The 72,089-nt window shown below is 42.6% G+C and overlaps 1 protein-coding gene across 8 annotated transcripts; it reads left to right on the top strand.

Annotated features, from left to right (window-relative positions):
• Nucleotides 1-43,836: 43,836 nt before the first annotated feature.
• On the top strand, nucleotides 43,837-49,311 carry LOC148016977 (zinc finger CCCH domain-containing protein 56-like). 8 transcript variants are annotated; one of them, XM_087663498.1, is made up of 3 exons: nucleotides 43,837-44,149; nucleotides 44,748-44,780; nucleotides 45,676-49,311. In XM_087663498.1, exon 3 carries the CDS (start codon nucleotides 45,716-45,718, stop codon nucleotides 48,140-48,142), a length of 2,427 nt encoding a protein of 808 aa, XP_087519624.1. In that variant the 5' UTR covers nucleotides 43,837-44,149; nucleotides 44,748-44,780; nucleotides 45,676-45,715; the 3' UTR covers nucleotides 48,143-49,311. The 8 variants fall into 8 exon arrangements, with proteins under 8 accessions (XP_087519624.1, XP_087519621.1, XP_087519623.1 ...); XM_087663495.1 differs by having other exon boundaries at nucleotides 45,043-49,311; XM_087663497.1 differs by lacking the exon at nucleotides 44,748-44,780.
• Nucleotides 49,312-72,089: the final 22,778 nt, after the last annotated feature.

Below are 72,089 nucleotides of genomic sequence, written 5' to 3'. Positions count from 1 at the left end.
CTTTCCAAGGTGAGATAGACCTTCTCAAATGTCTCTTTCTCAAGCTATTTTTCCATCTCAGACATGTTTTTTCTTCAATGCCACCTACAAGTGGTTTTCTTCTATTGAAGTGGTTTTAAAAAAGGAGGGGGGAAAGGCAAATCTGACAATAGACCTGTGTACTACTATCCTAACATCTCCAAAATCACTTTGAATATTTCTTATTACTTTATCTCAAGCATCAAACCACTAATGTCAACATGATAGCATGCAAGACAAGACAATAGGCACATCCTCTCAAAATTTGAGGTGGCCACATATTGGTTTTAGGTGCCATATGTTGGGTGGCTAAGCTAATCTTTGTTGATTCAAAGCTTTTTTAACTTTCACAAAGGCCTCTCAGTCATTCATTTTGTGTGTGTGTGTGTGGGGTAGGACAGGGGTGCATTATATAACAAAACTCCTTTCCCACTAAGGTTACCATTACTCCCTAAGCATTATTCCATGGGGATATGTTGAGTGCTGAAATTATATGTTTTTTGTGTTGATTTTTTGTTGTTTTTGTTGTTGAATGGTTGTTTTTGGTGATGGATTGTTTGAATTTGAAGTGTTTGAGTATGTTTGTAGGGTTTATGTTGGTTTTTGATAAGGATATAATTTTCTGAAGCATTCCATGATTCTCTCTATAGGGTTCTGTAAGGTCTGATTTTCTTTTGTTTTGTTTCTGTTTTGGTAGTTGAGATGGTTGAATGGATGTTTTGAGAGATGCTTAAGGTTGTGTTAAAAGGTTTATGAAATATTGAATTGGTTTTGGTTTGATTTTTATGGTTTTTCTAGTCTCTGTTGATCTACTGTAATGTTCCATGTTTCTATAGTTCTATAGTTCTATTCTTCTGTTGTCATGTTGCTTCGTGGTCTATTCTATTTGTATCTGTTGAGTGTTATGTTGGATGTATGGATGTTTTGGGAAGTGTTTTTGTCTTAGGAAAATGATGAATGAAAGCTCTATTCAAGCTAATTGAAGTGAAGAAGTAGCTGATAAAGATTCACAGAAGGTTACAGAAGAACGGTGACATAAGCCAAATCTCACAAGACATTATAATGTCTCTGGTGTCTCTTCGCATCAAACATACCTTTTGGGAGGTGTATCCATGACCAAGAGAAGAGAATTGAGTACCATTCTTGAGTATTGTAGTGAGGATATGATGTATTATTGAGAGTGTATGAGTGTGTGAGAGATCATATGTAAGAGATAGTCAAATTTATGAAAACAATGTATCTTTCTATGAGAGATTGAGAGAGAAAACTATAAATACATTGAAGATGAATACTATGTGATTGATTTCCATTCAAAAGTGGTGTATTCTTTTATGTCCCTTGTTCTATTGATGGATTTTATGAAGATATTGAATATTATGGTTGATTCTATCAAATCCGTGGGAGATATATACTATGATGCTGCGTGAAGATTTGCTATTTTCCTTGTTTTGGTCATCAAAAGAATGAAATAAAAGCTTGTTGATGTTACAAGATAAATTTTCTTGCAGTAGAATCCCCTTTTCCTTGGTGTTCCTCTTGGGGCTCCATGTATTTGGTGCGTAGCCGAGGAAAACTTGCCATCAACAAGCATCGGAAGAGGCTGAAAATGAAGGAAAGGGCATTGCCAAGAAGAGGAGAATTCAATGGATGCTTGAAACGTTCATTTTTCCATTGAAGAGTTGGAGATTCTTATTGCCAAAGCCACTTTCCATAAGAAGTTCATCCCACAATGGCAGAAACATATTACCATCATGATGCAAGCTCTATGCGGTGGACTATTTCCTCTTCCTGTTGAAGTAACAAAAGCTTGCATCTTGGTGGCAAATTGTTTGGAAACAAACTGAAGAGTAGAAATAGAGAGAATGACCATCCATGGAAGATTTGATATTCATTGAGAAGTTTCCAGACATCATTAAGTGGGAGATCGTAAAGAAGCTTCAGGAGTCGTGGTCTATGGAGGTTCACAAAAACAAGAAAGAGAATAGTTGGAATTTTTTCGTGGATGCTCAATAGCAAGATACGTGGGATGCTTGGTGCACTGACATTGTCCAATTAGCAACCCACTAAAAGTTGGTAGACAGAGTGTTTTTCACAACATACACTGTTGAAACCATTAGAAGCTGGCATTATTATAATAGTGGCACGACAAGATCCTAAGAAGAATGAGTTTTGATACTTTCAGCACGGCATATCTCCCCCTCTGTAGTGGTTTGAAAGCCGAATTCAGAGATGTTGAAAAGAAGAAAGTAGAAGAGATGTTGGTCGAAGAATACCCTGGAGACTAAAGCCCTCTCTGATTCTATTCTATTGAGTATAGACCAACTGGTTGGAGCCAACCCTCTGATGAATGACACAATCAAGAGGCAAGCATTAGAACAATTCCAGAGGTACGTGAGAAGAGAGAAGGCAATAATTAAGGCTGAGAACGAGCTCGTAGCAAAAGCCTCCTTTGACGCCCTAAAAGCACTCTTTACAGAAGTTCCCATGGCGACTCAAGGTCCCCTTCCTAGTCAGATTCGTCGTGGAAATATTGATGGTAGACTAACAAATGTAGTCCCATTGCCAATTTTTAAGGGAAAGTACAATGAAGACCCTGATCTTCATGTAGCAGAGTTTATGGTAGCATGTGTGGCTAACAATGCCAGAACCCCTGAGCATTGGTTAGCAATCTTCTCTGCTACTTTCAAAGGCGTGGTATTTCAATGGTATGAGAGACAAGCAGCAAGAACTTTTGGCACATGGGATGACCTAAAGTTGGTCTTCCTCACTAAATTCAGGCGTGAAGGTTTTGAAGAGCGAATACGATAGGAGTTCATGAACCTAAGTCAGTCCTCTGGAGAAAGAGTAGAAGCTTATGTCTCGCAAATGGAATCCATCCTAAAGAGATGGACTAACCATCATTTGGACAAAGGCATCCAGAAAGGAGTGTTTCTCAGAGGCCTACAACCAGAAGTTCGCAAGTTCGTGGAATTGAGAAGACTGATCAATTTGCAAACTGCAGTGGAAGGTACAAGATTGCATGACGAAGTTGAAGCAAGGTTGTCAATGACTCTAGGAAAATGAGTCTTACCTCCTCCCATGCCAGAATGGTATACCCACCAAATGCAATCCCAGGGACCGTTCCTTATTCCTATCCCTAGATGGAAACAGTGCCGCAGTATAGTGCACCTAATCCACTGTGGTCACCACAGACAATAGTGCCTCAAATGATGGTTCAACCATAACAACAGTGGCCTCAAATAGTTCCTCCAATGGTGACTCAACACCAATGGAACCCTACCAACTGGAATTAACAACCCCAAGTCTCAATAGGAGCTCTGAATCAGAACCAGAACAGAGGACCCTCTGGATCAACCCAACTAGTGTATGCAGTAATTACAGAACCTTCCCAAAATTCTACCACAAGTACTTTAGGAGGAGAAAATCTGAAGGACTACTTATCCAACTCAGTTGCAAGTATCAAGAAAGAGCTTATGGATGTGATTACAGAGTAACTACAGAATGCTGAAGGTGAATACCACCAATATATCTACCCTTGCGGGAGCTGGGAGAGATGTGATGTGTTTTAATACATGGTGCGAAAAGGGTCATCAACAAGCGGGACATTTAGCCATTGAATGTACCCGAAAACTAACCATTCCTGGAGCTTTTTATTCCTACTGTTTGCGGAAGAACCATACAAAGGATATTTGCTCTTTGAAAGAGATGCACGAACAAAGACATAAAGATAAAAATGCAAGATTCAACTTGCTAGAATCCAAAAAACCAAAAGGATATTGGACCAAAGCCTAGGGAGTTTGGTCCTAATTTCAATCCAAGGAGGTTTCCCTCTCAAAGTTACAAAGGGCGACAGTCTGGAGGTGGTCAAAGATCCGAGGTGGAATGTTACAGATGTGGAGAAAATTGACATATCTCACCGAATTGTCCAAACCCCAAAAGATCTATAGATTACAAGCCCTTATGCAGTCGATGCAAAGGAGAAGGCCACACTACAAAGGACTGTCCAAGTCTAGCCCCTGTTAAGGCCAATGCCACTGATAGCCAACAGAAGGCACAAGAGCCTGCCTCCAATTTGGTGGAGTTGGAAGTTGCCACTATCACACACACCAAGAAGAAGGAACTAGTTATCCAGAAAGAGAACTCCCCTGCCAAGACTGTGAAGTTCAACCTACCAACAGAGGAATAAAGTAGTACAGGACAGAACAGTGCAGTACAGATTACTGCAATGCTACAAAGAGTTGCAAAGACAGTCCAAGAAATAGGACTAGAGGTCTAGGAGATAGACGATGTAGAAGCACCTCTAGAAGCAGAAGAAGTGCTGAGCTGCCATTGCTAGAAGAAAAAGGAAAGATGAAAATAGGTGTAGCCCCATTCCCTAGCAGATTGGAGAATCCTGTGGATCCTATCAAGGATTATGACTTTGTCAAAGACCTAGAAACCTTTACACCAAACCTAACATTCTGGCAATTGCTGATGCTGTCTCCTAGCTGCCGAAAGAAATTCAAAATCATCTTGACAAGAAGATGCGGACTAAGGATTGCTCCCCCAACAACAATAAAGTCCAACAGAACAACAGAACCTGTGAAGGAGTGGATGTGACTAACGCCTTCCTAGATCTTGGAACCCTAGAGATTAGTGTATGGATAGAGGATGCTTTATTTCAGATTCATTGATTGATGGAGGCTCATCAGTAAACATAATGACAGATGTGACAATGAAGGACTTAGGGTTGCAAGGAGTTCAACCTACGCAGTGGCTTATCAGATTGGCAGACCAAAGCAGAATTAAACCATTGGGTATCCTCCCATACGTAAAAACAACCCTTGCAAGAAGAGACTATTGGCTGACATATTTGGTGGTCAAACCAAATTCTTAGGGACCTCATACCCTCTGCTATTGGGAAGACCTTGGCTTTTTAAAGCGAGAGTCGGGACGAATTGGTTCAAAGAAACCCTAACCCTAGGCAGAGGACCCAACAAAGTGGTGTTGAAATTGCATGGATTGCAAAAAGGTAATGGATCCACATCCATCGAAGTCATGACTGACTCCTCCAACGAAGTAACAGGTGGTACATCAGGAGATGAAGAGGCTATTAAATAGATCTTTCCCAAGAAAATAGAGGCACGGTCCCTAATAGTGAGCACTGTAAACCAACTACCAAAGGAAGCCAAGTCCTTGTCCATGGGAGAATACCTCCTGCCTCAACTCGAATTGACTTCTGAAATCACCTCTGATAGTGAGATAGAAGCATGGATGTACTGTTCTCCTTATTACATGGCAGCCACAAAGACAATAGTAGAGACAGAGCCAAAGACAGAGGTAGAAGCAAAAGCAAACACAGAGGCGGAAGATCTGTTCTTCTCCTACAGAGCCTCTACAGAAGCAGAGACAGAGCCTCCAGAGGAAGACGATGAAAATGATGAGGAAGAAAATGAAGCAGGCTATGAAAGTGCAGATGAAGAAGTTTCTCTGATAGTGGATGATCTTGTTCACATCCCTACAGAGACCTCAGAGGTTGAAGATCTTGAGGTAATGGATGGAATGACCATGGTTCCATTTGGGTTGACCAATGGACCACAACATATGCAAAATTTGCATAAGCAATGGATCAAAGGCATAAAAATTAAGTTCACCAGTGGCTCCTGTCACCCTAATCATTCATTCCGAAGAAAAGATGATGATAATACCCCTTGTCAAAGAGCCATCAGAGCCATGGCTTATAGAAGGTCCATGCTATGTGACATTCCTGGACGCATCCTCTGAAGATGAATTCCTAAGTTCATAAGAAATTAACACTCACACAGAAGCAAACAAAGCTCTGATACCCTTCCAACAATCTCAACAGACAAATGAGTCATCTATTCAAAGGGAGGACACTGGTTCTAGTGGAACATCAGATGATGACACTACTCCCTCGAAAGAGTCATACCTCTATCTAGAAGCAATCCGTGGGACATTTATCTGCAAAGTGGAAGGTGAAAGGCAAATGACATTCCTGGATACTGACGGTACTGAACGTCACCTGAAAGTGGGTCTCAATCTTCCAGAAAAATAACTAGTGGTCCTGCAAGATCTACTAAATGAGAACTTAAACGTGTTTGCTTGGTCGTACAAAGACCTAAAGGGAATTGATCCCACAATATGCCAACGTCACATTGACCTAGAGCCTGATGCCAAACCTGTAAGGCAAAGACAAAGGCATATGAATCCTAATTATTCAGCTCTGGTAAAGGCTGAATTATTAAAACTTCTTGAAGCCAAGTTCATTTATCCTGTGGCTAACAATGAATGGGTTTCGCCCATTGTGGTTGTACCGAAGAAGAACAAGAAACTTTGAATATGTATGGACTTTCGAAACCTGAACTCGAAGACTAAGAAGGATCATTTTCCTATCCTTTTTACAGACCAACTGCTGGACAAAGTGGCAGGCCATGAGCTATATTCCCTCTTAGATGGATTCAGTGGATATAACCAAGTCCAAATCGCAAAAGAGGACCAATCCAAAACAACCTTCACCATAGAATGGGGGACCATGAGTTGTATTCCCTCTTAGACGAAGAAGGATCATTTCCCTATCCCTTTTATAGACCAACTGTTGGACACAGTGGCAGGCCATGAGCTGTATTCCCTCTTAGATGGATTCAGCAGATATAATCAAGTCCAAATCGCAGAAGAGGACCAATCCAAAACAACCTTCACCATAGAATGAGGGACCTATGCCTATAGAGTGATGCCATTTGGCTCTGTAATTCTCCTGCCACCTTCCAACGAGTAATGATGGCTGTCTTCCAGAATCATCTACATGATTTCATTGAGGTGTATCTTGATGACTTCTGTGTTTATAGTTTAATCCGTGAGCACTGGGGACACCTAGAGTAGTGTTTTGATAAATGCCGAGAGTGTGGGATTTCTCTCAACCCCGACAAATGTGTCTTTGGCGTTTCATCAGGAGTTCTTTTGAGCCATATTGTCTTTGCATAAGGGATTGCAATAGACCTGGTGAAGATTGAGAAGATTGCCGACTTAACAATACTAATAAACCTCAAGCAATTGAGAGGATTTCTTGGCCATGTGGACTACTATAGAAGATTTATTGCACATTTTGTAACTAAGGCAACCCCTCTGCACAAGCTCCTAAGAAAAGATGTGGATTTCCTTTGGACTGATGACTGTGAAGAAACCTTTAATACCCTAAAATAGTGCCTTATCCAAGCACCTATCTTGCAGCCTCCTAATTGGATGAAGAAGTTTCATGTGCACACAGATGCATCAGTTGAAGGGATAGGTGCTATCCTATGTCAAAAGGGCCTCTCTAAATTAGATCAACCAATCTATTATACAAGTCGGAAAGTAATCGACCGTGGTTGGAACTACATAGTGACAGAGCTTGAGTGCTTAGCAATGGTGTTTGCATTAGAGAAATTTTGACACTATCTATTGTCAATGCATTTCAAGTTCTACGTGGATCATGAAGCCCTATCCTTCCTAATGAACAAAGTAGATGTCAAAGGACGACTGATGAGATGGTTGCTCCTATTCTAGGAGTTCAATTTTGAAGTGGTTACTAAGCCTAGCCGTTTCCATGTCCTAGCCGATCATCTATCACGGATCCCTCAAACTACAGAAGAGGAATAGGATGATCCAGACCTTCTTGATGCTTCCTTGTTTCTAATTGAAACAGCTACTCCCTGGTATGCAGACATAGCCAACCTCCTGGCAACTCAACAGTATCCTCCTGGCATCTCAAGCCGTGAGAAGAAGAAGCTTTTGTTAGAATCAACTCCCTACACCTTGCTAGGCGATGCACTGTACAAGACGGGCAAAGATGAAGTGCTGAGAAGATGTGTTGCAGGAGACGAAATCAGCATAGTATTGAAAGCATGCCATGATGAACCATGTGGTGGACACTTCACAAGAGAAGCAACAACCAAAAAGGCTTTGTTAGCAAGATACTGGTAGTGGACCCTCCACAAGGATGCATATGACTACTGCAAGAGATGTGATGCTTGTCAGCAAGGAGACCCACCAAAATAAGTGCCATGCCACTGCAACCTATTCTTTCCCTAAAGCCATTTGAGAAGTGGGGGATTGATTTCGTGGGACCCATTGATCCACCCATCAGACGGAAGCAGAACAGATACATCTTAGTATATATGGATTATGTCACAAAGTGGTGTGAAGCTAAAGCTCTGAAGTGGGACGATGGTAACAACGTAACCTTGTTCATGTATGAGAATATTATCACCCGTTTTGGCAGTCCCCTTGAGCTGGTAAGTGACAGAGGTACTCATTTCCTTAACAAAATCATGGAGGAGCTGACAAAGCTGTATAAGATCCGCCATCGCAAGTCTACTCCTTATTACCCCAGAGCCAACGGCCAAGTTGAAGTCACCAATCGCATCCTCTGCTTGATCCCGACAAGAACGATTGTCGCACATCATCGTGATTGGGACAATTGACTTACAGAGGCCCTCTAGGCATACAAAACCTCTCATAAGGCTGCTACAGGACATACCCCTTTCCAACTGGTGTATGGTATAGAAGTCGTCTTCCCTGTTGAATTGGAATTGCTCTCTTTGCAAGTGGCAGTTAAAGAACGCTTGGGAGATGATGAGTCACTGCAACACTACCTCCTACACTTGGAATGTTTGGATGAGATTTGGTAAATGGCCCTACAATGTATGAAAACCACTCAAGCGCGACGCAAGGCTTATCATGACAGTTTCATCAAGCACAAGGAGTTCCAAGAAGGTGATATTGTCCTAGCCTATGATTCAAGATTTGGCAAGTTTCCTGGCAAGCTTCAACAATGGTGGATGGGTCCGTATAAGGTACTTGCTGTCAATCCTAATGGCTCTGTTCAGGTGCAGACTGTTGATGCCTCTAATGATCCTTTTCTTATCAACGGCTATCGTCTAACAAGTACTTCCCTCCTTGGGGATCTTGACAATCACAATCGACCTACCCTCCCCCTTTTGGGCGTCGCACTGTCATTCTCTTCATGCTTCTGATAGCCCTTATGATCTTCCTCATGAGGCGGTCTTGTTCTGCTAACCCCTCACAAATACCTCTCAACCCTACCTTGTTCTCTTCTCGTCTGATTCAGCAACGGTGGTGAGGTTGGTCCTAACACAAGGTATTTCTACCATTCTCTTTATTAGTAAAAAAAAAAGAAAACAAAACAAAACAAACAAACTGTTATGGGAGAAAAGGAAGAAATTCCCTGTCATAACATGCCTCATTCTAAGAAAAGGTGGAAACACCCTTGGGCGGAAAGCTAACTATGGAAAATGTGGTAACACCCAGCAATTCAGGATAGCTTATTCACAGCAGAACCTTTCCAGTAAGTAATTTGAAGCCATCTCCCTTAGTGCACTGTCTCTGCAATATCAGTCCGTCTGCCCGTTTTAACAAATGACCTTTCATACAAATCATTGATGTACCAAATGTGTCAACTATCTCCCTGGGTATGCATCATCTTCAACACTCGGATGATGACAACAAACAAAGCGATCTTCATTACCAACCCCTTGAGTGATGCCAGCTTTCATCCTAACAGGATGGGGATGTGAGTAAGGGCTGTCCTCTATATCTATCAATGAGCGTAAGACAGAGGGTGGGGTCCCTTCAATTCAAATGAGAGGTGAGATATGTGACTTGAGTGTTGCATGCACGGGATGGACCTCTCAATGCACAAGGCACGATCTGTTCCTGTGCACTGCACCATAAGGCTCCCTGGCCTTCCTTCTTGCATTGCATGCTAGCACAAGACGGGATGCATAGTTGCACTATCAAATGCACACAAGGCATACAACCTCTGCACAAGTGACAGTGAGGTTTACATCAATGGGTTTCAGGAACAGGTTGCCCTCCTATATCTTTCAACAGAGGGTGGGTTGAGTGTGACTGGTGTTTCTTCAATCAATTATTGAGAGGTGAGGATTGAGGGATGTTACGACAATTGGATTCAGGTACGTTCTCGTTTCCCTATGCACCCACGAGATGGGTCTCTGCCATCGTCACAGGACACTCCACTCTATTCTAGGCACTGCACTACAAGGCTCCTTGGCCTTCCTCCTTGCACCTATGCCAGATGGGTTGGACACACTGATGTACCATCAATTGTACACCCTAGCATACTTCCTCTGCACCATTCCCTTGTCGATTCCTAAATCGGGTGTGAGATCTGGGTTTCCATCAATATTCACTCGCATGATGCAAGTTCTAGGGCGAGTGACTGTCCTCTCATCCCATTTGAGTGCTTGTGAGTTGACTGACTCTTCTTCGTCAACGACACCTACTCCAACGGGCTTTATCAACCATCTACCTCCCTAGTTGCTGATGCATAGTCCCTACCATCCTGGCTAAATGCTAGAGCGAGCCCTGGTTCCTCCTGTAGCTGACTCCAACCCTTTTGTAGCAGTGACGGTTCCTTCAACCATACACGAACTGGGCCAAGTTTTTGTGACTCTATCCTTATGATTGCAAGTGTATGTTATGTTTTAAGTGTGGGGATGCCAGAGTCCAGTCGGTTAACGAGTACTAGGCTATGTTGCTACATCTAACCCTGTCCATTAAGGTTTTCAGTGTGGGGACGAGTCCCTGCGTGTCTATGATGCATACCCCCCTGTATATGCCTCAATTTAATCCTGCATGTATGTTATGACCCAATTTTACCCTGATGGGGTCCCTTCCCCACCCACCCATCCATGTTCAACCCACCCTTGGGGTCATTCCTTCTTTTTTTATCATTTATCCCTTGTTGTGATGTTTTTCCATGTGAATGTCTCCTACGTTCACCAAAACCCACATCCCACCTTATAGTCATGTTCGTCCCTTCAACCTGACCATTTTTTCTTTTTACCTCACCCCGTTCCGGATTACCGTTTTTACATTATTAATTTTTACAGCTTTTCCCATCCAATTGGATGTATTTCCATGCAAACTTATCGCTTCAGAATAGTGATCTGACATACCAGTCCTGTTCCATGCCTTCCCCTGGACATTTTTCCTTTTACTTGTCTATTATTTTGACATACGAATTATCTGTAATTAATTTTTGGGTGATTTCGTGCCTTTTTCGCTTATGTTTTTAACCTTTTTTAATGTGAACCAGTCCTATTTTCCTCCGAATTCACTTCTAACTAGACAGCCTTGTCTGCCCACCCTTTCTGCCCAATTCTCCTTTTTCTTCGGTCCTATTTTTTACATCTCGATTTTTTGTTATTAATTTTTATTAGTGTTCTCGAGCTTCATTTTTTTATTTTTTCCATATGAACGCATCCTACATTCACCAAGACCCCCATCCAACTTTACATCCGTGTTCGTCCCTTCAAATGGTACACTTTTTCTTTTTACGGACCCTTATTCCGACTTCCAGTTCTTAAGTTATTACTTTTTGAAGTATTTCTCAAAAATTAGATGTTTTTCCATGTGAACGCACCTTTATTGTTTTGGAACAACAATCTAATGTGATAGCCCTATCCTCCATCTTTCCCCTAATATTTTTTCTTTTTGCTCCATGTCCTTTCGATGCACGGTTCATCCGGTAATAATTTTTGCACGTTTTTGGACCATTTTCGTGCATATTTTTAATATTTTTCCATGTTAACATGCCCTATTTTCACCGGAATTCCAGCTTCATTTGACTATTGTGTCTCACCGGCCTTTATCCATATTTTTCATTTTTTCTTTACCCTATTTCGACCATTGTATTTTTTGTTATTAAATTTTCAATATATTTTTTATTCTATTTTTTGTGTTTTTCGCATGTGAACCCCTTCTAACTCCACCAAAAGTGAGTTTTGAAGTGACAGCCCTATGCATCCCCTTCCCGCTGATATTTTTCCTTTTTATTGCCCTTCATTTTGTTGCTCGGTTCTTTCCGTATTAATCTTTGAGCCCATTTTTGGGTCTATTTTTTTGGGTTTTTCCCCTGTGAACATGTCCTCTCTCAATTGGAACAGTGTGTTGACGTGATTGGTTTGTCAAGTACGTTATTTGGCACATTTTGCCTTCTTTCCGCCCTGCATTCTGGCGATCAAATTTTCCCATCTTAATCCTCGTATGTATTTTTTGAGCTGTTTTTTGTGTTTTTTCAATGGGAACGCCCTGATTTGACTCCGAACACCCCATTGTATTTTTCCGTAGTCTCCCCCTCACCTTCTAGACCCGTTTTCCTTTTTACTGCATTGTGTTCCAACAAACAGTTTGCGAGTTATTAATTTCTCTTAGTTTTGCCGAGTTCTCGCATGTTTTGCCTCACGTGTGTTTTTGTTTTTACGCGCCTCGCAATGCCGCCGTGGCATCCGTGCCTTCCCCTATCACTATCCCGGCCCTCGTTGCTTCTCATCACTGCAAATTTTTTTACCCCTACTCCGCGCCTTGCGCAAGACGAGGGCAGCCTCCCTTCTTTCTTTCTTTCTTTCTTTCTTTCTTTTCTTTTCTTTATTTCTAGTTTACAAACCCAAAAAAACCCCCCAAAAAAAAAACAACAACAACAACAAAAAACTAAAAAATCACACACAACCAAAAACCAAATCCCCACCACCACATTTCCCAACTTAACACTCCTTTAACACAAAAATAACCAAAAAAAAAACAAAAACCAAACCAAAACAATAACACCATTTTAAACAAATAAAAAAACAAACAAACAAACCAAAAAAAAAACAACCTTAAATTATTATTATTTTTTAAAAACCCAATTAAATTCCTCCCCAAGGTTTTTTTAAAATTTCCCTCTCTCTCTCTCTCTCTCTCTCTCTCTCTCTCTCTCTCTCTCTTCTTCCTTCTCTCTCCCTCCCTTTCTCTCTCCCTGTCTTCTTCTTCTTCTTTCTACTTTTCTTCTCCTTCTCTCCTTCTTCTCCCTTCTTCTCCTTCTTCCTTCTCCCCTTCTTCTCCCTCCCCTGTCTCAGCCGCCGCCCGCGCCCCTTTCACCGCCCATCTGCGCCACCGTCTGTCGCCTCCCCTCCCTTCTACCTCCCCCCCCTATTGTCCTCCTCCTCCCACCCCTTCCACCTCTCCTCCCATCGTCTGCCTCCTCCCATCCCTTCCACCTCCCCTTCTCTCCTTCATCGTCTGCCTCCTCCCACCCCTTCCACCTCTCCTCCCATCCCTTCCACCTCCCCTTCTCTCCTTCATTGTCCGCCGCCTCCCCTCCCTTCTACCTCCCCCTTTTATCGTCTGCCTCCTATCCACCCTCCCTCCCCACCACCTTCCCACACCACCTTTCCCCCCACCTCTTTGTTCGGCCCACCTGCCAACTTTTTCAAAAACCACATAGCCCTCCTTTTTCTTTCTTTCTTTCTTTTTTTCCTTTTGTCTTAATTCAAAAACAAAAACAAAAACAAACCACACCACCCCCCCACAAGCCCCCTGTCCCACCCCAACTCCTTCCCTCAACCCGTACCCATTTCCTCCGTCCCGCCATGTGCCTTCCCCCTCCGCGTGTGCGTGCGGGGTGCTTTGTGTGCGTACACGCATGGTCGTGCTTGTGGGATCGTCGCGACTACTCACACGCAATCGTGCATGCGTGGTCGGTGTGTCCGTGATCTTTGCAAGTGTTTCCGCGCAAGGACGCGCATCCGACCTATTCGTGCGATGGTTTCAGTCGTTCCTACGCAGTCACAGTCATTAACAGCCGTTCATATGCAGACACATGTACTTCAAATCCCGAAAACCTCTAAAAACACATTAAAATTTCAAAAAATCATTAAAATTCCATTCAAATCCAACAACAAATTTAAAAAAACTTGCCAAATCTCCAATATTTTTACCAACAATTTAAACATTTTTCCAAACTAGAAATCTCAGAAAAAAATTACACAAAGTTTGACAATTCAAAATTCTTTTCACAAACATGCAAAAATGGATAAAATTCATTAACAATTAATAAAAATACCGATATACTTTCAAAAAAATTTAGAAAATTCTACAAACTTCCTTGCCCCTTTTGCCAATAATTTCTCAATTGAAAATGCTTTCTTAATTGGTAAATGTTTTATTTGAAGACATAAAACCCTAATTTTTTGCCCAAATTTATGCAAAATTCATTTTCAATCTCAACAATGAGTTGAAAAATGTGAATTAAATCTGATTACCTTATTGACACTAGATGATCATGTTTGATTTGCTGAAATCTCATTTTTACATTATGTTTATTTTTTAAAAAAAACCACAACACACTATAAAAATAGAAAATAAAATAAAACAAAACCGCAAACTTTTCGCACATTGATATTTCAACAGTGACATGTTTTCTCATTTGGTTTGTTGTTTCGATACACGTCAATATGAACCACCATATTACCCTTCATTTTATTTTCTACATTTTTATCTTTTAAACACAATATTTTAAAAAAAAAACAAACAAACAAATAACAAAACCATAACAATAAAACCCCACAAAAACAAAATCCCCACATATCCATCATTTTATTTTATTTTGATCATGTGTCACATTTATTTCATTATTTATTTTGGTCAATGTGTTAGTTATTTTTTCATTTTTGTATATGACAGGATGACTAGTTTTAGTCGACCTTTTGTCTGTTGTGTGGGATATTTGTGAATTGCGTCTTTTTTTTTTAAGGACGTGGTATTAGACTTTGCAAACGGCCCCACACATTACCAGGTTTTTTCTATTTTTCCCTCTCTCACGTTGCACCATAACACACATTTCATTGTAATAAAAATCAACAGATCGTTGCACACACCAAAATAACATAATGCACATCATAACATTGTAAATAAAATGAACGAAATGTTAATTGTAAAAGAAACCCCATCGTTGCACGAGCACTTGGGCATAATAACCCACCTAATTTTCTAAAACAATTAATTCACAAGTGCACATGCACACGCGTTACATACACATTAAATTGTAATTAAAATAAACCCCCCGAAGTCACGCATGCATGCACTCAAGTGCCACACATCATGTAATTGTAACAATGAACTACATTAGTAAAGACCTAGTCCAGTCAAGTCGTGTCAAGTCTAAGAGGGGCTGGGCTACACTTCCGACTCATCATGCATTAACGAATTGAATTAACAATGAACTATGCTTAATTGTTCATCTAATCAAAATGAGTCGTTAGTTTTCCCTATCTCCTTCACCGCACTGTAGGACGTTGAACATTACGTGGGATTTGGGATTATCAATCTGACATTGGTCTGATTGGTGCTCATTATATTTTCAACCAGAGTCTTTGGTTCAGTCATGATTTTTTGAGTCCCTGTCTGGGCTATGGTATGTGTGCCATTTTTGTTTTATTTTGTGTGCCTGATACGGGGATATAGGGTGCCTATGTATTGCATCACATTAAGCTTTCGATCGCATATGTGCGTAGGTCATGTCGAATTTTCCGTAGGATGTGGTTTGCTTGGGGTGGTTTGGTCCAATCAGTCTGGTTCTCAATCTATTTCCTATCGATGGTCTCAGTGGTGGTTTTATTTGTGGGTTTTGCATGTTTTCTCTTTTTATTCCTGGTTTTGTGTATGTGGGTTTTTGCTATAGTCTGAATGGCACCTACTTCTACCCCTCCGATTGTGGTACAACATGTTCCCCTCTTGGTCCATGATTATTCCCTCCTTTTAGAGGCGGATTGCATCCGACGTGCAAACCTCAGACCATTTGTTGCTCTTACATTGCCGTCTATGGATGAGAAACTTTGTTACTCCTTCTTGGCTTCTTACAAAAACCAATCTGGTCTGGTTTATAACCGCGCCTTTTGTTTATCAGTAGTAGCTAATATCAGTGAGGCATTGTGTTTGCCCATTTCTGCTTCATTTGTGCCCAGTGGTAACCGGTTACTCACTGCTGAAGAGATTGTTACGCTAATGAAGAAGGAAACTTCTGCCCCCTTGCTCCTTAGCCATCCCATTATTAGTTTGGGGGTATCTCTTGCCCATATCTCTTCTCCCATATGGAAGCAACTATGTCAGTTCCTCTAGGACCGTTTTATGTCAACAAGCAAGTCTGTATCCAAGTATCTGTCCAAAGAACTGTTCACAACTTCTGTGAAGATTCTAGAGGGTGCTAAGTTCAATTGGGCAGGCTTCCTATTATCCAAGATGGATCAACATTTCTAGCGAGTACGAAAGGGTCAAAATAGTAACGTCTCCTATGGTACCTTATTACAGAGAATCCTCACTTTTGCACCTCCTCCTGGTGGTGTTCCAATGCCTGATCCTGCTCCTTTACCAGTGCAGCCTCCATCTTTAGTTCCCTCTCCTCGGCCTATGCAACCTAATTCAAAAAATGAAGAGTCCCCTGTTGTGTTTTCTCGCAAGAAGCGCCTTTGCACGAAGGGTTCTTCCAATCCTTTTGTACTAGATTCCCTGGCCCACACATCCACTCCTGCTGTTTTTGGAAGTGCCCTTCCTTCATTCCTCTCCTATGCCTATCTATTTGCAGCCCAAAAGGAAGGCCAATTAGATTTGCAGATTCCTTCATCTTTACAAACCATCTTATCTCGACCCATACTTCCACAGATGGTTTCAAATGTCTAGGCTACTCTGGAAACCTCCCTTACCTCTTGCCTTCAGATAATGTGCACAAGTGTTTACACTTCCATGCAAGACAAGGTAGATTCCTTAACCAGTTACTTAAGTAAGGCACTGGAGGATCTGTCTTCTAAACGGGCTACACTCAATGATATGACTACTGCCACAACCTTAATGGATTCACAAAAGGTAATTATTCAAGAGTTGGAATCTAAGGTTGCTAAATTGGAGGAGGAGAATGCATCTTTGATGATTGAGAAAAATTCTGCCCTTGAGGAAATTGTCATTTTGGCTAGTAAACTTGCTACTAGTGAGGAACAGTTGCAGCACTCTCAGGCAATTGTGGAGTCCCAAAAGAAACTTATTAAAAAACTTAACCAATGAGTGGTTATTCTTTCAGTTTCTCCTCCCGCTCCTGTATCTTCTGCTTCGTCTTCCAAAGAGGAGGTTGATCATTTGCAACAACAAGCTAAACTATGTGATGGGTTCTCTGCTAAGGTTGAACGCCTTCAGCAGTGTATGAATTGCATGCAGAATGATTTTGTCCATTATACTGAATTGGTGTCACCTTCTCCTTCCTTTTGGGTGAAGTATAACCAGCAAAGATTTGCTTTATATATCTCCTTAAGCAATGTGAATTTGGAGCCTCCAGAGGATGGATGGTCAAGTCTCTGGCCTACGGGTCTCTTGAGAGTTATTTTTGATAGATTTGTGGATGAGTTGATTTCTCATGAGGTCCAGTTACTATCTTTCATGTATCTTACAGGCCATCTGTAAATTCTTGATGAGGAGGACTTGAACGTTTATGTGGGTGATGTGATTTTACAAGCAGTGATGTATGTGCACTCAGTTGAGCTCCTGCTAGTAGATAGTTTGAAGCATTATCATGAGCAAACGTCTTGGTGTAAGGGACATGCTTGGCATCTATCTTTGGAGGATGTTGCTTTGGAACCTCGTCGTCTTCAGAGTGTATTCCATAAATTTGATATCCAACCTCTACAATATCAGTTATTGAGCTTTATTGCTGGTCACCCGTTATTTACAGAGTCCTTTTTTCAAGACCTTGATTTTCGTTCTTCTATTTATCCCTTAGATCCCGCAGATCTTCTTTCTTATTCTCTCATGTCTCATCGTTTCCCTCTATGTTTCTTTTCTTTCATCTAGCTGTGACACCATTCCTCTCTTATCCTTTACCCCTTCAAGATTTCCTCATATTCCTGTTTTTACTACATGTTCTTTCATTGCTGATCCTACCTTATCTCCTACTCCTTCTGAACCCCCACCTCCCGTTTCTCTCATTCCTTCTGTTTTTCCAACCGAATCCCTTCATACCTTTTTGCTGTATTCTCTGTCTTTTCCACCTTCTTTATCCCTTCATTTACCTTCCTTTTATGATCTATTTTATCCTCCATTACAATGCTCTTCTTTTATTCCATTGCCCTCTCCATCCGATTACATTAACCTTCCTCCCTAAACAGTGTTGGATACACCAAGGTATGATAGTCACATACTCTGTCAATGATAATGGACACTACATGATTCTGTGACAGGACCAATGTTTAACTGGCCTTTTATTCCAGGGTCCTAGGATACCTCTGCAGCATGTTCGAACTCTTACCTCCATTTTGCTAGAGTACATGTTACTTTTGGGGATACCACTGTTTGCCTTGTAGCTCATTTTTGCTGGTATCTTACTTTCATGCATCAGCAATCCACCCTGAATACTCGAAAGAGTATCCCACAGTTGCTGATTAATCCAAATGAGGATGTAGCTATTGCTCACATGGATTCTCTCTTTGCACAGGCCTTCCCCTCACATGGATATTCTATTTGCATAGGCCTTCCCCTCACATGGATGTTCTCTTTGCACAGGCCTTCCCTACCAGGTTCATAATTTTACTGGAAAGGATGTGTTATCTACAATTCCTTCAAAATGTACCTCAATACTTTGTAGATGAGAACAAAGCCTTAGACTGTCTTAAATTTAGTATGCAATTTAAGAAGAAATACCTTCATCCTACTTTGTAGGAGGGTTTCCATGATTGTATCATTCCTCTCTTTCCTAATGGAAACTTCTGTTTTGGGGATTTATGCCATTTAGACTATTTTTGTATATGGGTATTTTTTGTATTGGGTTTTGTTTTTTTTCTATTGTGGAGAGCTAGTAAAAATGAAGCTGTGAAGATTGCTGATGATAATTATATCATGGTTGCAGTTGAAGATTTAGATGCTGAACTCTTATATCCTTTAATAGTTTGAATTATTTTGTTTTTATGGTATTGGAATGGTTTTTGGTATTATTGGTTTTCCTTTCATATGTGTTTTAGATATAGGTTCTATGAAGCTGATATGTTGGGGTTGTGATAGTAGCTAGTGATTTGAGCTGGATTGAAGATTCTTTTTAGCAAATATTAGATCTTTTATTCATTTTTTTTATGAGGTCGCAAGGACGCTTCCTTTTTAAGTGTGGGGATATGTTGAGTGGTGAAATGATATGTTTTTTGGGCGTTGTTTTTGTTGTTGAATGGTTGTTTTTTGTGATGGATTGTTTGAATTTGAAGATGTTTTGAAGTGTTTGGAATGTTTGAGTATGTTTGAAGGGTTTATGTTGGTTTTTGATAAGGATATGATTTTCTGAAGGATTCTGTGATTCTCTCTGTAGGATTCTGTAAGGTCTGATTTTCTTCTGTTTTGTTTCTATTTTGGTAGTTGAGATGGTTGAATGGATGTTTTGAGACATGTTTAAGGTTGTGTTAAAAGGTTTATGAAAGATTAAATTGGTTTTGGTTTGGTTTTTATGGTTTTTCTGGTCTCTATTGATCTTCTGTAACGTTGTGTGCTTCTGTAGTTCTATAGTTCTGTTCTTCTGTTATCCTGTTGCTCCGTGATCTCTTCTGTTTGTTTCTGTTGAGTGTTATGTTGGATGTATGGATGTTTTGGGAAGTGTTTTTGTCTTAGGAAAAGGATGAATGGAAGCTCTATTCAAGCTAATTGAAGTGAAGAAGTAGCTGATGAAGATTCACAAAAGGTTACAGAATAACAGTGACAAAAGTCAGATCTCACAAGACACTATGATGTCTCTGGTGTCTCTTCGTATCAGACATACCTTTTGGGAGGTGTATCCATGACCAAGAGAAAATAATTGAGTGCCATTCTTGAGTATTGTAGTGAGGATATGATGTATTATTGAGAGTGTATGAGTGTGTGAGAGATCATATGTAAGAGATAGTCAAATTTATGAAGACAATGTATCTTTCTATGAGAGATTGAGAGAGAAAACTATAAATACATTGAAGATGAATACTATGTGATTGATTTCCATTCAAAAGTGGTGTATTCTTTTATTTCCCTTGTTCTATTGATGGATTTTGTGAAGATATTGAATATTATGGTTGATTCTATCAAATCCGTGGGAGATATATACTATGATGCTGCGTGAAGATTTATTGTTTTCCTTATTTTGGTCATCAAAAGAATGAAATAAAAGCTTGTTAATGTTACAAGATAGATTTTATTGTAGTAGAATCCCCTTTTCCTTGGTGTTCCTCTTGGGGCTCCATGTATTTGATGCACAGCTGGGGAAAACTTGCCATCAACAAGCATTAGAAGAGGCTGAAAATGAAGGAAAGGGCATTGCTAAGAAGAGGAGAATTCAATGGATGCTTACAAAGTTCCTTCTTCCATTGAAGAGTTGGAGATTCTTATTGCCAAAGCCACTTTCCATAAGAAGTTCATCCCACAATGGCGGAAACATATTACCATCATGATGCAAGCTCTATGCAGTGGACTATTTCCTCTTCCTGTTGAAGTAGCAGAAACTTGCATCTTAGTGGCAAATTGTTTGGAAACAAACTGAAGAGTAGATGCCCCATTTCTTTAGACATCTAGGTAGTGCACGAGGGGCCTACTCTCTCATAAATTGTAGGGCAAGGAGATTGATTGTTGTTAACCCCAACACGAAGAAAGCAAAAGGAAGTGGAAAAGACGCAGGGCAAAGGAGGAAAAAAGATAGCCCGACTGAAGAAAGAAAAGGAGAAAAGGGCAACCTTAAAAGTCCAAGGCAAATACAAAAGGGGAAAGGTGCATCTTTAAATAAAAAGGCGCACCCTAAAATCTTGTAAAAGAGCATCGGGCTCTCACCCGTGCAATTTGTAAATGTAGATGGGCGGTAAAAAGGAAGCTAGAAAGATAGAAGGACAATGGGGAAAAGGGCCTAGGCTATGGCCGGCCATGTAAAAAGGGGAAAAGGGAATGACCGCCCAAAAGGGGATTTAGGGTTTTGTATATAAAGTTGAAAAGTAAATGAGAAGCTCATTCTTTGGTGTGTGGCAAAAGAAGTCTTCTTCTTCCTCTCTTCTTCTCTCCTTCTTGTGTGTGCTCTTGAGAGAGGGAGTGTGAGAGTGTGAGGGAGTGAGTGTGTGTGAGAGAGTGAGGGATCAAGAGGGTGAAGCTCTTCACCATCTCCTCTCCCCTTCTTCTCCTCATTTCTCTTCTCTTCTCTTGCGCGCGCAGCTATGGAGGATGGAGCTTGGAGATGGAGGATGCTTGAGCTAGCATCTAGGATCATGGAGCTACCGAAGTGCAAGAGGGAGGAGGGCACTCGATCGAGCATCAAGGTAAGCTCACTACACTCGTAGGATTGACGGTGCGTCGGCTAGGTGAGAGATAGCCATTGGAGCTCGCTTGAAACGCTTGAAAGAATAAGCAGTCCGAGGGTCTTGGCGGTTGAGCGAAAGCTCCCACATTTTGGTTCCGTTGTCGGGACCAACAGATTTAAGCTTGAGCACCTGCGTGCCTCATATCGAACATCAAAGTAGGGTATTCATCCGCGAAATGGAGCTTGAGATAGGTAGGAAGTTGGGTGTTTTCGATCTTCAGAACAGGTAAGTATTTTGGTATATTCTGGTTGTTGATGATTGGAAAACATGGAGAAACTAGTTCAGTGTTTTGCTTTCGATTTATGTTGTGTTTAGGGTAGATTAACAATAGGAAATCACACATGAAGAGAAAGAAGGGTTGCTGCAGTGAAATAGGGAGAAAATCGCAGAAAACAGGGAAAAAATAGAGTAAATGTGAAGGTGACTGCGTAGGAAACGCCATGAAAGGGATCTGTAGTGTTCAGGGAAGAACCAGCAGGGTATAAATTCTGGGAGGGCAAGAGAACCCCCATTTCCAACCAACTGAGAGTGAGAGAGAGAGAGAAAGAGAGAGAGCGAGTTTGGCAATCATCCGATCGACCAGGGCACGGAGGACATTGCGTTCAGCGATCCCCAGGTAATCGATCTCCCCCTCACCACTCCAACTCCATCGCTGGTGAATTTCGTGGTAAATAGTGATAGACATTTGGAGATATTTGGGCGAATCCGTGTGCGCAAGCCCATCGGACCAACGGACTCAGACGTCCGACCCAGTGTCCGATTCCCAGAATCGGACGCTCGGACCAACCTGTCCGACTCGGACGCTCGGACACTCGAACACTTAGACAACCATTCGATCGGACCAACCTGTCCGACTACTAGAAATCGGACCAACCCGTCCGACTCGGACGCTTTGACTCGGACCCACCCTTTCCAGTCGAATGAATTAATACACGTCACCAATAGGACCACCACTTGCCCGGTCCGATTCCGAGAATCGGACCCACCCACAATCGGACCACTAGGATCGGACACTCGGACCAGTCTGCCCGATTCTAGAAATCAGACCACCCTGTCCGATCGGACCATTCGGACGAATCGTACCACCCAAAATCGGACCAGCCCAGAATCGGACCACCCTTGTCCGATTCATCGAACACTTGCCTGTCCGATTTTTGAGAATCGGACACTCGGACCTTAAGACTGCCACTCAACCCTGATACACCTAGTCCGATTCCCAAAATCGGACCACTGGTAAATCGGACGTCCGATTCCCAGAGTCAAATCAAAACAAAACCTAACCCATCCAGGGACACACTGGGGCGCTTCCCAGCGACCCACCCCTGCGAGAACAACAGGAAGCAGCACAAGACCCTATAACCCGTTAGAACGGCCAGGACTGGAGTAGCAAGCCTATCAGGCCCGAAACGAGCGAGAGTGAGTGAGACATCGGGGAATCGCTCACAGCACTCATGTTGAATTTCCGCACTTGAAGTACACTTAGGAAAGCTGAAAGCCTGATTGAGCACAAGTGCGCAAGGAACAACACGCACTCACGAGTGACCATAAGTTAAGCACTGCATTCAAAAATTAAAGGAACTCACTCAGATAAATCTCCCAAAAAAACCCACCACTAGGAGAAGACCCAAGGTATAGGCAAACGTGCGAAGCGTAGGGTAGGATCAAGCAAGGAGCGTCAATGACAAGGATCTGACTCACGACCGGGTGCAAGAATTCAACCATGACAGAGGGAGGCTCAGACCATCGATTTACAGGGGAGCTCGATGTGAGCGCATTCCCAGACGCTATACAGCAGATGGTGAGCAGTTACGATGCGCATGCCCGGTACAAGCACCGTGGCAGGACGGCAGATGCAATCATTGCGGACCTAGAGGAGGAGAGAAGGCTAGCCCGCAAGGCATTGCAGGGCATAGCCGAGTATAATAGGGACCAACAAGCCAGGAGCCTAAGGCAAAGCATGGAGCTGCATGAGGTGCAGCGAGTGCTGAACTTGGCTGGCCGGAACTGGACACCAGGAAAGAGCACTAGAGGAAGACCTGACGCTGGGCGAGCTCCTTATGAAACGGCTGCTCGATAACACCGCAGTAGAACAGAGTGCCACTGCGCTAGCAACATCGCTATTTGCAGGGCTGGGGGCAAACCAGGGCTCAAAGAGCCAAGCCAAAATACCTTTTATCGCCAAGCAACTCGACAAGTACCAGCCACCTGACAACCCGTACAGCTTCGTTGAGCAGTTTGAGCAAGTCTGCGAGGCCAGTGGCCTCAACGACCAGACTCAACATTCGCAAGCATTCGGACTTTGCTTAAGCGATAAGGGTAGGACGTGGTATAGAAGCCTGGACACCATAGAACGAGCCAACTTCAATAACCTCAAGGACATTTTTGTCAAGAGGTTTGCCAAACCCGGATACTCTGACAACCTGCTAGTACGCCTGATGAACGTCAAGCAGAAGGAGAAGGAGGGCATCCGTGACTATGTGACCCACGTGAGAAGCCTCCTTAAAAGAATCCCCTTAGGCGAGAGACCGGCTGACAGGGCAGTATCGACCATATTCATCAGCGGGATTCGAGATGAGGAATTGTACAAGGCACTGGCAGGCAACTCAAGCTTGCAACGAGACGTGGTGGCTAGGGTTTTTGAGGAAGCCATCAGGGTTGATGACCAGCTGAAAGAGCGGAGCTCCAAGAGCTCAAACCTAGAAGAAACCAACCCACGGAGTTTAGAGCGAACGTCAACCTCTAGCGAGCGATCAAACCCATCATCCCAAGATAAGGGAAAGACCATCAAGACGAACCACGGCTTGGCCGAGGCTAAGACAGAATTGGCCAAAATACAAGACATATTGAGGCGACCGACGCGTCCGCACGTCCAGTGCGTGTACTGTGGAGGAAACCACCTGCCAGCAGAGTGTCAAGACCCTGCGCTAACTGCGGTAGGTTCGGTCACGATGCCGCACACTGTAGACTACCATGAAGACTACCATACACGCAACCCTACGGCCAGCCTTATCCGGCTAACAGGCCACAGCCATTCTTCGGACGGGGAGCCCTGCTAGCCCTACCTGCACCTAACGATATGAAACCAGCTGTCCCTAGGCTCGACATAAATCCCACTGGCATTCCGAGGCCGCCTGGTCCCTATGTGACCCACCCACCGAGCGACACTCCCGTACACTACGTAGAGGAGCCTAGTGACGAAGAAACCTACCTATACCCTTACGTCTCGCATGACGACAAGGGCAATGCGGTCCTCATGGATTACCGACCTGTACCGGTTATGGCATTAGGACGAGGACGGGGTAGAGGCCTAGGAGGGCAGCCACAGGATCCGATCACCTATTGGACTTGTGGACATCCCAGTCATGTCTCATCGCGCTGCCTCAAAAGAGAGCAGCAAAACAGGGACAAAGCTGACCAAAGGTGCGTAGAGTGCGGAATCACCCATCTTTTCATAGACTGCCCAAAATGGAAGTCGCCCTCTAGTTCAGCTAATTTGCCATCCATCCCATTAGGGCTGTTCGGTGTTGAAAACCCCGATGGGGAGGCCACACCTATTCCCTTGCGAGTTATGACCCGAGCACAAACGAAGTAGGCCGGCATCTCTCTGCCAGGACCTAGCAATCTTGACGCAACCTCAGTAGGAAAGAAAAGTCGTAGGCGGAAGAAGAAGAGACCGGAGGCTAAGGTCGCACTAAAAACTGACAGTATTACGACCTTACCTCATGGGAAGAAAGTCTCAGACGTGGAGGCAGAGACTTCAGCCCCTAAAACAGCCCAAAGGGGAAGCGCTAAGGTAGGGGAATACCCACACCCCAAGCGGCAATTAGAGGCCATAGAGAAGGTGAAGAAATGGGTGAGGGAGGCTCAACAACACCTCAAGGATATTGAACCCATCACGGAGGACGAGATCGATGATCTCTCTAGCATAAGCACGCCAATATCACCGCCTCAAGATGGCCGAGGCTACTATCCACAAGCAGTGCCATTGAGGCCAAGCCTAGACGCAACAGAGCTGCAGATCAACCGCGGCCATTGGCCCAGACAGTCTAGACTAAAGGAAGGACGAGTGTTTAGCAATCTCGTGACCATGCTAGTGACCACCCCAGTAACGTTTGGCCTGGGAGATCTGCTTAAGCATCACCCTACCCTATGGCAAGACCTCAAGCAGTGGGTCGAGGGACCTCAAGAGCTGGCCCCGGCAGATCCTCAAGACCAGGATGCGGAAACACAATTGCCGAGTCTGACGCTACACTTCGGGCCTAAATCCTTGCACGTCAACGCCTTCTAGGAGGGCTCGGAGATGCACACAGTCCTGCCGGTCCTAGCCCTGGGAGACGCAACGAGGAAGGGAATTGTAGACACAGGAGCTGGGGTCAGCGTGCTTAGCCACGCAGTGCTGCAGACATGGGAAAACCCGCCTGTCGAAGCTGCGCGGTTTAATGTCACGCTAGCAAACGGTATGCGAGTGAAGCCATTCGAGGTCTTGAAGAATTGGCCAGTAAAGATTGCAGGAGTCCAGCTCTCTGTCGACTTTATAGTCATGAAGGGAGCGGACTATGATATCCTATTGGGTCGACCCTAGATGCGCAATGCTAGAGTTATCGAAGATTGGGGTAACAGCCTGATCTTCCTTGGCAACCGAATTGACGCCGTGAGAATAGAGATGGACACTTGGAAGACCTCGCCAGTCGACCTAGATGCCATCTCTACTATGCTCAAGGGGAACACTCAGGACAAGGAACCCTATGGGTCCTTAACTAAGTATATCCCATGCCCAGAGGATGAGCGGGATTGGATACACATTCTCGCTACACTTGACCTGCCATTCTCAGACCATGAGGCGTATGAGCAGGCGGTCAAAACCATTGGCAAGCCAAAAGAAACACTCCCTACACCTGTCTACATGATGGCAGCAAGCCTCCATGAAGGGCCTAAGCCTGTCATCTTCCAAGTGCCCACCAACAAGAGGGAACTCCAGGGAATACTGGAGCACTTAACGGACCGACTGGCAGGCAACGTAGCCACCAATCTCAAGCCACTCCAGGACCTCTTGGAAGAGTCCGAGTGGAAGTGAACCAGGGTACATGAACTGAACCTCAGGTATAACTGGGCTTTGGTTCCCGACCAACAAGACGAGGCAGAGCAGGCCTTGGGGGACGATGAGCAGTCGAGCGATAAAGATTTCTGTGATGAATACAAAGATTTTCAATCCTTCGATGATGAAAGTAAGGGTGAGGTAGATACCATAGAATACGACACCGAAGGGCGAGAAATTGAGCAAATCCAAGCAGATGCTAAGCCGCAGACGAGACAGGCCCTTAGACTGGACCAAGGAGTTATGTGTACGAAATGTGATCATGCTTGGTTGGAACGGATGGGAGCAGTAGACCTTGAGCAAGTTGGCCTAGCCCAACCAGGAACGACATCACTGCTTAGAATCGAATCGCCATCAGAACTGCGGCTGCCAGGGGAGACCACCTCCTCTAGTGAAAATGGGGGGTTTAACTCTGAGTCGGAAGTTACTTCGGATAGTGACCCAGAAATCCCTAGGCCACCCATGACCAGATGCACGAAGGGGGACTTACCTGTCCACCTGAGGCGCAGACGGTTGCGGCAGGATGAGGCTAAGCGTCCCAAGGATGCACGATCAGAGGAACAAAGGAAGCCGCAAGACCTCCCTAAACGCTTTTCTAAATTCAAAAGAGGGGACAGAGTAGTGGTTTTGCTAAGTGCCAAGTGCCAAGGGCAAACCAGCGAACCAATTAAAGGGCCAGCCAAGGTCAAGGAGGTAAACCTAGCCCTGGAAGGGGAAGTACCCCGACCAGTGTTCATTGCTGAGGACTTGACCACCACTGAAGAAGAGTCCACTCTTATCACTCTTTTGCAGGAGTACATGGATGTATTTGCTTGGTCCTTAGATGAGCTACGAGGGGTAGATCCGAGTGTTGTGACTCATAACATACCCATGACAACAGATGCAACGCCGGTCAAGCAGCGACCGTACCCCATGAATCCAAAGCACGCTCATGCTGTCAAGGAGGAAATCGACAAGCTGATGAGAGCTGGATTCATTTATGAAATTGAGCACACATACTGGGTGTCACCCATAGTCATTGTGATGAAGAAAAACGGCAAGATTCGAGTGTGCGTCAATTACAAGAAGGTGAACGCTGCTACAAAGAGAGACAACTACCCCTTACCGTACATCGAGCACATGCTTGAGAAGTGGCAGGTAAGGAAGCCTATAGTTTCCTGGATGGCTTCTCGGGGTACAATCAAGTGCAAGTGCATCCTGCAGACAGGCACAAGACCGCCTTCGCCACTGAGTGGGGCGTCTTTGCATACGTAGTCATGTCCTTCGGGTTAACCAATGCCCCCGCCACCTTTCAACGCCTCATGTGCACCATATTCAAGGACATGCTTCGCAAGGAGTTAGAGGTCTTTGTCAATGACCTGTGTGTCCATTCGACCTGGATCGAACATCTAGACAAACTCCGCGCGGTCTTTGAATGGTGTCGCTTATACCATCTCTCCCTGAACCCCTTGAAATGTTAGTTTTGGGTGAAGCACGGATGCATCTTAGGACATGTGGTGTCAAAGAATGGCATTGCCACGGATTTCTCAAAGGTCAAAGTTATCGTGGACCTTCCACCCCCATGTAATTACAGGGGAGTTCAATGCTTCTTAGGTCACACAGGATACTATCGGCGGTTTGTACTGAACTACGCGCCGATTGCTAGGCCATTGTACAAACTGCTAATTATCTTCGAGTGGACTGAAGCATGCCAACGGGCGTACGAAGAATTGAAAAAGGCTCTAACAACGGCACCTATTCTACGAGCCCCAGACTGGACCATTACTTTCCACGTACACATTGACACCTCTAAGTTTGCAGTGGGGGCAGTGTTGTGCCAACCTGGTGAGCATAACCTAGATTACCCAGTGAGTTTTGCTAGCAGGCAACTCACCGAGACAGAGATGAATTATTCGACAACGGAAAAGGAGGGATTAGCCATGGTGTTCGCCCTGAAGAAGTTCCGGCATTACCTACTGGCCACCCCCTTCACCTTCTTCGTAGACCATCAAGCCCTGCTCTATTTAGTGAACAAACCTTGTACTATAGGACGTATAGCTTGATGGCTTCTCCTGCTCCTAGAGTTCGACTTCTCCGTGGTGGTGCGGAAGGGAAAACAACATTACATGGCTGATCATTTGTCCCGTATACCCACAAGAGAAGCCGCTGGACAAGACATCATGGACGAGTTACTGGACAGCCACTTATTCCATCTGTCCAGCGAGGGAGACCTATTCAGGGCCGATCTAACACCATACTGGGCAGATGACATAGTCCAAGTGCTTGAGCATGGGTTTCCCAAACGACCAATAGAATGGGCACGACCTAGGCGCTTAATCCTGAAAATCCATCCCTACCAGCTGATTGCAGGCCAGCTCTATAGGCTGGGGCAAGACGGATTGCTACGTAGGTGCGTATGTGAGCATGAGATGCACGATGTGCTCTCAGAGGCGCACAACGGTATTGCAGGAGGACACTTTAGCAGAGACACGACAGCACAGAAGGTGCTGCAGTCCCAGCTATGGTGGCCCACACTTTTCCGCAATGCTACACAATTCGTCAAGCATTGTGACGAGTGCCAACGGACAAAAGTCCCGGTTCGTAAAGATCAGATGGAGTTAACCCCTGTTATTGCTCTCCAACCCTTCGAAAAATGGGGAATTGACTTCATAGGACCCATCACCCCCGTCGGCACAATACTCACAAGCCAGGTACATCGTGGTGGCCACGGATTACCTCACCAAATGGGCGGAGGCGAGAGCCACGCGGAGAAATGATGCTAGGACGATTGCCAAGTTCTTATGGGAGCAAGTAATCTCGCGTTTTGGTTGCCCCATCGAACTGGTTAGCGACCAGGGGACGCACTTCATCAATTAAGTGATAGCCCATCTCCTATCCACCTTTCTCATCATCCATCACAAATCCTCACCATACTACCCTCAGGCTAATGGCCAGGTGGAATCAACCAACAAAATTCTCATCAATGTCCTAACTAAAGTGGTCTCAGCCTCATGAAGCGACTGGGATAACAAGTTGATGGCAGCCTTGTGGGCCTACCGAACAGCTTATAAAACGACCGTCGGTCAAACACCTTTTAGGCTAACCTATGGGACTGAAGCCATTCTCCCATTAGAATTCTTCGTCCCTAGCCTGAGGATAGTGCTCCAAGAACGATGGGAAGGGAAGGAAGCATGGACGCAACGCTTGGTTGAGCTGGAACGCCTCGTCTTCTAGCCACCCACGCACTTATCTGTGAGAAAGCCCGACGCAAAAGCTGGTTTGACAAACATGTTAAACAACGGGAGTTCGAGCAGGGTGACCTAGTGCTCCTCTACTCAGTTAAAGGACATAAGCAAAAGATGAAATTCAGAGGTCTCGGACCCTTCAAGGTCCGGGCAATTAGCCAAACTGGTAATGTCGAGCTGGAAACACTGAATGGTGAAGGAATGGGCTTCTTCAATGGCAGCCGGGTCAAGAAGTACTATCCGCCCACTCATCCCTTGCATCAGCCACCAATGGTAGAACCACCCGTCAAAATACGAGTAGCCACAATTACGAAAATCTGCGAGAATGAGGAGGAACCTGTAGAACCCGCCTACCTCCGTGTCACGATCACTGCCAAGCATACGTGCTCCTTCGACGCCCTCATTGATGAGGGGGCGGATTTTAACGTTTTAACGCATGAGCATTGGATCCAACTTGGCGCGCCAATACTTCATCCCACAACAGCCAAATTAAGCCCATACGGGGCTCAATCCTACCCAATCCTCAGCACATGCCGAGTCGCCGTTTCTATCGAGTCTGAAACTATCCCCATGCTGTTTTACATGTTGCCAAATACCATGGATGCAAGCACAGAGTCATTGCTTGGGCGAACTTTTAAAAAGCAGACCCACTGCAATGTTGATTATGAGTTGCAACGTATCCACTTAACGATTGGCAACGTGCGTATTGTCACGACTTTCAGCAAGGGCCTCGTAACCCTATCACCGCTCACAAGGCCATCGATAGAAACAGCCGTAGCTAGGACTAAGGAGGGGGGCCATGCATATCTACCACACCCAGATCCCCATAAACCGCGGCCCGCGGCACCCAAAGCAAAACCCCAACAGCCTCACTTGCAATGGGTACCTAAGCAGCCTCGAGAACCGCCTAGAACTAGACGCGCATGTCTGCAGAAGACCTACAAATCTAAACCTAGGAAACCAAGACGCCATCATCGCAAGTGCCGCGTGATTAAACAAATATGGGTCCCTAAAACCCTCCTGCGTGCACAAGGCTACTATGAGGGGAATGCCTCGCTGTGGATCCCTAAAATCCCAACTATCAAACGCACTAGTTCTACGTCGACCTCAAGTCTAATCAGCCCTTGTCCCCCGATGCCTCAAGACCATGAATCACAGGGCTCACCCCACTCATCCGACCCCTCTACGTGTCAACCCAAGAGTGCCGCACACGCCTATTGGCCCAAACAACGGCCATCACCACAAGTGGCATCATCCAACCAACTCAACCCGCCGCTCCACAACCTAGCTGACTGCAGCAGCATAGCCTCCAGCAAAACCCAACCACCCGCCGGCCTTAAGCCCTCCTATGAATGAAAGTCATTTCTAACACTGGCCACTGACCTCGCAGAGGACACTGGAACTGATGTGGTGGACTGCATCAAACAGCTCGATGCCACCTTTGTTGCACTGGCCCTCAGCTATGATCGCCTGGACTTGACTATTAGCAAAACCCTTTGCAATAGACGTGCGCAATATGCCTTGCTCTTGGGAGACTTTTGAATTCGCCTTTGCACAGGCTTCTCGCTCTGCCGCCGAGTTGCTCGCTAGCGAGGTCTCCAGAGAGCAAGCCATTAAGCAACGCCTCATCACATCATTTGACCCACGGACAACGTCTGCCATCACTCACCAAGAGAGCGCAAGGTTATCCCACCTGGCGGATACGGGATCAACCTTCTTGAAGCAGTGGTACGCTCTTAGGTTGAAATGGAAAGTCGACGGATGCCGCATAATGACCAACGCCGAACAACGCCGAGCCATCAAAACGGCCGAGTATGATCCCACCTATGTCACACCTACCTCGTATAGAGTGTTAACCACTCTTCGGGGTTGGTCCATGGACGATCATATCTCAGGGCACCCCTATCTCGACCGCCTCTTAACAGAGGAAGAGCTCCACATCGCTGTGAGAAATGCGGGATCTAGAGCATGGCATAATCGGAAGCTATGGAGGATGAAGAAATAAGTGTAGACTCATGATGGAAAGGACACTGTTTGTTACACAAGTGAATTAGGTTCCAAGATTGAGACTTGGACTCATAAACACAATCTTGTGTATGTGGACAATGACATTGACACTTTACTGAAATGAAAAGAGTACTATCATTGCATTAAGAAAGGAAGCAAGTACAATGCTTTATAGGAAAGTAGGAAACTGCAGTAGGCACCATTGTGCATATGGGATAAGTTAGCCTGCATGTCCTTGACCCTGAGACTCCATACAAAGAGGCTGTTTGAGTGTGATTGCTGATTCTCAACACCCCTCCTCAATCACAACTAGGAAAGGCACAAAGTGTGTAGAGGCTGTAATGAGAACCACTTGCAAAGTGTGGGCATACCACAGACATGGCAAAACACCAGAGGCTGTTGCAGAAAAAGCTAAGTGTGGGTACCATAAACATGGTGGACATCCAGAGGCTGTAACAGGGGCCTCACAAAGTGTACAGGGACTGTAATGCCAAGTTACATAAGGAGTTTACAAAGCTTATGGCAGGAAGCATTAGGGTAAGGAAAATACAAGGCTATTAAAACAGTCTATCAGAATTATGAGAGTACAAGGACTGATGAGTCTTGTCCTTCCGATCTTGGTGATCTTCATCTTCATCTTCTTCTTCCTTTGCTCCATTTTCTTCTTCTTCTTTGACTGCGACTAGATAGGCCTTTTGGGATCTCTTTCTTGCGTGGCAGAACTTCTCGGTGTGTCCGGTCCTTTTGCAGAAGTCACAAAAGAGCTGATCTTTCTTGCCTTTGTACCTGTTTCCAACATATAATGCATGCTCATCTCTAGAGGTACTTGGTTCTTTAGTTTTTAGCTTCTTTTCTTCTTCTAACAGTGATGCCTGGATATCAACAAGTTCAGGATTTGGCATGTTGATTAAAGTTTTTGATACATTATTATATTCAAGAGGCAAGCTCTTAAGTAGAACACCGATGCAAACATCTTCATCCATTTTAATGTTGATTCCTGCAAGTTGGGTTAGGAGTCCTTCCATGTAATTAAGATGTGTGGCAAGTGATGTGCTTGACTTCATTTCAAGCCTAAAGAACTCAATCAGGAGACCATACTTTGATGATTTAGATTGTGCACCGAACAGGGTGTCAAGTCTTTTCCATGTATCCTGTGAGGTCTCACAGTTATCCACATGATGAATATAACTGTCATCTAGCTCCAATTTGATAATGGCCTGGGCTCTGTCATCATTCTTTTGCCAAGTAGTTGCAAGGTCCGCGTCCCGGGGTTTCTTCTCTTTGCCATTTGTAATGGCCCAGAGACCCTTCTTCATCAGGATGAGCTTGATGCGGGTTTGCCAAGTGTGGAACCCGACTCCTTTGAATCGAGCATTTGGAGAGTCTTTGCCCATGTTTAGATTTACGGGAACAGTAGCAAATCAACTTCAGACTTATTTGATTTGAGTAACAGAAGAATTGATTGAGAGACACAAGTGTTAAAAAACACTGAGTGTCAATTAATACCAAATCTGCAAAAGTCTTTTACTCTTTTAAAATCCAAGTGATCTTCCCCTTCTTGATTTGATGCTGATGCCTTCAGATCTGAGTGACAGTTCTTTAACGAACTTCAGAGAGTATTGCTCAGTGATTAAAATCACTGTTGATAACTTCAGTGAGAGAAACAGTGAAAAATGTCAAGATTTTGAAGCTTTTGGCTATGGTGGAATTAGGGTTTCTGAGACAGGGGCCTGGTTTTTTCAACATTGCAGGAGCTATACTTGATCATTTTAAAAAAATTTTACATGCCTAGGAAGCTGACTTCATGGGCTATCAAAGCCCCATGGAAATCGTGTAGATCGCGGACAGCACGGTGCACGCAGGGAGCTCGATCAGACACGGCGCAGATTTGGACAGCGACAGCGAATTTCTGCAATGCTGGAGCTGTAGATCCCCAATGTTGGTGTTTAAAGTGACAAGAAGCTGCACCCTGAGCCAAGGAACATTTCTCCAGAAGAAATCGTGTTGAAATTCTGCCTGGTTGAAGAGTTATGGAAGCTCCAAGCAAGGTAGGTCCTGTCTGGCTATGGCAGACACAGAGCAGAGATTTGGGATTTTCACAATGCTGAGCTCCAGATGGTCCAATGTCCTGGATTGATGTGATACAGAGAAGCTTTATGAGTTGGGAAATACTTTTCCAGAAGGAAGCTCCAAGAGATTTGACCTGTGGAGTGAGATATAAGCAGTTCAATCTGACAGGGTGTTGCTGGCTATGGCTGCCATGGAAGCTTCAGTGAGAGTAGAGTTGGGAGATGAAGTCATGAGCTGACATTGAGCTGGATGGAGGTTCAGAAGAATCAAGAGAGGCTAGACAAGCAATGCCATGCCCAACTAGGCTCTGATACCATGTGAGAAATGCGGGATCTAGAGCATGGCATAACCGGAAGCTATGGAGGATGAAGAAATAAGTGTAGACTCATGATGGAAAGGACACTGTTTGTTACACAAGTGAATTAGGTTCCAAGATTGAGACTTGGACTCATAAACACAATCTTGTGTATGTGGACAATGACATTGACACTTTACTGAAATGAAAAGAGTACTATCATTGCATTAAGAAAGGAAGCAAGTACAATGCTTTATAGGAAAGTAGGAAACTGCAGTAGGCACCATTGTGCATATGGGATAAGTTAGCCTGCATGTCCTTGACCCTGAGACTCCATACAAAGAGGCTGTTTGAGTGTGATTGCTGATTCTCAACAATCGCAAGTCGAGTCGACTCCGGTGATTTGCTCACAGATGTCCTCACGTACATCACACATGTAGGCATTCGACCCTGTGACCTGGACTGCGCTGCACACCTGGAATATAACCCCAATTTCTATGTTTGGCTCCTACACAAATAAAGATGAACGCCTTGGCCCCACAACCTCCAATCCTGGGACGGATTCTTCTTTTCAAAGGGGGAAGGGGCAGTAAGGGGATAAACGAAGTTAAATCTAAAAAGTAAGGGGATAAACGAAGTTAAATCTAAAAAGGAAACCAAGTGTGAAAGGCTTAAAATTGAAATATAAAAGGAGGTGATAGAAGTCTGGAAGGAAAAGTTAGGGCTATGAGCAATAAAATCTGCTATGCTTTTAGTCGTTCAGCAAATTAGTTGCCACAAAATACTAAAAAGGGAATTGGCTAAATGTGCAGGTGGCGACCATGGCAAGCCAAGACAAAGCAGGCAAGCTCCCCTTCTTGGAGGAAGAACAAGTGAAGTACGGCCTCACGGTGGAAACAAGAGCGTTCAACCAGCTGAAGTTCCTCCACATATCCAACCTGGAAGACGTAGTCATCGAAGAACCAGTGGTACGTCAAATTATAGAGCAATGCCACCTACAGAGGTACCTGGACGCAGTGGGCCAGAGGATAAACTACACCCTATGCGCTGAGTTCTTGCGTACCTTCAACAGAAACAGGGGCATCGTCACGGTGCGGGACAGGGAAGCTACCAGACAAGTGCAGGTCGAGCTAACCCCCGAGCTGGTAGAAAGGGCATTAGGGCTGCCAAACAAGGTGGAGAGGAAACCAAAAAGAGACATCTATGCCATGTTGGGGATGGATAAAGTGAAGGTCCACACCAACAACGGAATTAGCCTGGCAAACATCCCCAACCAAGAGATTCAGCTGCAGGCGAAGATGATGCATGCTCTGTTCTCAAGCCAGCGGTACAACAGCATTATGTCTAGAATCAATGTACCTCTGCTCGAAAGCATCGATGCGCAATCGCTGGACGAGGTGAACCTCAATGGGTTCGTAAGAAAGACAATTGAGGGTTCGGCAAAGGCCCTGGCAACAGGAGGAAGAGCCGTGGCAGGAGAATCCCCTTTACCCCGATCGACCCGCAAAGCCTCATCCTCCAAGGCCTCCACCATAGGGTTTGGAGGTGCCCTTACCGCAATCATCCACAAAGCAATAGGGCAGGGACAAGCAGGAGAAGACAAACAGGGAGGTGACGAGAAAAGTGGCCAATCGCCGTCGTAGTCCCAGCCTCATGCGGAAGAGTAGTCTGATGAAACGGAAACGGACACCAACGAGGAGGGAGAACCCCAGGCTACACCAAAAAGGAAGGCGGAACAACGGACTAAGGCCCTACACGGAAAAAGAGAGGAGAAGCGAAGGAGGAAAGAGAAGGAATAGCTCGAATGGGCCCAAAGGGAGTAAGTAAGGGAAGAGGAGGAAAGAAAAAAGAGGGCCGAGGAGGAGCTGAGAAGGAGAGAAGAGGAAGATTTGGAGCTGGCAACCCGTCGCTCCATCGAGGAACAGCGAAGAAGAGACGTGGAAGGAGCAGGGGGTCCGCACCAACCTGAGGCACCCGGTCCCAGCACTGGTGTGTCGGAAATTGTGCACATGCCTCCTGCAGAAGGAAAAGGAAAGGACCCAATCAGGCCAGCCTCCCCTCTCCTCATGCCACCCATGCAAGCCACCCCTATCATGGTGACACCCCCTGCCACCGCCACCCGGCTGCACACCCCAAAAGTCGATGAGAGCAACATGGTCACCTGGCTGCAGTTTCTGGTGGAAAGGGAGCTGGCAAGGGAAGCGGCCGTGGCCACCCCAGCTTCAGGAGCCAAAAGGGCAGCCACGACTGAACTAGAGCCAGGGTCGGAATTGAAAAGACATTAATTAGAAGAGGTTGCCACCACTACAACCATGCCCCACTCCCCACCTCCAGCAGGCCACTACGACGAGTACGTGAAGGAGCTGCTTGCACAATTGCAAAGAGCCAGACAGGAAAGGAAGATAGCCGTGGAGGAGCTGGCAGCGGAACGAGAATCACAAGCCGCCCTGCAGCTAGACAGAGTGAAGCAGATAACAGAATATCAAAAGGAAATCGTTGTGCTCAGGGAGGAAGCCAACACTAAGGAGACAGAAGAACTAAGAGCCCTGAAGGAACGCGATGCTGCTTGGGAGGGAAGAAGGAAAATCCTGATGGAGCGTCTCGACGGGGAGAGGGAAACGAATGCCCACCTTCGGCGCAAGAATGATCAGTTATCTGCAGCCAACCTGGAAGCGCAAAGCTAGCTTGACAAAATCAGACAGGAGGCTGCAGAGCTAGATCAATTAAGGGTAGAACAGGTGCGAAGGATGCAGGTAAAGCTGGACCAGCTCAATGCGCAAATCACAGAGGAACGCCAGGAGCAGTCCCACCTGCACCGTGAGCTCGAGGCCCAGCAGCAACAACTCATGGCAATGACCCTCCATCAGGGGGAGAGCTTGGAAGATATGGAGAGAAGGGCAAAAGAATGGTCCGATCATAACGAGCATAGAGTACGGGACTTAGCACGTCGGCTAGCCAAGGCCGAAGGAGACAGGGTGCTGGCTGAGAATCAGGCAGAAGCAGCCCAGCTCTCCATGATAGCTCAGCAGCACACCTTTCTCAATACGCTGCTCCATGCCACCAGACCAGAAGGAGATGAAGCCAATGATCAGCTGCAAAGGAAACTAACCATTGCGCGCAGAGCTCTCACAGCAGGCTTGCACGTGCCGCTGCAGCTAGGAGGCCCGCCGCAGAGCCTAGAAGAGCAGAGAAGATATCTTGCACAGGTAGGCCTGACGGCACAGGAGATAGACGACCTCGGTTTCACAGAGGAAAAAACACAAGAAGACGAGCAAAGCAGAAGGGGGTGAACCGGAGCTCGATCTGGGACCTCAGAAGGAGGAATATGTCCCACCACCCCCTCAACCACAACAAGCCGAAGTACAGCCCCCTGATACATCTTCCGAGCGAAGAGCGGCCCAAACCAACTGTAGGAAAGAGATGGTGGAGAAGGCAAGAAGAAAACTGAATGCCAGACCTGTCCCGAGACAGCCTGCCCCTCTCCTACTGCGCACCCAAGATTCCCCTGCTGAATTCCGTGCCGAATTGATTATCTGGGAATAGCAGGAGTATAACCGCGACCCCTTCGACCTGCGCTTTGAGTTTCCCACTGCCTTGAATAGGGTACTACCCATTCAGCTGGTGGAGGATGTCATTGCCATGGGGGCAAGGCTCAAAGTCAAATGGTTAGCGGAGCGTAAGGCTCACCCAACTGCTTGGGGAGCCGAGGACCGCGAGTTTTGGCAAGATAAAGTCCTCCAGGTGCCTAGATCAGTGGAAGGCTATAATTGCCAACCCACCTGGAGGAGACGCATTTTTTACGTCAACCTGGAAGCGTGGATGGCATTTTGCAACACCCTCCCTTCAGAGAGAAACGACCCCACTTTCATGCCGTATCCTCAAAGGGTAGGAGTGGACTTCAATCCATCCATCCACGGCAGGTTCGATTTCCCCATCATCTTTAATACCAATAGCACCTCCCATAGAAACGCCCTCCTTTTCACCCTCCCCGACTTGTATAGCTCTATAGACAAATTTCTTAGCGAATTCACCTCTTGCCCCGACCCCGCATTCATCACCACTTGTAATTATCTTAGGTTAATTAGGATCCTAGTCCACCAAAGAGCCCGCACCCCAAGAACACCACCTCCCACCCCTCTATTTTGACCCCAACGCCATAGACAGCAACACCATGACTCGCCTCATGATGCGTGCTTCTCTTTTGCCCTCTTTCTGTGGTGCACTACTCGAAGACATGAACGACAGCAAATTCACCCAGTGCAACCACCCCTTTCTTTCTACCACCACCCTCAAAACCCGCCTTCACATCAAAGGCTACTTGTTGAGTCGAAAATTCCTTAACAAGGTCCCCCCGTCCTCCTCCAACCCCTACCCACTATTCAGATGACGAGGAGTAAACTCTTGTCATGACCTTGTACCGTTGCCTTCATGTATACGCCTCCTCATGCTACAAAAAAAAAGAAAAAAAGAAAAAGCACACACGATCACAGCACTGCACCTAGGGGTCCTCAAATTAGGTACGTCTAGCAACCTTGGTCGGCTGGCTCCATCCCTAATCCCCTAGCCCTTTCATACATCCCCCACAATTTTCGAGGGCACATTAAGGGCAGGACATACCTAGGGAGCTCGCCTCGCCCATGATAGTCTTTTGCACTCATCTCAATGCCATTACAACCCACCGTGGTAAGCAAGGCTTAAAAGACAATGGAAAGACCATAATGATGTCTCCAGCAACCTTCAAGTGTACTCCCCGTCTTCATTGACACATTTTTCCATCAACTTAGCCCCTTGCTTCACCGACCCCTCGCTATACAAGGAACCAGGCTGACAGTCTTCTAACTAAGTAATATCTAAGTATGCACAAGCACTCACATAATGCCTGCACTGAAGTATATTCACAGTTTGGGTCCTCAAGTGCAGGACAATACTCTCAGCTTGCTTAGAGTTCGACCTGTCTCCCAAACTAATCAAATATGTCTTGTGCACAATCGAGAAGACTAGCACTACCCTTAGGGAGAGACCACCTGAGAGGTTCTCAATTGCAGGTGTTGAAGACCACAACGGAAGTGTCATTCGTTCTTCATCAACACCCAACTCTGACTGCTTACCCCTCACCATTCGACAAGCCTGGAAAGAATAGTCATGTGCGGAATCCCCAACAAACCAACACGTGCGCTGGCCACCAATGCAGACCCCACGAACACCACAAGCGTCCTTGTCACCCACGTCTTCGGTGCATGCTACCACCTGCCACCTACGACAATGAGTGCCATGGGACTGGCACTCGTCTAGGAGGGGGGTAATGTTAACCCCAACACGAAGAAAGCAAAAGGAAGTGGAAAAGACGCAGGGCAAAGGAGGAAAAAAGGTAGCCCGACTGAAGAAAGAAAAGGAGAAAAGGGCAGCCTTAAAAGTCCAAGGCAAATACAAAAAGGGAAAGGCGCATTTTTAAATAAAAAGGCGCACCCTAAAATCTTGTAAAAGAGCGCCGGGCTCTCACCCGTGCAATTTGTAAATGTAGATGGGCGGTAAAAAGGAAGCTAGAAAGATAGAAGGACAATGGGGAAAAGGGCCTAGGCTATGGCCGGCCATGTAAAAAGGGGAAAAGGGAATGACCGCCCAAAAGGGGATTTAGGGTTTTGTATATAAAGTTGAAAAGTAAATGAGAAGCTCATTCTTTGGTGTGTGGCAAAAGAAGTCTTCTTCTTCCTCTCTTCTTCTCTCCTTCTTGCTTGTGTGTGCTCTTGAGAGAGGGAGTGTGAGGGAGTGAGTGTGTATGAGAGAGTGAGGGATCAAGAGGGTGAAGCTATTCACCATCTCCTCTCCCCTTCTTCTCCTCCTTTCTCTTCTCTTCTCTTGCGCACGTGGCTATGGAGGATGGAGCTTGGAGATGGAGGAGGCTTGAGGATGCTTGAGCTAGCATCTAGGATCGTGGAGCTACCGGAGTGTAAGAGGGAGGAGGGCACTCGATTGAGCATCAAGGTAAGCTCACTACACTCATAGGATCGACGGCGCGTCGGCTAGGTGAGAGATAGCCATTGGAGCTCGCTTGAAACGCTTAAAAGAATAAGCGGTCCGAAGGTCTTGGCGGTTGAGCGAAAGCTCCCACAATTGTGTGCATACATGTCCCAATAGTGTCACTCTTTGTAACCACTCATTGGGGTCCACGAAAACAAAAATATTTCAATCATCACCAAAGTGAGATGAGGAAACAAAAATGGTTACTTCAACTCAATATGGCCTATTACACCATCTAGGAACATGGGTTCAAAGCTATGCTACTATTTAATACATTTGAAACCCACAATGGTCCTTCGTTATACTTGCTTACAAGGTATTCACGAAAAGATGTAGATATAATGAGTTTGAGCCGTCTGAGGGGAAGGTTCTGAGCAAACTTTGCTAGTGGACCCTGCAGGCATTATGCAAAAAAAAATTCCATGATATCATGCAAAATATATATAATCTAAATTTCCTTTGGAATAGATTGATATACTCTATTAAAGTCAGCTTCAACTAGAAACATCTGTCTTGATATATGACTAAGCAATTTCATGGTGGATTGCCTTTATAAAAGTCTAATTTTGTAACCTTTTTACATTTTTTAAATACATAACTTAATGTTCTCTCTCTCTCTCTTCCGTGTTTCCTCAATGATTTCACATATATTTTTAAAATTTACTAAAATGGGTATAACTTATATGTGATTGATCCTTTATAACAAGGCATCGGATCGTAGTAGTGAGTTTTTTTCCTAATGTTTATCAAACACCGAATGAGGATTTCCTTAACCATTCCATGTCTTTCTTTTTGTGACGTGATTCGTGTGCTTTTTATTGGCTTTTGTGGAGTTGCTGGTGGGACAACTAGTAGCTCCTAAAGGGTTTGCATAAGTTGTTTGTTGTGATTTGTGTATTGAACGAACATCTCCTAGAATTATAACAATATGATTTTGTCCATTTAAACATCTCCCATTAGCACTTTGACCTTGGATATTGGGCAAGCTACTCATTGAACTGGCTTTCACTTCTTGGCCAAGGTATTACTCATAATGAGCTCTCAATTATTGTTTAATGGGGATACACATGGCTTGCATTAGTACTTGATCCTTCTCCTACTACTTCAAGAGATCCTCCCCAACCAATTGGCCTCTAAGTTGACCTCTAATTGTCCTTGCTTCTTTTGACTAATGAGGGTGCATTATCATGGTCACTGTGATGGTCTTCTTCCTCCCATTACTTTCCCTATTCTTATTCTCTTTGTATGCTTGGCTGCGCTACGGCCCTATTGTGAACTTGCATCTTATGTTGTTTCTTAGTAATGCCATTCATATATTTAGCTCTTGCATCTAGGTATATTCTTATTCAAATCCTTGGCCAATAGGTTAATAGTCTTGATAATTTTATTGCATGGCATCCTCCAATGTGGCTTTAATGATTGGGGTTAGAGCAGGGCCAAATCTAATGATGGGGATTTTGGGTCATCTTACTAGTATTTTTTGGCAACGACTACTTCTAATTAGAAAGGGTTGAAATTCTAATATTTGATGCTAGTAGTTAAAATATGCCATAGACCTTATTTTAGCATGCATGTCATGCTAGAGGATCAGAGTGAGGCAAAGATAGCATGGAACATTTAAACTTGCAGACACAACTCTACATCTTTGATTTCTTAGATCATGGCATCATCTTGATTTGGATGGAAGCAAGCAAAGACCTCCTTATGATTGAGAGAACAATGACAGTCTTTAGGCCTTCTAGTTACTTGAAGTACATTATCAATGACTTGAACATTGAGGTGAATAGCTAGCTAAATCTTTCTATTGGATGTGTCCATTGTGACTTGGCCTTGGTTGACGTTGAACCTCAATCCTAAACCCTCTACATGCAATTGACCTACAATGGTAGTCTTTTGCCTTCTAGGTACTTGAAGTACATTATCATTGACTTGAACAATATGTGCCCACTGCGACTTGGGCTTGGTTGTATTGAACAAGAATCCTAAACCCTCTACAAACGATTGACTTCCAAAGACATGATCAAATATAAGAACTAACTAGAACCCTAAAGCATAAAGTTCTATCTAGTTAGAAGGATGCACAACTAGCTATACATTGTTGGACACACAGAATGTTTGTGCTTGTAGCTTACACACCAAATAGCTATAGTTTATGTATTATTTATTTGATATAATGAATTTGGGTCATTGGTAAAGTTGTGGCCTTTGTATCGAAGAACTAGGTTCAATCCCCATTTCTCATGGAAGGGTACTTGTTTTGGTAGTTGGTTGGGGATCATGATTCATCATTGGATAGGAATTGCCTTTAGCTTCTTTATGCACGAGTTTTGGGTGTCATATGTGACTTTGGATGCCCCATTTCTTTAGACATCTAGGTAGTGTGCAAGGGGCCTACTCTCTCATATATTATAGGGCAAGGAGATTGATTGTGTGCATACATGTCTCAATAGTATCACTCTTTTTAACCACTTATTGGGGTCTATGAAAACAAAAATATTTCAATCATCACCAAAGTGCGATGAAGAAACGAAAATGGTTACTTCAACTCAATATGGCCTATTACACCATCTAGGAACATGGGTTCAAAGCTATGCTATTCAATACATTTGAAACCTACAATGGTTCTTTGTTATACTTGCTTACAAGGTATTCATGAAAAGACGTAGATATAATGGGTTTGAGCTGTCTAGGGGGAAGGTTATGAGCACTCTACGAGTGGACCCTACAAGCATCATGCAAAAAAATTTCCATGATATCATGCAAAATATATATAATCTAAACTTCCTTTGGAATAGGTTAATATACTCTATTAATGTAACCTTCAGCTAAAAACATTCGTCTTGATATGACTAAGCAGTCTCGTGGAGGATTGCCTCTATAAAAGTCTAATTTTGTAATCTTTTTACATTTTTAAAATACATAACTTAACATTCTCTCTCTCTCTCTCTCTCTCTCTCTCTCAAAAGGGAAGAGACAAAGGATTTATGTGTTTCCTCAAGGGTTTCACATATATTTTTAAAATTTACTAAAATTGGTATAACTTGTATGTGATTGATCCTTATAACAAGGCATTGGAGCCTCAATGTCTATTTTATCATAGCACTGAGTGTTTTTTCTAATGTTTATCAAACATAGAACGAGTATTTCCTTAACCATTCCATGTCTTTCCTTTTGTAATGGGATTCTTGTGCCTTGTGGCGGTATTTATTGGTGGGAATAACATCTATCTTTCACACGAAGGTGTGGCACCTCAAAGCCACCCCATTGTGGGCTTTAAGCCTTTGATGTCCCACAAATCACACACAATCCCAACCAATTGGGTTAGCGTCGGTCCTTAATTATTTTATCTTGGATGCAATGAACTCTTCTTAAATTGACAAATCAAGGAATTTGGACATACCTTCTGAAATTTATACAATTTCAAAAAAATAAAATTGTAGGCTAAGGTCCATCTAGGTAGATCCCATTGGTGTCTTCGTTAAACCCACAAATCAAGAAATTTGGACATAGCTTTTGGAAATTCATACAAAAGCGTTATTCATAGGCTAAAATCGTTCTAGGTTTAAGTCTAATAGGGAATCGTTGAAGCTAACTGAGTCCTGACTGGTTGGACAGGCGGGCGGACCCCAACGTTATTAATTATATAATAAAATTATTTACATTTCGGGTCTAATAACTTAATTTGCAAAATAGGAGCTTTAGTTTGGTGCATTTCTTTTGACTCGTAGTCAGGACTCAGGACTCAGGACCAAGATATGGCGTGTTTTGATGACATCATACACGTATAGGCGCACCCCGATTAAGCCGCTACAATGGATGGCGTGTTTGACCAGGACACCTTCAAACATGAAAACTCGTCAGAAAGGGATGTTTAATTAAATAGCAAAGAAAAATCATGAATTAGCTCTGCAGATCTCGTCCCATTTTTCAAATATTCTTCTGTAGCACGAGAGAGAGAGAGAGAGAGAGAGAGAGAGTACCCCTGTGCATGTGTCACTGCGAGCTGCGTGTGCGGAAAAAGGAGTCCAACCCACGCCTGCACTGTTGATAATGGAGCGACCCACTTCTTGGGAAAGCTGAAAGGCTACTGTTTGCCTATGTGAGCGAGATTGGGCGGGCGGAACAGAGTAAGACTAGATCAGAGAGGAAGAAAGGAGAAAAGGGACGAAGCAGACAACACAGAACTAACCGACTCACAGAGAGAGAGAGAGAGAGAGAGAGAGAGAGAGACAGGCCAGACCGCCTCTAAGATCAGGTACCCAACTCACAGTTCTTTTGCAAGCAGGTCTGCACCCTAACATTTTCGGTGTTTGATGATCCTCATGTATCTGTTTGTTATGGTTTGTGTTTGATAATTCTCAGGTCATGCCGTGTTATAGTCGTGTCTCATTTCCCCTGTTTCAGTGCATGAATTGCCCTGTTCTGCTCCTATTACAGTGTACTCTGCCCTAATCCTCGAAATTTGCCTTTGACTGGTTTAATCTTGAAACTCATTCAACCTCTGTTCCTATCACAGTGTGCTCTGCCCCAATCCATGAAAATTTTCCCTTAACTGGTTTAAACTTGAAATCTTTAAACATCTGTTCCTATCAGTGTAATCTGCCCTAATCCATGGATATTTACCCTTAACTGGTTTAATCTTGAAACTCTTTAAACCTCTGCTCCTATCACAGTGTATTCTGCCCTAAAATTTGCCCTTAATCGGTTTAATCTTGAAACTCTTTTCTATAGCATCTCCCTTTATGCAGTGCATAGCTAGTGCGTTTGTCCACTTGCACAAGCTTATTATGTCTTTCTTACATTTTTGAAGCATATATCTTGTTTCACGTCAAACGTCTTTCCTTTGTCTACAGGCACAAGCTTAATCACCTTTGTGCCTCTTCAAGGTTTGTAAGTGCTTCCAAAGTTGGAACAGTTTTTGTTTTCATGCGACTGCAATTCATTAATTTCTTATTGCAAAGCAATGCTAGGTTTATTAACCGATATTTTTCTTTAGACCGTTTAATCTTAATAAACCAGAGACACTTGCTTGTTCATATCTACCATTTTACTTATTTGCTGCCTCACTTCACAGGCTTTCTCCTTCATCAGATCATATGCTCAAATCTGTTATTTTCTGAGCCATGTTTTGGATGATCTGCACTGCAGCTGGATGCATTCTTACGGCCATGGTTCGATTGCCTAGAACATTTTGCATGACGTGCATATGGAGCCTGTTGTTATCACTGAGTTTAGGGTATCTTCTGTTGTGTTACTCTTGTCATCGATGAGTGACCTCTGTACTCTAATTGTGGAGGATCACTCTCCTGTGGAAGCAGCGTTCATATGATTACAGCTCCTGTTTTGTGAGGGATTCAATGCCCAGAAATAGGTTGATGCTACACATTCTCTTTTATGTGCCTGATTACATACCACCTATAATACTATTCATATAAGGCTGTAGTGAGGTTGTGTCAACTTGTATTTTCCCGGACCAGCTCTATATCATAAAGCAGTGTGACTTCTGCCTGGGACAGCAGGGCGTGAAATTGAAGATACAAGACCTGGGGCGGGATAGCTCAATGATGACATTCTCCAAGTGCTCTTGTAAATAGCCTATAAAATTTGAGCGGAAGTTGATTTGGCATAGCAGGAGTCTCTGACTTATTTGGCTTGAATATCAACTTCGGTTTAGAAGAGACAACATGTCTTTTTGACAGCTACATACTTGGTCATTAATACAATTTTTAGAGTCTCAACCCTCTGTGTGTATATGTATTTGATGCTCTGTTTCCATTGCAGGTACGAAGTTCGGTAGTAGTGTCTAAGAACTGAAGAAAGCATGTGTGGCATTCAGGGCTGCTCAAGTTCTGCTGCAGATAGTGATAGCAATAGTTCCCTAGCCCCCAATGGAAGTGTAAACTCTTTTGATGGCGAATCTGTATCATATTTGTTGGAGCTTGCTGCCAATAATGACCTTGAAGCATTCAGAGAAGCCGTGGAGGACAATCATGCTCCTGTGGATGTTTTTGGAAGTTGGTACTGCCGGTCATATGGATCTAAAAAGATGGTGTGGCTTCAGAGGACACCGGCAATGATTGCTGCCTTATATGGTAGTTTGGATGTCCTGAGGTACATTTTGAAGCACATCTCTGTTCATGGTGGTAATATAAATCAAGTGTGTGGTCCAGATAGAAGCACAGCTCTCCACTGTGCAGCTGCTGGTGCATCCAGTAATGTGATTGAGACTATTAAGGTCCTGCTTAGTCACGGTGCAGATCCCACAATAGCAGATGTTCAAGGGCGACAACCCTTTCACTTAATGGCTGATTGCAAGCTACCTTCACAAAGAAGTGTGGAGAAGAAAATACTGAGCAACTTTTGGATGTGCCATGAAGACAAGCCTAATTATACCTGTTCTGAATCAATAGATGGTCAATGGAGTCCTGGCTCTGAAGCAATAGATGATAATCTGGATGGTTTTCAGTGTGCGGGTGAATCTAATGTTATTGAGTCCTTGTCAGGCATTTCAATCAATTCAACAACTGCAGTCTCTAGAAGGTCTCGAGGCTCATTGTCACCATCCTCTTCGCCCAAGGTATTTGGTGATAGCTCTCTTAAGAATAATCTAGAAAGTGGGAGAGAGTACCCTGCAGATCCCTCTCTTCCAGATATCAAGAATGGTATCTATGCTACTGTTGAGTTTAGGATGTTTTCTTTCAAGATCCGACCCTGCTCAAGGGCCTATTCTCATGATTGGACAGAATGTCCATTTGTACACCCTGGAGAAAATGCAAGGCGAAGAGATCCAAGGAGATACCACTACAGTTGTGTTCCTTGCCCGGAGTTTCGCAAGGGTGCTTGTAGAAATGGGGATGCCTGTGAATATGCCCATGGTATTTTTGAGTCTTGGCTGCATCCTGCACAGTACCGCACTCGTCTTTGTAAGGATGGTATTAGCTGCAGCAGGAGGGTGTGCTTTTTTGCACACACCAAAGAGGAGCTCCGACCGCTTCTGTCATCTGAATTTACCCTTGCATCCTCTAAAGCTATGTCCTTCACAGATTTGCACCTATTAGGTTCATCATCTAGCCCAGCATCTCCATCTTCAATGCCACCGGTCCAATCCTTCTCATCAGTAAACACTCCTCCGATGTCACCTACATCTGTAAATTCTCCACACCATGGCAGCTGGGTTCAGCCAGGTATGCCCCTCTTACAACTGCCGGGGGGGAACAGTGTTCAGGCTAGTAGGCTGAGAGCTGCCTTAAGCGCTAGAGATCTAGGTTTAGAAGAGATGAGCCGGCTTTCTGATGTTGAAGGGCATTTTCCAGATGATGCAGCCTCTCTATCTGCTTACACAAGGTTGAATATAGCATATGATGGCTCCAGCTATGGCATGCCTAGATCTGTAAAATATCATAGTATGGGCCTGAATCTGTCTTCAGCAAATATGGATGATGTTTCTGCATCTAACATTGTGTCATCACCAAGATCTCCATTACAACTTTGTTTGCAGTCCTCTGGTTGTGGCAGCCCGTCTGCAAGATCTGCTAAGTACCAGCAGTTTGTTCTGAATGGCACTCCTAGTGGGCCGGAGGATTTCCTTTCCTCGACTGTTTCAGCATCCCCAAAATTCTCATCTCAGCCAGGTTTATATTCACCCTTTGAAGATCCTCAAACAGCTGTGTGTGTTCCATGCATTCACACACAGATTGAGATGTATCCGGGAGAAACAAGTCCAAGTCTACCATATATGCAGAAGGAACCTCATCAGAGCAGATGCTGTCAGGGGGCAAGCATGATGAAGCCAACTGTTGCACTCTCTCATATTTCTGGCTCTTCTATAAATGGATTTTGTAGAGACTTGGAGCTTCATTGTGACACTGGCAAGGCAAGTTCTATATCCTGTGAAGCAGTCACACCAACAGCTGCTCATCCCACCTTACTCCAAAGAGATAAGAATAGCCGAGGCTCCAAGGATTCTGAGGCTGGTTTGCTGTCCTCTGATTGGGGGTCTCCAACAGGGAAACCGCAGTGGAGTTTCAATGGAGATGATATCACCAGACTGAGGCAGTCGATCAAACTTAAAGGTCTTGTGAAACCAGACCTATCTCCGGCTCAAAAGGGTATGAATGATGGACCTGTCGACAATGGGCTACCTTCAATGGCATGCTCTGTGCGACGGACCCCGACTAAGTCGGACGCTGAGCATTTACTTTTGGGATCTTGGATGGAGCAAGTTCGAATGGATCAGATTGCTGCATAGCATCATGGGAATCTCTTTTGCCTTCTGTTTTTTTGTTTTTTAAATCTCGCCCTTATGTTTTTCTCTGCTCATTGCTTTAAGCTTGCTTCTATGTGTTAGATTTCTTTTTCTCCTCTTGGTGTTGGGTTTTGGGTTCTATTTTTTCTGTTTTGTTTCCTTTATTCTTTCCCTTTATCCTCTTTTTGGTGTTGGGTTTTTGGGTACTACTTTTCTGTTTTGTTTCTCTTATTCTTTCCTCTTGGGGTTTTAAGTGAAGCAAGAGCTGCTTTTGGGTTTGTCAAGCAGCTTGGCCGAAGACTATTTCTTTTATTTTTTTCACAAACATACTGGAGGGTAGTTGATGGAAGGATTCTTTGAGATGGGTATATTTTAGAAAAAGGTATGAATTGGGGTTTAGAAAAACTTTAAAAAGTTCAAAGTGGGGTTTGCAAATGGCTCAGGTACCCTGTACATCTGGTGAAGGGAGATTTTTGCATATTACCACTGGCAAGAACCAATTAATGGTCCTGATGATATATGCGTAATGTTCAGAGATCAACTTGGGAAGAACCAATCAATGGGATTTTACACAAATTGGGTATGATGGAATTCAATAAAAGTAAAGAGCTTCAGGCTCTCTACAAAGGGGAGAGCCTCATGCAGTATAGCAACATTTTCTAACTGAATTGGGCTGTACCTCCAAAATGGATAGAAGGCTACAAGAAAGCCTCGTCCTTGGCTGGCCTAGCCTAAAACAAACTGACAACAGATCTATCATATTTAAGACACTTAGCATGACTCACATTTACAGTAATTTGAGAATTATTTGTATAATGACCCAAGGGAGATAAGCTGTCAACATTTTACTCGCTACCTAAGTCGAAAGCAAACTTGATGCCGGCAGTCGCACAAGTTGGCGCCGAATGGGGCATTTGTAGAATTTATTTATCAGAATGTTGAGATTTCACAAGTTCTGTCAAATGGGAAGACATCAGACAAACGTTTTCCTTGCTACCTAGTCAAAAGGCAACTTGACGATGGTAATCACACAAGTCGGAGCAGAACGGGATGGTTGTAGCATTTATTCATCAGAATGTCTAGATTTCACAAAATGCTATTTTTCCAGCATGATGAAGTACTATATAGCTGTTGTTACAACTTCACATTTTGATAAGAAAGTATTGTGGAAACTCTCTCTCTCTCTCAAATCCTGAAAGCAACTACCTCGAGTCACAATTAGGATTGATAGCTAGTGTACACGTGGGTTCTTTGAAGATTTGGTTAAATAAGGTATTGTAGTGCATGCAAAGCACTGCCTTTTGGAAGGGCCTTTTGGTATTTCTTTTTTAGTCACTAGTCATCTTTCTTAAAGTAAGCTATTTGATGAGGATGTATGTTTTGTGGAAGAATATTTGTGTAGGCATGTGCAAGTGCTCTTTAATAGTACTACCTGAAGGTTGCTACCGCTGCTACTGGTGTATTCACTGCTCATGTCACTATCGGTGCTGCTCCTACTGCAATAGTTCAAAGTTCCTAGCGCTTTCTATTGTGCGGTTGTGAGTTGTATATGGATCATCACTAGGTGTTAATGTTGCAGTAGTATCTTGACGTTCAAAGCTAAATAGTTCTTTGTTCCAAGTCTATTTGTAGCTGGAAGTAGATTCTTTGTAGATTTATGTAGTAGTATAATAATGTTGTGAACAATGTTTCATTATGTTCTTTGATGGATTTGCTATATATTGTTAATTGTTTGCTTGCTTTTTTTGAACAAAGAATGAGTGCATGCAAGAGTAAGGTAAAAATCAAGGGTAGATGTCTATATCATCCTCAAAAAGGGGTTAACATGACTAAAATCTCCTTCCAATCACTATGGAACCCCAGTTTAATGATTTTCTTTCACATTGGTTTCACCTCCTTTAGCCCCAACCAATATATTTTTTGGTTTTACAAAAAAGACACATGGCCTACGAGGGACACATCTAACACACTTCAATGTACTAAGAGATTACACCCATGTTTCGTACAATTGAACAGAACATGAAAGGGGAAACGCCTCATCACTAAAGCCACGAGGGGAGGGAGAGCAGACTTTGTGTGATAGCCAGTCTGAGTGCTAAATCAGTTGGGCGCCCATCTGCGTACTTCTGCTTAAATTTATCCGTCAACAAAGTTGAAGCATATTCTTGATCTCATAATATCGAAGGCTAGAGATCCAATCTGAATTTCATAATAGCATCAAGTTCATTATAAACTTCATTCATCTCGTTCGAGATGGTGGATGGATGTCATTGGTACGACCATGTTCTTTCAACCCCTTTAGGAATGAACTGTATTACTACACAATACATCGTAGATGCCATAATTACCTGACCTCCTGAAGCAATTCAGCATGTGTCATAAGTTATCCAAGCAGTCATTCCATACTGCAGAAAAAAACTCCACAAGGAAACTTATCGGACGTGATGGTTTGGCCCTCCAATCTTTTCAGAACCACAAATTCAAGTTCTTCCTTGCAAAATGGGCAATCCTAAGAAAAACCTTTTGCAAAATGGATAATCATAACATGGGCATGGTCAAATTAGAAGACACCATCCAAGGCTGCACTACCACCACCATCAATGAGAATCGTGACTGGGCTGGAATATCCTTCGACTGTGGCCAAAGTACCTCCACTTCCTTCCCGAGGTTTTGTTCTGCACAAAGGTCTTCCACTTTACTAATTAGACTCTTTTTCACTGTAAAGCTTCTTCTTGTCCTTTGCCCTCTTACGAGTCTCCTTGTTCTCTACACCAATGGCTCTGTCTGCTTCTCCTTGAACTTTTGTCTCCTCTCTTTCCCTTTTATCTTGATTTGGTGAAGAGACTTTCCCACCATCTCAGTACTTGGAGTGGTAACTTTGCCCTTGCGTTTCTTTCCTATCCTCCTCAAGGTTCTCTGAATTATCCTTCTGCAATTTCAAAGGGCATTCCTTGGCAAAATGCCCACACTTAAGGGGGATTCTAACCTCTTATATAATTTCAACCACCTTTCTATCGTACAACTCTGGTTCTTCGAGTGGTTCAATCCATCGGCCCCATACAAGCATGTGCCCCTCTCCTGTAGGGTTTGCAATGAGAGGAGGAACTCCACTTCAAATAAACAATGGAGATTTGGGAAAGATCAGAGGACCGGCTGACTAAGAAAGGCAATGCACCAAATTGCACTCGTGACCAATTGAGCGGGAAACTATATGGCACCTCTCAAGCGTGGTACACCACACGCACTATGAAAGAATCCTAGACATATACATTTACAATATAGTGCAAACCATAGGGAGCCCGACAAGAGAGGGAAACAGCCTCACAATTCCTCTTCACTTGGGGCACAGCCCATGAAATACAAAAGCATGCAAGAAGCCGCAAAATCATAATAGCATGCACGAGAGAGAGAGAGAGAGACTCAATAGCGCTGAAACCCAACTCACTTAAGTCGGGATGTCACTGCGGAGCGACCAAAACAAGAAGGGGCCCTGGATGGTTCGATCTCATCAAGCATATCCTAGCCCACAAGCAAATTGAGATCAAGTGCAAGCTGCTCTTCCAACCTACACATGAGTCTTTGCTATGTATGTTTTAAAATGCAAGCAAATAAATTCTTTTAGATAAAGAAGAATGAAGGATGATCATGGTAAATGAGAAACCACATTCTACATGCATGACATGTGCATGCTTGTATAGAGTTAAATGGTCTCTTGGAGTAAGCCACAGAATTGGCTATTGAAAGAATGATATCGAGATATATGTACAACATAAGGTGCAAACACAAATCTACTTAAATTGCTCTTAGATCGGGGCAAAAGTTGTAAAGATTTATCTTGAAGGTAGCTAAAACTTATGTTACTTAAAAAAAGTCACATCAAAGACACTAAGAGTTAAAAAGATAGAGGTGAAAAATGTCACATCATGTACAAAGTTTTGGCTTTAAATGCCTCGAAGATAAAAAAATAAGAGACATTTTCACATGTTTACCAAAGATAGATGAATATAAGCCAAATTAGTTGAGAGTTGAATGTTACATTCAACCACACATGGCATTGCCTTATTTATCTATTTATTGATCACCTAGTTGAAGCTTAGTCCACTTTTAAATGTTTTTAGCTTGAGTGCTTATTGTGCCTTGCAATAATTATCTCAATCATGGAGCTGATGGTATATTTTGAAACCTTTTTTAGAGAGTACTCAATAACTTGTAAAATTCTTACAAGACCATAAAAATTGACCTTAAAATTTCTCTAATGCCTCTTGGTAGTATCCAATAGAGTTTTCTTCTTCAACATGCTAATATTGTGCCTGTTTATTGCCATGGTTTGATCTACAATTTGAACATTGAAACTTTCCTTCTAGGGTGAACATAATCTAGCTCCATGTCCACTCTATGTAAGCCTATTGAGCTTGGATTTCCCAACATCCTTGAGATTCATAATCTCACCTCCCCTCTTCCCCTAAAACACATTGCCTACATAGTGTGATGTGACATAGCCTCTTTGTAGAGAGAGAGTTGTCTCATCTAAACTTCACCTCAAACTCATCATAAAGCCTGACACCACTCCTATTTTCGAGTAGTCCACTCGTTGAACCTTCAATTGGTTCCATGAATCATTTTAGCATGGTGTTTTTGTATTACTCGAAGAGGTATTAATAGCTACCAATTCCCTTGCTAGTTCATTTGCCCATTATATGAAGTAAAATACATGAGCACATAACTTGTATGTACCAAAGTATGGCATATGTAATAAAACTTGAGTCTATAAATGTTTGCAAATGCAACATCACATTATTGTAAACAATTAAGACCATAAAGTTAGATAAGTCTAGCAAGGAAATCTACGTTGTGATGTTGGCCATATTGGGTATCACATCTTTGGGTAACTTTGGGTATCAAGATATGATAGGACAATTTTTGTGAGTGACTTTGGTCTTAAAGCTATCTAAATTAACCTCAGACTAAATTTTGTCACATTAATGTTTAAAATAGTCCCCAAATAATTTGGAAAATAAAGATTATTGTGTTTTTGAATCTTGTAATGTTTATCTTACGAAATTACTTACCCTTCTAAAAAAAGAAGCATTATTGCTTGTTTGAAATTGCTTTCTTGAGTGCTTTGTATTTCTCCAAAGGAAGCACATTTTGAGTAAGAGCCTACAAAAAATTGTCCCACTCCACACACTAGTAAAAACGAAGAGGTGCTTAATGATATAAAGAAAGTGATTCAAACATCTCAATTCATTGGTGGAAAAATCAATATATCAAGTCCTTGTAAAAACTCAATTGTTGCTATTTGTTATGATTTTGACATGTTTAGCAATTCACATCAGGGACAAACTTGATTTAAGCTCTGATTGATAAACATGTGTGTTAAGGGATGGAACTGAAGGGATTTTGTTTGTCCTTTAGTGTTTTAAGAATGATACCATGATGGCATACTAAAATCACCACTAGGGTGCTCATCAAATTGTTGAGAATTTGGGACCTTTGCGACATAACATTCCTCTTCTTGCCTAAAGGTTACTTCAACAAGACCACATCATTTAGATGGGATAATTTATGAGTGCTCTATTTTTTTCTTAAGAATTAAGGACTTGGTAATAATCTATGCCTTCAACGACTATGCTTAGCAAAGTGTACATATGCAACCCTATATTATCATGAGCATCCACGATCTCTCAATCAAGGACACTTATAACACAATAATGCAATCATATAATCCTTTCTCACTTGGACATGCTGCATAAAGTGTATACTTGTTTAATAGCATGGCACATAGGGTTAATTTCTTCTCTTTTCTAGGTTAAATGTTTTGGTTGAAGTCTAGCTTACATATAGTGACATTAGTTGTATGCAACTCTTTCATGTCCAATAACCTTACCTAGCTCCTTTTGGGGACCGAGCTCCCAACACTAGGATATGTCTATTTCATGTCTAGTAAACTTACCTAGCTCCTTTTTGGGGACCAACTCAAGAGGAGCTCCCAATGCTAGGATATATCTATTGCATTTTGTAAATTGAGGAGGTTCAACATTCCAAACAATCATTGGGGGCACTCCTTTGCCCTTGAGTAGTACGTACGTAAGATGGCAATTCTAACTTGCTTTGCAAGTATACAACTAACTAAGCACAGAAGCAAGTAGGTGGTCCGATGGATTTGTTTACCTCTTATCATAACATGTTTACAACTACTTTTGTAGTGTTGTTGGGTTGAGATTAATAGATCAAGTAATAACACATTTGTATAGAAGCTAGCATTATTGATGATACTATGGTAGGTTTACAAATGATGCCATAATTGATATTATACGCAAAACGACCATCCCAACATAAATATGTTTAGGCATGGATCTTTATAGCATATATCTATTTCATTGCATTATTTATTGTACTACTTGCTAGGTATCCAAATGATTATGGTCATTATTGATTTTTTATGCAAAACAATTATTTCAATGTAATTAGTATATATGTCTAGATATGGACCTTCATAATATATGTCTATTTCATTCCATGCATAGGGTCATTTTGCACTACCACTTTACATTATTCAACTCATAACATGTCATACACATGCATCACCATTCATTCGTGACCAATTTTGATGGTAAAAACCATGGCCTTAACCAAATAATGGTGTCAAACTCAAGAATTACCGCATTTATGGGCACATAGAGGAGAGGGAAATGTGTGATTATGATCACTACCTCAATCAACATGTTATGTACTTTCTAAATGCAAGATTTAAAGGGTAAAAAAGGGAGAGAAACATGCAATCATTATCATACCTTAGTCATATTGTTTGCTCTACCATAAACATAAGAAAAAGGCACCATGTACTTATGTAGCCAAAGTTGTTAGCTTTACTTAATTATGTATCAATCTAAAATTGGTCTTCCCCTTTGGATCAAGGGTTCTTATTTTTGTCATTTCCTTTTGATTCACTTTAAACTTTTTTACATTTTCAAAAAAGAACTTACCACTTTGGGCTCTCTCTCTCTCTCTCTCTCTCTCTCTCTCTATTATCTACTAACCACTTGACAAAGAAAAATATACTACCTAACAAGATATGATTTAGCATATGACGCATGCATCTGTTCTCATGTATAGAGCCACTTATAATACATGGCATATACATGTGTAAAAGTACCACTTTGAACAATAATGTTTACTAGAAGAGTCAATAATGGAGAAACACTCACTATGCTTTTCATGTCACTTTACATGCAAAGAAACGCGTAAACCCTAGGTTTAAATCTAATGCTCCTTTGAGCCAAGGTTTCAGTGTATTTCTTAATCCAAAAAAAGAATTGCATCTATAAAGCAATTGTTTTAAGAGGCTATTTGTGACCTTTGACTATAATAACCTTTGATCAATCACTCTTATGACCTTCTTGATATCATTATCTTGACTATCATTGTCTTGACCTTTCACTTTCATAACGTATTTGCATGCTCTTAGACCTTTCATTGGCATAGCCTTTTATTGTTATTTTATTTCATACAAAAAAAGAAACATAAGCTTTATATTTTCTACATATTTCACAATAACAATTACTTGAATATGGACCGAAGTAACTCATGGCTTCTAACTTGTGTTCATATAAAGGTATTATATAAGCAATCATCAAAGGCATAAACATAATCAATGCTTCTACTACTGCACTTTCTATAGGAAATGACATAGCTTCTATTTGAAATGGATTTTCCTTGAGGATTCCTACAAAATACATTTGCAATAAAATCAAGTTCAACTAATTAAGATGTAGGAAAAATCACATTTGAAATCAAATCAAGTTAAATGTGGGAAAAATAAGTTATTTCCCTTACTATTGATCATACTTCTCTAAGACAATGTAAATTGGAGTCTTCCCTCAAGTTTTAGAATAACAAAGAACCCCATTATGAGTCAATCCTTCATTGAAGCTCTATAGTGCACCTATGACATGGTAGCGTGTTCCTTAGATCTAACACACAATTTCAAGTGAGAATGAACCTAGAGAGTCATTCTCACTTGAAAGAATGGATACATAATTGAACAAAGTTGTCAACATTTAAAATGTCCCGAGAGAGTCATTTTATTTATCAAAAAGTGAATTTTGATTTGGTTTAATTTTATACATTTAAAAAGTTTCACTCCTTTGTAGTTGATTTTAAGAATTTGACATTTAGTCACTTTATTCTTAGTAAATGATTAGAGGATAGTGGATCAATGTAATCCTCACATGACAATTACATGAGCTAGATATCACGCATGTGGATCGAGTATACGTAGAAGAGAACATGTTTGTTCAAGGATTTATCATGATTGAGTTGGTCTAGGAAAGACAACAAGGAATACATTTAAGGATTGGAGCATATGTCCCAAGGCTAGAGTCCAATGTGAATTCACCATTGTTAACCTTTAGCCTTGTTTACATCCGTCTTAGTACTCTAATATAATATTGTGATTAGATTATCATTTCTACCTTTAAGTTCTCTTATCTTCTTTGATATGTGCATTTAGAAGATAGTGCCTTGCAATTATATCAAAGCCAACATAGTGATCAAGCAGAGTAACAAGATTTCAATAATTTTGTTGCTTCTCTTGATTTGTAGTACAAGGTTTTCTTCACAAGGAGACTCCACATGAAGAGCTTGTGTTGTAGATGAAGGTGATGCATACGAATGCACTAGTATTTTGCTAGGAACTCTCTTGATAAAGTGAGATGCATTCTTTCCATTTGAATCTCACACTTCAAGGGAAGGTCATTGACATGGAATGACATGTAAAGCAAAGATTGGATCATCTTGAGTCCTTGGTGGTTTCTAATCTAGTGGATAACTTTAGATCATGTAGTCTCCTGAACATTGATTCAAGACCCTTAGTATAAAAACAAACAAGAGGGGAGAGAGAAAAAATCCAAGAGCACACACACAAAAACAATGGAGACTTGAGAACACAAAGAGATAGGGCTGAACTATTATTATTCTTCTCTCCTCTTCTTCCACACAAAAAAACTAAGTTTACAACATGATAAAAGACTAATATAAAAGTACCACAATATATGTACATGCGATCACTAAGTGCAACCCTGCTAAGAAAAGAAAAGGTGGCACAAGGAATGAGCCATAACCAAGGATGGACTACATGCGTTTAGTCCAATTATAGAATCACTAATGTATCCTCATATTCGTCACCTAACATGCCAATAAATAATAACTTACCACATCACCAAGATGCGTAGTGGATGCCAACTCATGTAGAGCACATCTCGACAATCACCCTCTAGCTCAACGTAAGCTTGTGAACTCAAAGCATAATCCTAAAGCATTGAAACTTCTCAGCTTCCAAGGCCTTGGTAAAAATGTCAACAACTTAATTCTCTATGCTGGCATAAACCAAGTCAATATCACCTACCACAACCCACTCCCGAATGAAATGGTAATGGACCTCTATTTGTTTGAGCCACACACGATACATTGGATTCTTAGCTAATTGAATGCTACTAAGGTTATTACAATAAATGTTAACCTTCTTGTCTACCTACATTCTTAAGTGACCCATTATCCATTACATCCTTAAAACAAGTGGATTTCACATCTTGCACAATCTTAGACATATATGCATAGTGATGGGTAACACGGCTATTGTATGTCAATTGCTACGTTGCCTTTCTTACTCTACTTGACATGTGTAGCCTTAGATCACTACCATGTGCTTTAGCATCCTCTTGTGCCTTTCGTATACCAAGTGTTTTAATATACGGAATCCCAAACTTCTTATCCAAGATTTGCTCAAAGCCATCTGAATCAACATCAACATGAGAGAAATTTGATAATACATGTCATAATAAATGAGTTTCGAACTTTCTTTTTACATTTTCTTGACATATGTGATGTACTTAGTAAAGTAACATGTGACCTTTTATCTACCACTTCAAGGTCCATTATCAAAATCATGACTAAGAGACTCTTGTGGCCCACTCAATATCTAACTAATGATCTATTTTTTGTAAGCACTCTCATCGTCATTAACCCCAACTACATTTTATGCTTCCTGTATCAGCTACTTATTTCATAAAAAAATATCACTGCTAACTCTCTGCTCACATGTAACAAAGTTATAACATCTATATATCTCTTATTGATGAGAATATTTAACATATACACATTTTTTTGCTTTGAAACCTAATTTACTACGAACTCATTAAAAATACATATATAAGTAAAACTTTTAGAGATTTGGCTTTCTAAATGTAAACTTATTTTTTATTATCATACCATGTACAACAGCAATAGGTGTCTTATTCATGATGTATACATTAGTAGCGACTGCTTCAACCTAATAGTAATAAAGCAAGTTTTTTTAACATCGATATATGAGCCACCTTTGCAATATGCATATCTTTTCGCTCGACTCTATTTTGTTGCACTATATATATATATATATATTATCTATGTATACCCATTTTTAAAAAATAAAAAAATAAAAAACTCACTAGAGAGATTCTCCCCCTACAACAAACCCTAAACATTTAATATACAACCTTATCTCCTTCTCAACCAAAGCCTTAAATATTTTGAAGTGAGTAAACACCTTACTTTTTTCACACTTAAACCTATACTTTATGAGTATGATCATCAATAAATAATAATAATACTTACAACAGCTCAAAGTTGCAATCTTCATAAAACCCCACACATCAAAATATATCAATTCAAAAGGCTTCTTCCGTACATGTATTTCATATGAAAACACGTATCTTGCTTGCTTTTCAAATTTGCATGCTTCATATACTTTATTCATTCCATCAACCCTAAACTTAGACAAGTGATCCACAATCTGTTTTGATTGTCTTTTCATTGCCACTTATTACATGATTAATTATCTTATGCCAAATTTCAATATCAATCATAACACCTCAACCTTGTGCAAACATGATAACATCCATTTCAAGTAGACTTACATCAACAGTAAACGATCTGCCAACATATTTTCCTTTTACAATCAAATTATAATCATTTTTTAGAGCTTCTACATAATAACCATTAGTTATATACTGAACTTGCAATGCATGTTCTATCATCTCTTACCAATAGAAACCGAGTATTTGTAATATTTGGTATATACACCACATCAAGCAAATACTTAATCTTACTATCCTGTAGACTCGAAGGAATGTTTTCAATGAGTAATGGAGCAAGACATGTCATCCCCGGTCTCCTCATAACTTAAGAGTCTTTGAATTACACATCTTTCTAAACCATTCTCCATTAGAAATCGTATGGTTAAAGGCACCTTAGTCTATATATATCATTCTTTAATGAACCATCAACAATCATAGTATTCATAAAGTGCTACATAACAAATAATTGTTTATTTCTATCATCATTGTTCATACTATTGTATATATAATTTAATTACTATTTTTTTCATTTCTAATTTGAGTCTTTTTTTAATTGCTCTTAAAAATGTGACTTTTTTCACCATAATACCAACACTTTTATCACCAGAATTATGTTGCCTATTAGAATTTTCAACTTACTCTTTAACTCCCCCTCTCTCGAGACTTTATACAAATACCTTTTATTCTACAAATCCAAACACATGAAACCTTACAGATTCAAAATTTGTAACATATGCACCTGTAAATGATCAACACAACTCAAACTACAATATATCCAAAAACTACTGTTGAGATTGCTTAAACATCCAAAATGAAGATCAAAATGATCTCAAATGCCAAAAATCACGAGCAAGTCCCAAAGGGCTTATCTGCAATATATACACTATTTTTCCTACTTACCAAGTTTCAAAGCAATTGGAAAATGTAGCCCTACCAATCTTAGGAGCCTCCTACGACTACAACCTCAGGCAAATCAAGCAAGTGAAAGAGCTTTTTACACGTTGCTTGCTTACTTTAATGCTCCAATGCCTTTACCTTAGCCTTCAATCAAGCTCCATGCAATTGTGGGACGACTCTTATACCGTGAAAAAAACACAAGACGAGAAAGAAATGAAAAACTCAAAAGGAAACATATAAGAGCAATGGGAGTTAATAACACAAAGAGAGAGGGTTGAAATCTTCTTCTCCTCTCTTCTTTCACACAAAATAGCTAAGTCTACAACATGATAAAAGACTAGTATAAAAGTACCACAACATAGGTATAGACAATCACTAAGTGTAAACCTACTAAGCAAAGAAAAGATGGCACGATGAATGTGTCATAACCAAGGAGATATACATTATTTAAAAAAGTGTAAAAACATTTAAAGTTGCCATAATGACTATTTTGATGGTTTACAATGGATTTTTTTTTCAATAAGCATTTAGTAAATTCAACATATTTTAAGAACCATGATCAATACCACTCTCACAAGACTAAGCCATGAATCGACTAACATATAAACGATTGAAGGATAGACTATGGTAATTGTGGCTTGGATATGAATTACTTAATCTTTCAAATGGCATATATTAGTGCATGTTATCATGTTTGTGTTACATTTGAATTTCAACATTACAAACATGTCATTTTCGTGAAATAATAGTAGCATGTGTAGGTAAATGACCACTTGCTTAAAGACTTAAACATAGCTTTAAAAAGCCAATACTATTGGCAATAATCTCACCTTACATGGCCGTACTTCATCTCGACAACTTGTATTACATGTAAGGACGGATTTGAGACCTGGTCTAGCACATATTGAACACATCCAATGATGTAGAGGCAGTAATGGCAAACATAGAGGAGATCAATAAACCTATAAGTGATGTAGGCATGTTAACAAAAATGCACAAGAGGAAGAGAAGCAACCTGGATGTAGAATCAGTAGCTCAAGGACTTGACGCTAGTGAAGAGGCTTCGGTGGAGAAGGAAGAATCCTTTGACACAAACAAAGAGTTTCAACTCAAGTTGGAAGTTGATCCACATCTGGTTTATGATATACTTTTTTCTGTTATGCTAAAAAACATGAAGGAGAAAATGGATCGGGTGGGAAAGAAAACCACACTAGACTCTAAAAAGGTCTGCCATAATATTCTTCACTTCAACACTCAGGCAATACTTGCCTTCTTCACAAGCAAGCCACCAAAGGCCATGGAGGTGGCCTCATGGTCTTTACTATCTTCCTCCTGTTCTTCTCGTTCTTTCTCTTAGGCGACGAGGGGCATGCCCTCCCCTTCTTTCTCTACTACCACTGCTTCACCTTCTTTCCATGCCACTTCTTTTTCTCTTCCTCCTCTTGTGATGAGGGCCTCTTTGAAAGGAAGCTCACAAGTAACACCACCACTGGAATCCTCCTCCATCACTTGGGTGGTAACATCCACTAATGCAATGCTCAAGGATAATGGGCAAGTTGAGCAAATTAATTATGGTGGTCACGAGTTTTATGAGGTGGTCTTCAGTAATAAAGAATCAGCACAAAAGGTGCTTGGCCAAGGAATTTATTTTTGGGGGCTGGACCTTGTTTACATCATGGCTTGGCAGCCAATGGAGTTGGCAAAGGATAATCTCAAGGAATGCCCTATTTGGGTCGAAATTCCTAAACTTCCTCCTTACCTTTGGAATCTTCTTCTAGATATTGCCCGTGGCTTGGGCAAACCACTTTACATCCCTCCTCTGGCTAGCCCATTCCATAACCAAATATGCTTGCTATGGAATGCAGGTGATGAAAAGCCAAACTTTATTAAGCTGGATGTACCAGCCATGGGTAGCCTCAAACTTAAACTGGTGTGAAGTAAATTTGTGAGTACATGTTACCACTGCAGTATGTGGGATCATTACTTCAGAGAGTACTCCAACTTGGAAGAAGGTGAAATGGATACTAAAAAGGAGTAAAAACAAACCTGGGCTGATGTAGCTGGTGTTAGTCATTACCAAGATAAGGGCAAGGCTCCTATGGGTCTGAAGGAGAGTGATGGAGAAGGATGGTGTACAGTTAGGAGCAGAAGAGAGAAGCAAAATGTGGCCAAGCAGAATACTTTAGTTCTTGAGAGCATAGTAACCTATCCCTCAGGAGTCCAAAACTTTTGGAATAAAGTATCAAACCCGAGAAACAATAAAGGCAAAGTTAGTGCATTTGGTTATCTTCATAAAATTCCACTAGAGCAGTTGGACAAAGAGTTTCCAGGTACCGATGACAAGGTTAGAACAGCTGCAGGAAAGAGTTACATGGGAATGTCACTGGAAGGCAGCCAGAATTGATTTGTAGCTCAATTCAATCTGAAAAGGCTTAACTCTCAAGGGATTTTCAAGCAAAGTGATTGGGTCAAGGATCAATCCAGGCAGTATCAGGAAAAGGGATTTGAGCATGGATCCGATTCTTCTCACAATCTGGCTGAGGGAACTAAGGACCAAATAAAAATGGCAACTATTAATGTTAAAGAGCTCAATGGTGATGCCAAGAGGCATCTATTTTGGCAGTGGGTTTTTTCTAAGTGGTTCTTCTCATGGATACTCCAGATGTATGACTATAGTGAAGACCAGAAGGAATCCTAATTTCATGTATAGCTCACAAGACGGAGGCTGCATTATTGTTGCAATAGACTGGGAAGGTCAGTGAAGTAACATGGTCAATATCTATGGTGCTCAGGACAGTTGAATGAGAAAAATACAACGGCACATGTTGAGCAAGCTTCCTTCTGACACTTATCTATGGCAGGAGACTTTTAATTATGGTTATTAGTCAAATAGATGCCACCTCACCGTCTACTATCATCGGTGGGGAAGAACTTGAGGCCTGGCAAAGAGCTGAACATCATCTTAATCTTGTCGACCTGGTGGACTACCTTCAAGTCATCAGTCCATCCTACACGTTAGAATTCTCTAAGCCATAAAAGCTACTGGAGCAAATTGGATAGGTGGCTATGGAGTGGGTGTGGGGACTGGCTTCTGGAGCTAGTAATGGATGTTGGCATGAAATGCTTACTGTCTGATCACTTTCATCTAATCCTGCAACTCAAAACGATTGTGACGTGTAAATTTGCAGGCATGTGTAAGAAGCTTATTGCTAACCCAAGGGCATTTTCGGCAGGTTGCTTTCAATACATGTTCAGAGGAGCTACTGGGAAACTTGAAAAAGATGTTGGAGGTCATCATTTTGACCCCTAAAGCAAACTTTCGGACACTCTTCAACATAGTATTTCTCTCCAAGGTACTTAGCTCTGTGAGGAGGAAAGGCCTCAAGTCTCCTGAGCCAATTCAATGCTTCCTTTACTTGCTGATATAGCAGGGAGGAGTCTCACAACCTTTGAGATAGAGCTCTTGAATGTTATTAATGAAATGGAGAAGATTCCCTTGGCCTTCAATAGAAAACTAATTCTTGATCCTAACTGTACATTGCAGGGACCGGTAGGCACAGAGATCGAGGCAGACAGTCATTATCCGCAGTGAGAGAGACAGAGAGAGTGTGAGAGAGCAGAGTAGAGAGTGAGCACGTTTTTGGTACAATGACGAGTGTACCTCTTTAGGTTTTTAGATAGATATATGTATGAAAGTACAATGTGCTAAGGGTGTGTTCACACCCATGCACATATAAAACGCACGATGGCCCTTTATTCCCAACAACCTCCCACCTAAAGGCAATGTGCCTTAAGAGGAGAAAAGAATCAGCTAAGTCTAGGTATGTACAAAGCTGAAATAAATATATCTATCCAACTCCCATCATCTGTCGGCAATGAGCAAACCGCTCTGTTGGAAGACCCTTCGTGAGAAGGTCTGCAAGATTATCATCTGTATGCACTTTGACAAGCTCAATGCTCTTGCTGTAAAGTACATCTCTAATGAAGTGGTACTTCACCTGTATGTGCTTTGTCTTTGTATGAAAGACAGGATTCCGTGCTAGCATGATAGCACTCTAACTATCACAATGGAGAAAAGTAACTCTGTGATGCCAAGCTCTCCCACCAGACGTGAAAGCCATAAAGCCTCCTTGCATGTCTCAATGGCATCTACATACTCTGCCTTTGTAGTAGACAATGCAACACACTTTTGTAGCCTGGAGATCCAAGAGACCACTCCTCGTGTGAAAGTAAACACATACCCAAAAGTGGACTTCCAGCAGTCCGCATGACCAGCATAGTCTGCATCCGTAAAGCCAACAAGAGATGCTTTTTGCTTTCCAAAGCAGATGCACAACTCCTTTGTGTCCTTGAGGTATCTCATAATACCTTTCACTGCATCCCAATGCTTCTTGCCAGGGGTTGCCATGTATCTGCTAACCACTCCCACTGCAAAGGCAATGTCAGGACATGTAGCAACCATAGCATACATCAAACTGCCAACAGCTGAAGCATATGGTATATTGGCCATTTCAACCTTCTCATCATCAAATGTAGGGCTGTCCTCTGCACTGAGTTTCACATATGGAGACAATGAAACCCCAATTGTTTGCCCCCCCTCCATATCGAAACACTGCAAAACTTTGGAGATATACTCCTGTTGAGATAGATAGAGTAAGCCTTTAGATCTATCTCTGAGTATTCGCATGCCAAAAATGTGATTTGCATCACCCAGATCTTTCATGTCAAAGCTCCCATGAAGACTTTGCTTCAATGAATCCAAGGCATGAGTATCCCTGGCAGCAATCAGCATGTCATCAACATACAAAACCAAGATAATCAGGTTGTCATCTGTTGCCTTCTTGGTGTACAAGCAGTGATCCACTTGACTTCTGTAAAAGCCTTGGGAGTGCATGAATGTATCAAACTTATGATACCATTCTCTTGGTGCTTGTTTCAGCCTATACAAACTCCTTTTGTGTTTGCATATCATTTTTGCCTTTCCTTGTTCAACAAACCCTTCAGGCTATCACCATGTAAAAACGCAGTCTTTACATCGATCTGTATGAGCTCCATATCCTCAACTGCAACCAAGCCCAAAATGGTTCTCAATGTAGTCATCTTGACTACAGGAGAGAAAATCTCATCAAAGTCAATTCCATGCTCCTGGTTGTACCCCTTTGCAACAAATCTTGCTTTGTACTTTGGTGAAGAACCAAAAGTGACCATCTTGTAAACCCATTTGCATGGAAGCGTTTTCTACCCTTTAGGCAACTGCACCAAGTCCCAAGTGTCATTTTTTCAAGAGATTCCATCTCTGACAGCATGGCTTTATAACATTTCTTGCTGTCATGTTTGTCCATTGCTTCCTTGAAGCAAGACGGTTTACCACAGTCTATCAACATGACATAATCAACCACATTAATTGCACCAGGAACAAATCTGTCAGGCTGCCTAGTAGCCCTAGACAATCTCCTAACCCAATGGTCATCGTTTGCTGATTGTTCTTGCAAATTTCTATTTTCAGCATGCTGTCCTGGCATTTCAGCCTGCAAATCAGCATAACAGCTTGCTGTCCTAGCTGTTCCTGCACATGTAATGGCTCATTTTCATGGGCAATAGCTGGCTGATCATTTCCTACATTCACAAGTTCATTTACAGCAGGTATTTGCTGCTGTACAGGGGGCACGTTTTGCTGTCCAAAAGGTATTTCTTCCCGGAATTAACCTACATGTACATAAAATGACCAAATGCTGCACAAATTTTGCCCAAATTGCAAAAGCCCCAAATTGCACGGGGTCCAATGTGCATCAATGTCGAGAAATTGGGTAAATTTCAGCCCAATTTGCACATGTACATGAAAAGCCCGAAATGTCGGGGACAAAATGTCACAAAATTCCTGCAATTTCTGAGACAGATATATTTGTCCTGCATCACATTACTCGAATCTGAGAAAAGCCCCAAATTTTGTGGGTCCAATGTTGAGAAATTTCACTCTGATGAGTAAAATTTCAAGAATTTTGGCAAAATCCCCAATTTAAATGCACACAATGTCTGCAATTCTGACACAGATGCCTCAATTTTTCACGAACAGTACTCAGTCTGGAGAAGCCCCAAATTCCTGGTCCAAAATTGCACAGATCTGAGATTTTGTGCTTACACGCGTGAAACCCGTCAATGGGTAAAAGAAATTTCAAAAAAAATTGAATTTTTCTGAAAATTCTGACGGGTCTGTTGACCCGCAAGGTGTCGCCGTGAGCCTGGAACCCCGCTGGCTGCCGTCTAACGCGCGTCGCCTGTCCGTCACGGGCGGGTCGCAGCTCCCTGCGGACGTTGCTTGCAAATGTTGCGTGTGGTGCCCGCTGGTCCCCCTCCGTGAGCCCCACTACTGCCTATTATGCCTGCTACTGCTCGTGAATTGTTGCTTGGACTAGCGACTGTTGCGAGGCTTGGCCACTGCCGCTCACGTCAAATGCTGCCTATCGTGACCTATCTGTTGACTCTCCTGCTCGCCTTTGACTACCCACGATGCCTACAGCTCACGACTTGCTCGTCTGTCCTATTCGAACTCCGAGAGGCACGAACGCCTCAACCACAGCTCTGATACCAGTTTGTAGGGACCGGTTAGGCACAGAGATCGAGGCAGACAATCGTTACGCGCAATGAGAGAGACAGAGAGAGTGCGAGAGAGCAGAGTAGAGAGTGAGCACGTTTTTGGTACAATGACGAGTGTACCTCTTTAGGTTTTTAGATAGATATATGTATGAAAGTACAATGTGCTAAGGGTGTGTCCACACCCATGCACATATAAAAGGCACAATGGCCCTTTATTCCCAACATACATCACCAACTTTCATTAGAAGCCTGATCAAGAGGAAAGAAAAGAAAAGCATATTGGTCTTGCAGCTTGACAATGATCCGTGGTTAACTGAGCAAGAAATTGCCAATCACTACAGGGATTTTTTCTCATCACTTTACAGTAAGAAGATGGTTTCAATAATCAATAGACAGCTAACAAACTACTTGAGGTAGTACCTAAAGTCACAACTTACGCTGAAAATGATGTTATTTCAAGCCTACTCTAACTAGAAGAGCTTATTGAGGCACTTGAGGGACTAGGTGCCAACAAATCACCCAGTTTTGATAGGACAACAATGGAGCTTCTGAAGGACTATTGGCAAGAACTTGGCCCTCTAGTCACATATTGGCCAACAAATACTGGATTCCAGGTAGGATGCTAGAGTCTTGGACTCAGTGTGATTGCACTTGTCCCAAAGCAAAAACAAAGCTTGAAGCTGTCACTGGAGACCAATTTCTTTATGAATGTGGCATAAAAAAATAGTGGCAAGAGCATTGGATAATACATTAATGCCAATTCTGCAAGAATACATTTCCTTAAAGGAAAGTTCCTATCTAACCATGTTCTTAATGCAATAATGGCCATTGAATGGGCAAAAGTGACTAGGTAGAAGGTTGTTTTTTTACATTTGGATATTGAGAATCAAGTGACTCTTCATTCAAAAAGTCTTATTAAAGATGGGATTTTCCAAGCAAATTGCAGATCTTCCATACTTCCTTGCAGGTTGTGGGCAAGGTTACCTCTCTTTTAATGGCTCTTTACTCTCTCCCTTCGCAATTGAAAGGGGAGTAATGTTGCGAAATCCTTTACCCGCAGTTTGTGTTTCTACGTTTTGCATTTAGGGTTTGCAGCCCCAAAAAGGGGCGCCATCCTAGATTGACTGTGCCTATTTATAGGCCACTCTCTCATTCATTCCTCACGGCTAATTCATTCAATCCATCACCTCTTCTCTCCAGCCTCTCCACTACCCTCACACCCCTTCAGAAGGACATTGCGGTTCGTGGTTCATAGCTGTCCTCATCATCTTCCTTGTGCTATGGCACCCTTGTTCCCTTGTATCACATTCACTCAATAATTCAAAACTTCATCATTCCATTAATCAGAGTTTCTTCTCTCTTATCTTCTCTTCTCCATGTTTACCAAGTTCACTCCGTGTTCCTCCCCCCAAACCCTACTGTCTCGCCAGTATGTCATTTTTTTGAAATGGTATCAGAGCTGGATCTGCTCAAACAGTGGCAAAGATCCTCCACTCCAGTGATGGCAAAGACCGGTAGCCGATTCGGCATCCACTTCTCTTCTTCTTTCGCTACATCAAAATCTTGTTTTTGCAGGTTTCAGGTGTTTTCAGATTGCTACCCACCCCTTTCGCGGAAGACATCGCAATCTCAGTTGTCCCTTGTTGACATCTACAACAATCTAGTGCCTGTTTCCAGCCTATCACACATTGTTCGGAGCTGATTTTAGTATGCTGACTGTTGTTGCTAGTTTTGCCTGCGTTTTTAGTATTTCTTTCTCCTCACCTGCGTTTTTCTACTGGTTGCAACCTCTGGTAGCATCCTCCTCCCACTGGTAGCTCACTTCCAGCCCTTCCACTACCCTCCCACCCCTTGAGGTGGACATTGCAATTCATGCTTCACACTTCCCTCACACCCCTTGAGGTAGACATTGTGGTTCATGGTTTGTGGCTGACCTCTTCCACCTCTTCCTTCTTCAGCAAGGCACACTGGTATCCATGGCTTCTTTACCAATAGATGACCAAACTACTGGGTGCTCCTACTGCGGCACGAACGGTCATTCCACCAAAGACTGTCGACATCAACCTTTGCTCCCCATCCCTCTGGAGTATATGCATCTTTCACCGGGCACTCCTTGTGCCACCTCTCCTATCTGAGCCATAGAGATTGTTCTACATCGGCTATCAGAGTATTATGCTCAAGGCAATAAACCGCATCCGACGCACACTAAGTCCTTTCGAGCACACGGAGACTCTGAGACCTTATGAGGAGATAAGCCCTCTTGGATACCATCCCACTGCGCAATAGAGCCCGCAATTGTTCCCCACCCTTGGCTCATCCTAAGTCTCCTTCTCCACTCTCTTCCACTTAGGTTCGAGAGGCCACTTCTAGGTGCTTTCCGGCTTCTTTCAAGCCCCAGTACCTTCTTCAGCACAACCAGCAACACATCATCATCAAATGATTCGCAATCCCTGAGCCATGAGTGGTTGAATTCCCTTTCTCTCTCAGACTGGGATTCAAAGGGGATTTTCTTACTTCGCGCTCAGAGAGGGCTTCCAATTCTTCTTCGGCCTCAGAGGGGGCTCCTACTTCTGCTCCTTCCAATTTAGAGAGGAACCCTATGTACCATGAAGTTCTTCACTCACCACCACCTTTCACTTTTTCGAGGAGTGGCTCTCCTTTGAGCAATCATTTCCTCTACTCATACCCAAGATCTAGAGGATCTACCTAGATCGGGGCCCTTGGGTCTTCAATAGTGACTTGGTGGCTAGCCTTTGTATTCCTTCTAGCATGGAGTCACGGAGCTAGTGGCTTCTCTCCCAAGGTTGAGTTTCGGGTTCTACAACTCATCCTGTCTCCTAATTATCTTCAAAGGTCTCCTTTCAGATGGTATTCTTAGATTACAAGGTGGATCTTCTTCGTCCCTTGGTCAACATGGAGTCAACTCCCGAGATCGAGTACAAGCATATCCTTATGGTTTTCGGCACCACACAAAGTCCGACATTCCTCCTATGCATTGCATGTTTTCATCATCTTTATACTAGGGCGTTTGGGCAAGTGAACAATTTCCCCACGAGGGACATTGTCCAAGTGGCACCTGATGCATGAGCATTCTTCAGCATGTAGCATTGCATCTCCACCTCACTCTTCTCGTTTCCCTTTTTGGGCCTGAGAGAGGGTGTTGAGAAACCCTTCACCCGCAGTTTGCATTCCTGCGTTTTGCATTTAGGGTTTGCAGCCCCAAAAAAACGCGCCATCCTAGATTGACTGTGCCTATTTATAGGCCACTCTCTCATTCATTCCTCACGACTGATTCATTCAGTCCGTCACCTCTTCTCTCCAGCCTCTCCACTACCCTCACACCCCTTTAGGAGGACCTCTCCACTATCCTAGTTTCAAAGCAAGTACAGAAAATGTTGATAAAGCCATGGAGATTCTCAGTCTCTACAGTGAAGCAGCTGGTTTCAGGATTAGTTTTCACAAGTCATCTATGATCAGCATGAAAGAAGACAATCTAAGAAACCTGCAGTGGAGGGCAGGGATTATAAATAGAGGAAAATTTTTCAAGTATCCAGGAGTTCCCATTGGAGTGGATATCAGTAAAACTGGTAGGATCTTCGAGGTACTTGGTAGGCTCAAGGAAAAACTTAGTAGTCTGAAGCTAACTAACTGGTGGTTGCATGTAAAGCTCAGAATCTTAAAGACATTTGTGTATCCTGCACTTGTACTTGGTAAGCTCAAGAAAAAAATTAGTAGTTGGAAGCTAACTAATTGGTGGTTGCATGTTAAGCTCAAAATCTTAAAGACATTTTTGAATCCTGCACTTCTTTCATCTATCTTTAGTCAGCTGGGGTACAAAGGAGAATAAAACTTGGGACTCAATGATTGGCAACTTCTTGTGAGGAAAGAATAGCAACAATAGGTAGGCTGCTCCAATTGCAATGCAACATTTAAAGGCATCCCTTGAGAAGGGAGGACTTGGCCTTTTGGATCCAACTTTAGTCCCTACTAATCTGCAGGCCAAACTCCCGACAAGATGTAGCAACAAGGATGTGCCCTTGTCCAGCCTATTAAAGGACATTTAACACAAGGTTTTGCACCACCTGGGGATTATCAAGGGATGATGTGATCAACTCATAGACAATTGGGAAAGTTGAGGCTAATGGGCTAATTACTAGTTTGCTCTCATCATGGAAGCTAATTATGGAAAAGTCTACCCAAGATAGATTCGGTAAAGATGCTTTCTTCCAAGGAAAATCTCTCTTGGTCATGGAGATTCCCTCTCCCCCCTAGCAGTAGTGCTCAGAAGGAAAGGTCAACTAAAGCTGGTTTCAGTAAGGCAGACAATTGGATTCACACATCCAAGACTTTGAATCTCATTTGAGGAGGTTGAAAGCTCTTCTAGTCTCATTAATTCCTCTAAATCAGGCTGGGATGTTGTGAAGGGAAGATGTGTTGGTCTGGAGCTAGACAAACTGTTGGATCCCTTTTGTCCATATCCGGAACTTGAAGGCTAAAATCTTGACATACTCAAAAGATGGAACATTGACTTATCTGAAGAAGACATAAAGAGCTCTCTGAAGACGGACTGGGCTTTCAAGTCCTCCATTAAAGGATAAAGTATTTTTATGGAGTGTCGTTACTCAATTTGTTCTTCATGCTAGCAAACTCAAGAAGAGGAGAATAACTAGTGGCTTCTGCAAAGTGTGGCCAGGAAGAATCTCTCCTTCATTTATTTTGGAGTGGATGTATAGCCTGTCAAATTGGCTTACAGTTAGCCAGCAGATGGCCCTGGAGAGTAACTATAGACAGCAAATGGGCACTTGGATTTTTGGTGTCTCTGGAGAGCGGAATGAGCATAACAGTTGGTGATTCACTCAATTAGATTGTTTACATTGCGCCTGATTTGGGAGGCCAGAACTAGTTTGCTCTTTCAAGGCCAAAGAATGAGAATCTCTTGGTCTGAAATTGTAGGCAAAGTCTATTGGTTTTGGGATCTGCATAGGAAGTTGGGCAATATTAAGTATAATGACCTAGTCAGTATGATGACCTATGTTGTTGGTCATTCCTCCTGCTATAATTGTTATTTATTAGCATAAAAAGAACTAAGACTTCATTCATCAGGTACACTTAAGACGACCTACAATGACAATCAAGCTTGAAATCTAACATAAAATTTGCAAGGCCTCGTCCAAAAGTGTCATCTGCTACATTTTCCAATGACAAACCCTACATTTATATCATCATGAAGTGGGATCCAATATCTCTTTCTCTGTCATGGAGCTCATGTGAAAGAACTCTTCAAGTGTCTCTTCTTCTTTACACCTCAAGGTATCTCCCAAGGCATTTCTTACACCATAAACAAACGACTCTATTTTGGAAAACAACGCATTCGGTTTTGTGAAACCTTTGACGCCAGAGTGAAAACTCCTCTTCAACACACAATTTTAAGCACAAGATCATGTCCCTCATTTAATATTGGAAACTGAGAGTCCTAAACTCTTCAGCATTATTCTCCAAAGAGCCTGTTAGCTCTAATTAGTTGCCAAAAGCAACATTAAATCAAGCAAACACACATCCAATCC

The sequence above is a fragment of the Lygodium microphyllum genome, chromosome 22, assembly GCF_053477565.2.
Source record: "Lygodium microphyllum isolate KBCC chromosome 22, Lygodium_microphyllum_v1.1.10, whole genome shotgun sequence".
NCBI classification, from domain to species: domain Eukaryota; kingdom Viridiplantae; phylum Streptophyta; class Polypodiopsida; order Schizaeales; family Lygodiaceae; genus Lygodium; species Lygodium microphyllum.
The sequence above is the reverse complement of the archived record's forward strand: the minus strand, read 5'-3'. Positions and strand labels throughout refer to the sequence as shown.

Bases quoted from the DNA above. Each gene is read 5' to 3' on its own strand.
- LOC148016977 (XM_087663497.1), top strand. From the start codon at position 45,716: ATGTGTGGCATTCAGGGCTGCTCAAGTTCTGCTGCAGATAGTGATAGC.